This window comes from Thunnus thynnus, chromosome 2, assembly GCF_963924715.1.
Source record: "Thunnus thynnus chromosome 2, fThuThy2.1, whole genome shotgun sequence".
NCBI classification, from domain to species: domain Eukaryota; kingdom Metazoa; phylum Chordata; class Actinopteri; order Scombriformes; family Scombridae; genus Thunnus; species Thunnus thynnus.
In genome coordinates, this window is record NC_089518.1 from 6,291,107 (window position 1) to 6,363,195 (window position 72,089).

The window sequence follows — 72,089 nt, forward strand, 5'->3', positions numbered from 1 at the left end:
AATCAATTGATTAAAAAGTAAAACATAAAAGAGTGAACTCTCTATTTAGAATAGTTATCTATGTCTTGTGGGAGGGGTTGACAGCTCCTTAATTAAAGGAAACTGTTGCAACAAAAAAATCTGACATTGATGAATTTTTGCCCCCAAAAAGCAGAACACTGACCCCTGACACTGTGATTGCAAAACCAAAAAATGTTCAGTAATAAGAGTTAAAACAGTTCATGGTTTATGAAATGAAGTTAGGTGGCTATTTTATCATTACATTACCATTGCGTGCATTATCTACATATGCACTGAAATACAGATGGAGTAGCACAGTCAACCCCCCCCCCCCCAAAAAAAAAAAAAACAACAAAAAACCCCAAAACAACCATAACAAACAAAACAGACAAAACAGCATTTCTCCTATAGACCACATGATACAAACAGTTAATAAGATACACAACAGTAAAATCATCAACAAATGTGCACATAAAAACACAAGGATAAAAGAAAAAAGTGCATGACTAGAAGATGCACTTAGGCCCGACCCATAATGGAAGTCTAAATCTGGCCCCATTTATTCAAATTTATTTCTTTCATAATACAAGATGCTGAATCCAAGCATTACTGTGACTGAGTTGAATGACTCTGGATTAGAATGCATGTGTGTATTAAAAATATGTGAATGTAAAAAATGAGTAAATGTAGAAATTGAGAGATGTCCCATCAGTGAAGCGGTGGTTGTGTGAGTCCGCTCCAGAGCTCCATCCCGTGTTTTCCTCCCATCACTCTCTGCTGGAGTGATTACTCTGCTTTACTCCAGCCCAGCTTGGTCCCCAGACACCTCACACACACACACACACACACTCCAAAACATTCATACTCAAGAGTCCCAGTGGTCCGGCATGGAGGTGCTGGTGCTCACTCTCAGCTAACTTTGAGCAGCCTGGATTGAGTGCTGCAGCGTCCTGGATGGAGAGCCTTTGGAGTGACAGCATTGCGGTACACTGACTGGAAACCTCAGTAGCTTCACCATGGAGTTTGGAAGAGTTTGGTCCAGATATCAGAGGATGTTGCTGATCACCATGATGATGTTCAAACTGGGTAAGGCTGCTTCATCAGCTTCAGTGCAGTTTACACACCTTACCTTGGTTTACATCATAGTTATTATTTTTAAGCTGATTTAAGGTTTGTGAGTGATGTGTATGTGTGTATCCGGGCTTGTTTACTGTATGTGTGTATTGATGTATTGTGTGTTTACAGCCACTACATGACCATACTGCAGTAGTCAATAATAGTGTCCATATCTCATGTTTGTTCAAAGTTACCAAACAACATCAAAACTTTAGTATAGTTTCACTGTAAAACAAGAAATACACAAATGTTTTTCATACAGTATATTCTAATTCTTATAATGTCAATAACCTGGAACCAATTGATGTGATCAATGAGACATTTGTTTATTTAGTATCTGCTTAAGATTTATGACTTTTCTATGTGTAAGTGAATCAGTAACTTAGGCGTGTGAGTACATTTCTAAACTTGAATTAAAAGTGTTTACAACTCTTTAATTCATGCTATAATAGATAACGAACTAATTAAACAGGATCTAAGTAGCCTGTTTCCTTCCAACTCCCTCGTGTGTGATGAATCTGCAGCTGGTGCAGCACCAGTCCCGGGGTGTGTCTGAGGGTGGGGGGTTGCTGGTCGACCCCTGCACCTTATGAAAACCCAGTTGACCCATTTTTCCCGCGACCTTCATTTGTGTGAAGCATCTGAAGCTCGTTTAAACGGTGGTAGACCGACAGCAGGGATTGGCTGTTTGGCATTGTTAAAGATCACCATGGTAACGAGTTGAGCGTCCGGCTGCACTGCTGCACAGTTTTTTTTTTTTTGTCTCAGCTTTGAATGGAGGGAGTGATGGGTATTAAGGAGCATGGCAAGAGACCTGGCACTCTGAGCTCTCAAGGATTTAAAGCAGAATACACCCGAAAACACAAACAAGAAGCAGAGATTTTAAGATGCAGGGTAAGCTTATGTTCACCTTGTAAGAGTACTATAACCAAAACTTGGAACAACCAAAAATGTTAGGGACTCCAGAGGAAAAGGGTAAATGGATGCATGACTATTAGTTTTAAATCAAGACTGAGCAACACCACTTCCAGAAAAGAGGGTAAACTACGAGACCTCGGGAGGAACCATCCTCCTTCTCCTCTTTGGGCCTCTTATGGCTGCCATCTCCAGATGACACACAATGTAAAACTGTGAATAGATTAAGGAGGATGTGTTCTAAAAAGAGGTGGAAATTACCCAAGAATTATTAAATATGGGTCTACAGTGTTTACGGTAAATGCATGTAAAAGCTAAATTCTTCTGCAGTATTCTACTTTTAAAGGAAAATCAGTGGGAGGATTACTCTCCTCATGTTGTATGGACCAGCCAACTGATAACTGCTCAGTAATGACTCATTACTCTTACTGTTACTCTCAACTTGACTAGACCTACAAATGTCAAATAAAAGCCCTCACATGAAGGTGGATTTACAGTGCCAAACCTTTATTTTTTTACTAAACCAGACACGAACATTATTAGAAATGACGCAGCTTACCCAGGAGACAAAAGGATGTGCGTCTCAGACTCAGTGTGTAACTGTGACTGATTCAGAGAGGATTTGTGCATTTTTTTGTCTAAAGCACGGCAACCACCTGCTGTGGAGCCTTTTGGAGCACAAAGCTGAACTCAGGCATAACTGCCAGTCTCTTGTGGTGATTCAATAAAATTCCTCTGAGCTCAACTTGTGCGTTAGCCAGGGGCTTCCCTTTCTCTGTGATTCATAGCGTTGCTGCTTCCTTTGCCCTGCAGCGTGACTCTCTGTTGACTTTGTGTTGCTGTTACCGTGTCTTGGGGTAAACACACTTTCTCCCTGTGCCAGTTGCACCTGCAGAGAGTGAAAAAATCCAATTTAATTTAAGAGTGTCTTTATTTCACTATAAGGCATCAAGAGGTCCTTGAAAAGTCATGTAATACATATGTAATACATGTATGCTATCTGTTGTACTGTGTACTACAAGTACATTTTATGATACAGTATTTTTATGGTACAGTATTTTTGTGATTATTAATATATTTCTTACAAATACCAAACACACACATACAACCTAATCTGCATAGATTTTGAAATATTAAAATGATTAATCTGGCATTATAGTATATTTTTCATTAAAAACTAAAAAAACTTTAATTTCCTAAAACAGCTGGTCACTTTAGTTTTTAGCAAACGTCACTCAAACAGCAGGAAATGTTGCATTTCTTGGGGACTATTTTCAGCAGCAGACTAATACATATTAACACATCCAGTGCAGCGGTGTGGCTCTCTGATGTGTTTTTAGTTTTTGGACAACAAGGGACCTCTCTAATCAGTTCATCAGTTCATTGTTAAGGTCTGCACGTGGGATTTGGTGACAGTAAGAAAAAAATATCACCAGCTGTATCCTTTAAAAAAAATTTCTTACAACAAGTATCCTGTCTGAAAAACACAAATGTGTGTATTATGTCCTGTTTAAGTTTATTTTCATAAGGTTTTTCATTTTTAAGTGTTTCTGCTTCCTTTTCAAGTTATTATACTTTGTTTGTTTTTGAATAATGTAAAAAAAAATCACACTCACCTAAACAGCTGGTGTGAATACTCTTAAATCTTGGTAATTTCCTGGTCTGCTCATTCATAAACGAACAGTGTTCATCATCTATGTTTAATAGGAATAGGGCTGTTTTTTCTGCCTTACATCTTTCTTTATGGGTCTGAAGACCAATTTTAGCAATCAGTATTGAGAAACTTGTAAATACTCTCAGTACGAGAATCAGAGTTTATCAAAAAAGGATGAAGCAACAGAATTACATGAGAATCAACCCCCTGCTTCTTATCAGTTGAAGTATCGGCATGTCTTTGTTAAACTGAACCTCCCCTCAAGAGATATGGTGAGGTCTCTGGAGAGCGTCTGCGGTTTGATCCTGACATCCTTCTACCTGCTAACAGTCACCAGCTCTGCTCAACGTTATCACTGGGCTGAGGTACTGGTACCAGTCAGTGCCAGGAATCAACCCTGTCTGGTCATAACCATGATCTATGAAGTGATGCTGGGGGATGGGCTGTGTGTAGGAGGAGCTGTTATCAACTCCTAGGAATGTGTAAGGGGTTGATGGGGTTGGGATGGAGGGGTGAAGAGTGAGGAGACCCTCGCTGTCAGCCCTCTTCTAAAGGATTCATGAGATTACAGGCAGTGCAGGCTAAAGTGCAACGGTTCTGACTGATTTCAACTTTACAGGCCAGAGAAAGAGCTGGGCTCTCAAGGAGGTGAAAGAGAAACACGATAAAAACAAATTGTTGCTCACTGTTGTTCCTGATGAAAAAAGAAAAGAAAAAGAATCTCAGTGCAAGTGAGGGAGGGAGATGTAAAATAGATGATGCAAGACACAGGAAATGACACTTCTTGTGCTAAATGTTTAAAATTATTAATTGATTATAAGTAAACACTGACAGAGTCTATAGCTATTCTAAGAAGACACTAGAGAGCCTGAGTTTTAAACTCATTGGTCTAAAGTGCACAGTGCTTCTTAACAAAACACGTCCAACGAGAATTCACACATTTATCAAAGGGGAAGGAACCTAAAAAGAGACTAAGTGATGCAAAAATGTACATGAAGAAAGTGAATGAGCCCAAAGAGTGGGTTATAAACACTATGCTGGAGCTTGTTACCAGCATTCAGATTAAAACAGAGGAAACTACGATGTATCAGGTACGGGAAGCATGGAGGTGGTGGGAGGAGAGTTGACAGACTGATGTGAGGAGGAAGTCTTGGTGTTAGAGCAGAAAAAGGAAGTAATAGCGTGCATGTGAGAGGAACTGAGGGTGCTAACATGGATGCAGCGTGAAATTAGGAGTGTAGGTGTTGCAGGGAAGATAAATATATTGTTACTGGGATGTCGTTGATGATTTGCTTGCAGAGGATCACAACTTCTGCCATTTTATGGGGATGATTTTATCCAAAGCACCCCATAGTAGTCCCATGATTCCACACATTTCTGAACGTGGTTGCTATTGGTAGCACCTTGTTGGGATACACAAGAGAAAAAGGTGTCAGAATTCGTGTGGTTAAAAGAGAATTGACTGACTAATTTTAAAGAAACTATGTAACATTAGAAAGAAGAAATAACACAGTCTCCCTCTAACAAATGAAAAGCTGAATTTGTAAGCAATAAAATGCCCCCATGATCAACTCAATACACTCAGAAGTTTTGCTGACCAGTAGATTATGGCAGCTAATATTGAAAACAATAAAAAAAACAAGATGTAAACACATATGACACAGATATGCTCGACAAATTTTGTATTTTCACTTGAATAATGGTGATGATGGAAAGGTCGAAGGGCTCATCAAAAGGGGCAGTTTTATGGCAATAAGGCCAAAGTTGTTGAGACTTCTTGCACTGGACCAAAGTGTCAGATGGATGCATAGAGAGACTGGCCCACTGTAAGCCTGCTGAACAAAAAAGCAGCACCTGTGTGGTTAATGTTTTGTATTTATTATAATTTATAATTTATTTCAAGTGTTTAATGTCACCACTGCCCTTATACGTCACAGTCTGATGTCTCAAACGGTGTACAAACAGTAGTGTGTAAAACTTTCATTGACAACACTGACAGCTGCTAGCATGTAATAAGTTTACTTTTAACACCATCTGCTGTGACCTTAAGTCCAGAGGAGAGAGGGGCTTTTTACTCTTCATAACCAGATTGGTTTCTAAGCACCTCTAAAGGTCAGTTATAGGTAACTGTATAAGCTCAGGGTAATGCAGCTAAAGCTTATGAGGGAAGGATAGCGTACTTTGCTAACCGACTGGTTAACAGTTACGTCTTACACTATACAAACTGCTCATTCACAGTTGTGAAGTTGTGTACCTTTAAGTCAGCCTCAATTATCTTTATTCTTGGGGATATATTGGATTAAGAGAATGTAAAGGGGTATTCTATGAGTTTGTCCATATTTTTGGTGACACTCATACTACTTTGGTGTTTTAATAGCCCTTGCCGAAGTCCCTTGTCATTCAAACATTGCTGGTGGTACTGTGATGTATTTTTCCTTTGAATTTCTACTGATGATGTGTGATTTTTGTTGATGGCACTCTTGTCTTTGCCTGTTCAGCCATGTTTGCTCATGCTAACTTCACAGCTTTTCCTTATTTCAAACAAACTAGAAATGTAGCTAAATCCACATTATTCCCTAAGAAAAAAGGGAAGGTATCTAGCAGAGTTTCAGGAGCAGGACCACACCTCAACTGCGCCACATCCAGCATTCCTATAAATACCCACCTAACCCTCTCCTCCTCTTTCACTCTCCTATTCTGCACCAGAACCGAGATCATGCAACATCGCCTCGATCACTCTCAGAAAAGTGAGATACTCCTTCATTTTACGGGTATCATCCATCCATTTACATCACCTTAAGTATCGACTTTGTCCACACTGGAATTTCTGTACAACCATTCATCTCTCTTGAATGCAAAAATCTTCAGTCAGCCATAAATAAGCCAGAGTCTGTCGACCACCTGCTCACCAAGGAAGTCAAAGAAGGCTTCATGATTGGCCCATTTGCTCATCCTCCATTCCCTAACTTCTGTATCAGCCCCCTCGGTATCAAAACCAGGAAATACTCTGGAAAGAAACGCATTATCATCAATCTCTCAGCACTTCATGGCAGTCCCATCCCCAGCATTAACAGCTTGATTCCAAGCAAAGACTTCTCCCTTCACTGCACCACCATCAACCATGCCATTTCCCTCATCAAACTTGTCGGGAAAGGGATGTGGCTCTCAAAAGCAGACATCATCAGTGCGTTCTAAGATCCCCCAATGCACACTGACTTCTGGCGATTGTTCTTCTGCATATTACTTTGCTGTTAGGCTCACTTTTGGTTGCAAAAGCAGCCCTAAACTCTTCAACACCCTGTTGGAAACCCCCTTCTGGATCCTGTCAAACAACCATAAATTTCCATTCCCTGTCCATCTCTTGGATGATTTCCTTATCATTTCTCCTTCCTCATCGCCACCCACTTTTGTTAATTTTGCTTGAGTCCCAAAACACTTAATACAACTTGGTCCTCCCAGGCGTATCACTGCTACAACCATTCAGATCTCAAAGATCTCAAATCTGCTCAATCTTAAGTAACTGGAAGTTTTGGGGATCTGTGGTGCTTGGGTGCTATGGCGGATTCCTGACTGAAGCTTCCCCACAACGTAAACAGCAAGCGGAAGAACTACAAGCAAGTTTCATGCCTCGCACACCAATCATTTTCATTAATAAATCATTTAAACACCTCTTGTTGATGGTGTGTCCTTGCTAGTGAATGGCCACTTAGGGGCTGTGCAACAAGCTGTAAACACAACACTGACATATAATCAAGTTGATATGGCTAACATGTTAGCAAACAGTTGTGTTTTTAACACCTCCAGCAGACACAGAGCAACATTAGCATTTATTACCAGAGGAAAGAGAGGCATGATAGAATATTTATGAGACTATTTTGTATTTCCCTCTTCTCTTGGGTTTTGTTCAAACATGTGTATATGCATTTTACACAAACATTTGATATGGAAAAACAAGGTGAATATGCCATCTCAAAATTTTTGGCAATGTGGTACTACCTCTGTCCATCCCAGTTTGGAATTTAGGTTTGTAAAAAAGACAGTCTGATGTAGGAAAATACAGTATTGTCTATCGCATCTTTAATAGCAATTTGTTTCCTTCTTTTTCAGGCCTACTGTGCACAGTGGCAGGAGACAAGTGTCTCTCGTCTCCCTGCAACAACGGTGCCACCTGTATCGACCACCTGGGTGACTATGTGTGCGTGTGCCCTAAAGGACCAGTGCGGCACATGGGCAAAAACTGTGATGAGCTGTATGATGCCTGCATCATGGCTCCTTGCACAAACTGTACCAGCAAACTTGGGACTGATGAGTTCACTTGCCACTGCCCAGATGGCTTCACAGGCCTCAATTGCACCCAGGATGTAGATGAATGTCAGAGCAACCCCTGCATAGGTGTCCGGTCCTACTGTGTCAACGGAGTCAATGGCTATTCTTGCCACTGTCCCTTTGGATTAGGGGGGGAAGACTGCCAGGATAACATGACCACTTGCTCAGAGGAAACATGCCAGAATGGTGGCACCTGTATGGACATCCCTGACACTGGGCACTGGTGCCAGTGTGCTGCTGGGTACCAGGGGACAAACTGTGAGGAGAACATAGATGAATGCCAATCTGAGCCGTGTCAGAATGGAGCCATCTGTAAAGATGGGGTCGATGCCTACCAGTGCTTCTGTGTGCCCGGATTTCAAGGCTACCACTGTGACTTGGACATCAATGAGTGCGCCTCCCGACCCTGTCAAAACAATGGTACATGTCTGGATGAGGTGGATCACTACAGGTGTGACTGTGCGCCAGGTTTCAAAGGTAAGACACTGTCTACAGTAAGTCAGTCAAGACATGAAGAAGTAAAATTGTCCAATAATACACAAGAAGAGATTCCAAAATTAGAAACAATAAATAACATATTGGGGCCCATGACTCAGTTTTCCGTCATCGCCCTTAAGAGGGTAAATCTGGCCCTGCCTAAACCAAACTTGACCTACACTTGATGTTCTTTTTATTGGATTGCAGTAAGGTTTAATACGGTAATGCTGCTGATCATGCTGTTATCCAGTGTTCTGTGACAGTATTCAATGAACCCTAACCCTTTAAATGTGATCATTTTAGGAGTATCTTTGAATGCAAATCTACACCTTTGGGGGTATAGATTATTACTTCCAGTGCAGATAGCATAGTGCTTTATTTTTACCTTTGTACAGAGAGTAAGACAGGTTGAGCTTTTATACCTATTAAATTAAATTAATATTAAATTAAATATATGAAAAGAGGCTGCATGGCTGTGTTTAAGTGGCATTAGTCTGTGTTGCTCTTGTCCATCTGCAGCTGAGCTCTTGGCAGTACCAGTGTCATTGTGTTGTATCTGTATGTGTGCTGAGATAATTAGGTGTGTTGCCAATCTCATGCCTTGGCCCACTGCCATTCCTGCACTGTACCCTGCAGGGATTAACTGCGAGATAGAGATAGATGAGTGCGAGGTGCAGCCCTGCCAAAACGGCGCCACCTGCCGAGACCACATCGCCATGTACGCGTGTGAGTGCATGGCCGGTTTCCAGGGCCAGGACTGTGAGGTCAACATTGATGAATGTGCCAGCATGCCATGTCTGAACGAGGGCAAGTGTATAGACGGGGTCAACAGGTAGGACTACACACACACACACACACACACACAAATGCATGTTTATACTGTCTGCACATACCCACACTTGTGTAGTTTGAATGATTTGAGTTTTTAAAAACACCGATACATAAGGTGTGTCTACTGGAAGACATATGTTTGAACCAAATTAGCTGAATTTCTTTGATATATAAAAAAGATCCAGCAAACAGACCACTGATATGTGAGTTTTAAGAGAAGCATAAATATAAGTAACAGAGCTCCAAAGCAGCAAAATTGCCTGAATCCAAACTACAGTAGCAATTGGTTAAAAAAAAGTACGGGTTTATGTCAAAAGGAATGAAACATAGACGATAAAACAGTGGTCATAGGCTGAGACTAAACAACAATTGTTAGCTCAGATTCACATACAGTACTAGCTGTTTCAAGATCTTTTAACAACATCTCAGTTATGCAACTGAATTTATGATGGAGATAAATCAGTCGTCACTGTGTGATAACATACAACAATGACATGATGAACATATGTTTCACCCACCTCTCTCACAGTGTTGCAATGGAAAAAAATTTGCATATTGATAATTGTGTTGTGCACAAAACAAACTGAAGCAGAAACTGAAACTTAACTATTTGGTCTTAGTTTCATTGTAATTTCCTACTAAATACAGAAATATAGTCAGGCAGTCTATTCACACAGATCTCTTGTCCTGCTGAATGTTGAGAGGTAGTGATGGTTACCTTGTGTACAATTGACCCACTTTGACCCACAGTTATAATGCAGCACAGACTGTGCCAAGGTTAAGGTAATTACTGCAAAAATAGTTGCTAAAGTTACATAATTAATATTTAGAATATTTTGCCGAATCGTATGGTTTCCTTGTGGAAACTCTGCATTAAGGTGGGCAGAAAATATGTGTTTTTATTGATATTTATATGTTGTGTTAACACACACTACATGTTTTAATTGCCCTTTCTACACAGCCAGAACCTGTGACTTTTATGCTCGTACGTAATGCAACCAATTTTGTCCAGATAAAAATCCAATAAAGTTTATTCAAACAAGTTGACCACATCGTCAACAATGTTGACAAAAAGAGAGGAAGGCAGTATTACCTTATACATGTAAATGTAAAATATACTCCAAAAAATATTACAACAACCTCACTATAGTTTAAAACTGATCTTTTGACAGCAGTTGTGGGAAATCAGACCATGGAACTGCTGAAACTGCAGACAACAAAGCAAAATTTCTGACCTGCCAGAAATCCAACCGATAATCCTACAGCCAATTCTGCCCAATTTGGTGGCAACTAATTCATGATTAAAATCTAGCTTAATCTGTACAGTACACTCTGCCCTGTTTTAGGGAAACATTCTGTGAAAGTATCTTACAATTTGAGTAAATTTCTCTGACGTCATACTAGATTAATGTTATTGGTGAGATATAAATTATGTCAAATGCCCAATTATAATACAGGTTAGGCCCATAAACTGAGCTAGATTGGTGGTTGTAAGAGATTATCTCGATATTATATGTAACTAATATAATAGAATTAGTGCTAATTGCTAATAACTTCTATAACTCTGTGTTTACATCTCCCTCTCATGTTGAGCCAGTTGAGACGATGTGTCATCCAACAGTCTGTTGTGTCAGTCTGGTGCTGCATAGCAGACATTAAAGTTGACAAGGGATAAGAATTAATCCACTTACTGTTAATCATTGTGATGAGTCACTGGATGTCTGGAGGTGCTGTGAATACCTGGTAGTAGCACTAGTGGGAAGAGCAGGGAGTCAGGATGTTATATTATAAATATCCTTAGGGACGAGACAACTCATGTAAAATGGTCCAGAAAACAGTATAAATTCATCACATATGTTCTGACAGGAAGTGAAGTCGATAGACCATACCCATGATCAGCTGATCTCCCAGAGCAAAACGATACAGCTATTCGCATAGCCAAGTGATCTTTTTGAGTGCCTCTTTAAAAGACTAAGTCAATGACAAGTGCAGTATGTCTTAACTGTGTGAATCTACTGAAATAACTTTTAATCTTATTGATCACCAACTTTGCAAGGAGCAATGTATTTGTCTATTTGAAAGGCTCTTAAAACGTGTTTATACATGTTTAATAAATACAGTATATATTGATGTATTATATATAATCCTTAGAGATTTTAGTGAGACTATGCAGTGTTTTAAAGAAGAAATAACACATTTGTCCTTTCAGGAAAATTAAAAGTTAAATTCCTTATCAATAAAATGCACTGCTCCTCAGTTCAATACACCTAGAAGTTTTGCCACTGCAGCCTTAATTAGTCTGGTGTGACCAGTAGCTTATGGTGGCTAATGCTAGCTGATGTGCAAAATTTCTGCAAATGTATATTTCTGTATAACTGCATTACTGTGTCAGCTCGTTGACTCTTCTCTGCTTGTGCTACTGTTAGACTATGTTTTAACATGTCACAGAGAGACATGTTCACTGTTTCCTCCACTCGCTCTCAGCCTGGGTGCCTGATAATGATGTCTTTAAAGCAACTGGCTCAAGAGAATCTTGGGAAAATTGTCTCCACCTTCTGGCAGCGAGAGTAATTACACAAACACTATTGACGTCATTGCCGCAGACCCCTGACGCTTTACATGAGTTGGTCCCCGCCCTGGTGACGCGACACGGTTGGGTCGTACTGAAGACAGTTCTCCTCGGTTGACACTTGCAAACCAATCATTACTGGTTGATATAAAATGCATAACTACCAGCGCGCCAGCATGGGAAAGTCGCCACAGACACAAGCTTTAAAAACTCCGGCATACTGCGAAATACAGAGAGATTTACCTGGTGGTGATAGGCTAAATCAGCATTGTGTGAACCCCTTTTGCTGAAGGTTTGAATGTAACTGACATTCATTTATATATAAAAGTCCTGCACTCCAGCTTTAAACGTACCATCATCTGTAATTGCCACTTGTGGCCACAGTGGCCACTGTTCAGCAAAAGTTAGAGTCTCGCTTTAAATCTTTGTTGAATCATGATTTTTCTTTCTTTCCTTCCTCAACAAGAAAATTAAGCTGTTTAGAATCTCCTTTTATGCCATTCCAAACAGTGAATCTAGATATATTTATCATCTCTTAACTTGTTAACAATCATATAAAACAGGCTTATATGTGTCTCTGTTCTTTCTTAGCTATGAGTGTGACTGTGAGGGGACGGGCTTTGTAGGTGACCACTGTGAAGAGGATATTCTTGAATGTGCTTCTGATCCCTGCCAGCATGGAGCCACATGCTCGGAGGGGACCAACCAGTACAGGTGCCTCTGCTGGGCAGGTAATGTAAAATAACTCTCAAACATTGCAGCAGTAACACATACACCCACTGTTCAGTACAGGTTATCAGAATATATTATATACACATTACACTCTGCATCACATAGTCATCACGGTCTGAACAATTATTTGATTTTCCGTAAATTGTAACAGTCACCATGGATCAGGATCTCTGCTTGGTCACTAAACTGGAATCAGGAAATGAAATGTATATTCAGATATTTAAGGGAAAATGGTAGCAAGATCTCAACACATTAAGGTCTTCTTGATGCTGGGGGTTCCCCACACATACGTCAATCTGAACAAAAGAGTTAAATAATATGCCCCTTGAGTTTCGAGGGTAAGAAGGGGCTAAAGAGAAGGGCTGCAGTATTCACTATTTGTGCTACAGTTATAAAAACAGCATTGCAGCACAATTTTAATTCTTCAGGGCTGTGATGAATTATGCAAAGTAATGCACGAGCACATTGTGATGGAGAAAAATGCAGATGTGTGCAGTCTTGCTGTGATTTTTGCTGTGATGATTGTTTTTGTGAGTGTGTGTGTGTATATGTGTATGCTGTTGTGTACCTTATGCTACATTTCCCAGATGAGTTTACAGAGTTAAAGGTTCAGATTTAAATAGGACTGACTTTATACATACCTGCCATATGTACTATATCCTGAAACTATTAATTATTCTAAAACTACAAACTACTTAATATTCGCAATTCGGATTTTTTTTTTTTTTTTTTTTTTTTAGCTTATAGCCTTTAATTGTTTTTAGTTTTGCGTGTGTTTTTCTAGACTCTAATTATTCATCTCCAACTTTATGCTTGTCTTTATTCTACATTGACAGTTGGAGGAGGTATGTGGACATAGTACACATATAAGACAACAAAAGAAACAGAAAAAAAAGAAATTACTAAGCAACAGCGTCACTTCTGGCCCAGCAATTAAAATCAGACTCAATCGACAAATACATTACAATCAAGAAAAAGATGATAATTAACAATATTTCAAAAATAAACAAATATATAAAAGAACAAGCACGTTCAGATAAATTTTAATTAGCCACTTAAAAGTAATCATCATTATCTTAACAAACAGCCGTTGATATTTTTAGGATTTTTCAGATTCAACAATGCATGTATTAATCCTATAGTACTGTGTTACTTATCTGTTTCTTGGATCATCAGTTAACATATGATGATACTTGTCAAAAATAAAGTATACGGTCTTGGAACCTTGTCATGTAAATATTATATCTTTAAATATTATTATAACTGGTAGATTACAGCAGCTGCAGCTAACAGTTCAGCTCTCTCTAACTAACGATGGTAAAACAAACAGAATGATTAAAGCAACCAATAAATGATTACGCTAACTTCTAAATAACATGTGTTTTGTTTATTCATATCTAAACATCTGTGTGTGCGTATATGTGTGTGTGTGTGTGTTTGTGTAGGTTATGAGGGGGAAAACTGCCAGGTGGATATAGATGAGTGTGAGCAGCTTCCCTGTGAGAATGGTGGCGAGTGTTTCCAGCGCTCAGATATCCTGAACTACGGGGCGTTACCTGAACTCAGCACAGCTAATTTCAGCTATGAAGAGGCAGCTGGTTTCATCTGCCGCTGTCTGCCAGGGTTCACTGGTAAGCCAGTTCACAGCAAAAACCTTATACCTCATCAACAGTAAGTCAAGTGATGAAGTAATGATAACATACAGTAGATGAGAACATCATTAATATGTTGCTCTTGCAGGAGAGAACTGCTCAGTCAATGTGGATGAATGTGAGTCTGCTCCATGTCAGCATGGAGGAAGCTGCCAGGATCTGGTCAACTCTTATCAGTGTTTGTGTCCAGATGGCTTCACAGGTAGGAAAAACTACTTATCTCCTCCTTTTCTCTTATCTCCTAACAAAACGCTTTTGATGAGCTGCTCTTCCTCCAGGGTTGTGTCTTGTTCCTGTATTTTGGTGTTGGCACACGGCAAGGAGTGCAACTCTGAACTGGCAGTTTCCTGGAGTGCACTGAGATTATTTCATTGACTGCTCCAGTTTGATATGTAGGTGATATGTGCTCTAGTGGGAGGAGAAGCCCATTAGGGGGTGTGGCGATCCAAATCCAGCGCTGTAGGCTACTGCAATCTTGGTACCAAGAATGAGTGCGTCTCACGTGGTTCACCGCCCGCTGCTCAAAGCAGGTCGAAAGCTCAGTGCACTTGTGTTCTATAATATTTTGGTCACTTTATTTGGTGAGGGCAAACATCAAACAAATCCCCTTTCAGTCAGAGATATTTGTGTCAAGGAACTGACCATTTACGGTTAAACATTAAGATTTGGTAGAAAGGGAGCTCTCAAAAAATCAGAGCAGCCAGGATTCTGCTGAGAGAGCTCATTCCCCTTAATCATATGTGAACATGAATCTTAGTTGAATGAACCCTGAAATACCATGCATGGTACCGCTGTGGGGTGATGGAGGGAGTTTGGGCAACACATGGGATTGGAATGAGGATGATCAGAAGACTAAACAGTGATAGTGTGAGGTTATAATGTCCGCACTGTACAGCTGCATGAATATGATTTAATGTTACTGGACACACACAGCTTTGAATGAGCCCATGATTGTGAATAACTGATGTCAATCCACCAGCACAAGTAACCAACCTGCTGGGTTCACAAAAGTAGATCCCTAAATGTCAGTGGGCCTACAAGGCAGGCGCTTCCTTACATTTGCTGTCGCATGGGTTTGTGGTCAGTGAGCTTGTACAGGATGATGACGCTGACCTTCCTTGCTTTTCTACAACTAAAGACATGGTTGGTGATTTCAGAAAAACATCACCTGCACTTTTCTGGGTGGTAAAACACCTGAAGGTCAACCTCTGAGTATTGGCAAAAAACACATTTTCTGCAGAGGCTGAATGTTGTTAACGTTGGCAGAAGGTTGATGGTGTTACTTTACAGATTCTTCACAGAATCAGTCTTGACCTGTTCATCATTTCTGTACTCACCAAATTATTTACTGAGATTTGAGAACACAGTGACATCATTACAAGGAAGTTGAACAAGGCAAAAAAACAGGTTGTAAACACACCAACAGTTCAACCAGATGATCTAAAGCACTTATTTGGAGGTAAAGGACTGAAAAAGAGCACACCTGAAATGTCAGTAATATGAATACAAAATCACCTTTGTTGTGTCTTCAGCATATTTGGCTAATTAACTTGGTAAGTTTTCAAAAATGAGGTGCAACATGTTCAAAGGTTTATTATTCCATGTGCAGTAAACACACTTAATTCAAATACTGGAATAATAGAAACACAGACAAGCACTTTATTATATTCTCATTTTATTGTAGATTTTTTTAATCACATGCACAATTAAGTGCATGTTCTATTGTAGTATGTTTTCAGATGAGATGAAATGAGACTTCTCTAAAGTATGTCTTCCTACATACACAGAGAAAAAAATGTATAATTATTGTATTTGCCCGCCGCTATCGTTGTTAGTTTTTACTGGTTTTGTGTTTGCTTTGCTGCAGAAAGAACTTTAATTTGTGTAAAAATACAGATCTGAACCGAACTAAATGTCCCCAGAGCAGACAGATAGCCTTCACACCAGGTCTCAGAATCCTCTTGACCAAACAATAAAGAGTTAATCTTCCTCCAGTTGATCATACCTCATGGCCAGCCATGGTATTAATTCCTCATTAGAGGAGATTTGTCACCGCATTGTTCAAAACAGGAGGAACCGCACCAAAAGCTGACCTTGAAACACAAAATCTTGACTTAGAAGTAAGGAATCCAGCCAAAAGCTCTCATCAACAAAAGGAGAAGCTAATTTGCTAACAGTATTATGGCCATGCAATGTAGGGGCCACAACAGAGCAGAGGATAGGAGGGGATGAGGGGGCATATGGTATGGAGGAGCATAGCAGAAAACAACAAAGCCAATAAAAGGTGCCATATGTCAGCTGGCCATCTTGGGCATTAAACGGGGGTCTCCTAAGAAATTTTTCAGGGGGAGGGGAGATTACAGTAAAGCTGATTAGGAGCCCAATTAAAGCCTGATGAAAAAACAAGGATGACACAAGAAATTGTGAGCAAAACAGGGACCTTATTCCAAATTATGTGCATTTTATTCCTCTGGTATGCTACAGTGTAAACATACTGTTCTTGTGCAACAGCAAGCAAAGATAGAGGAAAACTTCATATGGAGCAAAAGTATAATCCTATTAAGTTTGTATGGCACGTGTGCAAGAGGTTGACTTCACACGTGCATGAGATGTTAAACCATAAAGATGAACCCCTCCTGTGCCCTCCGGCCATGCTTATATAAGTTAAGAAGCTAGAGTTTGATCGACCTGAGTTCTTGAAGGTTGATGAAGGACATTTTGGATTAAAAGACGTCCAGGGTTAGGGTTGGATTTAGGGTTAGGGTTATTCAGTCATACATCATTTACAAATCTATGAATGATGCATTTCACAACGTGTCTTCTACAGGTTCACTCATCACATTATGAGCAACAGGTGTATGCTTTAGAAGCTTACTGTAGCGTGCACTTTGGTTAATTACAGATCATGTGACAAAACATCAGTGTCACTGTATCATCTCCAATATTGCAGATGCATTCACTGTTTCTCTCAGAACTGTATCAGTGTTGGGTGAAAACCCCTCTGAAGCAACTTTTATACCACCGGATACTGTAAGAGAATACTGTCAGTATTGCTGTTATGAAAGAAGATGATGGAAAAAAGATGTCTGATGTGAATCTTAGAATTATGTGAATAAAGGCAGAATTAAAAGATACTGTAAGTGTCACAATTGCCGGCATTGGGAGATTAAAGCAAATTCTGAGAAGAACATACAGTATAATATATATAATCCAGTCACACTGTCAATGAACCATTATTCTAAACACCCACTTTCCCACCCACCCCTGAGGTCCAGTGATATCAGTTTTAACATTAGTAACTTAAACTAAAAACATATTTTTAGTCAGAAAAACAGTACTTTGATTAAACTTAGAAATCAAACAGCAAAGTCAAAATGATGAAGTCTGATAATTTAAGACTTAAATGTTATGTACATATCAAATTTCTGACAGTTTTCTCAAAAATCTGACTTTATTCCCAATCATAATACAGAAAATCTGTTACTTTAGCAATTCAGAATTCTGAGAAAAAAGTTGCAGATTGTTTGTCCTTATAATACATTTTAGAACTTAGAAATTTGAGAAAAACTGAATATCATAGATCATAATCCTACAATCAAACACAAGTAGTACAAGAAGATGAAACTGATAGCTGATATCTATATTAATAAAAGATCAATATGCACTCCATGTTTTGGTCCAGCTGTGCTCAGGCCTGGCCCACCTGAAGACCTGGTCCTGCAGCACCTCCTGCAGGTTGATTCCAGCAGCACCTGCCGCTAGTGGGCATCCACAGGCCAGCACATAGATCAGAGAGGAGACTGCAGCACTGCATTCCTCTTGTCAAACACTGACAGGAGCCAGCTGGAGGCTTACTGCTCTGCTAGGGCTGGGCTGCAGACAGGAGAGGAGCAGGGCATGTGAGGGAGGGAGGGACGGACGGAGGGATGAAGGAGGGAGGAAAAACAAAAGGTGGGCAGGGCTGTAATCAGTCCTGTCTGTCTGCCTAGTACAGAGTGGAGGAGTGGAGGCACTTCTGCTTTGTAAGCTAAAGGGAGAGAGAGACAGAGAGAGAGAGAGAGAGAGAGAAAGAGAAGGGACTTGGTTGTGTCACTTGTGTTGACTCAGTGGATCATGGGGGGAAGGAGGTTGATGCTGCTGCTGCTGTGCTGCTGTGGGCCCTGGAGGCTGACAGGTACAGTATGGTACAGCACTTTTTAATACTACATTAACAAAGAAGAAAGTTGTGTGCTTGTGCATGAGGTTGGAGTGTTGGCACAGAAAAGAAGAACAGCTTTAGGGTTCCTTGGGTGTAGAGTATTTTAAAGGACTATGCTAATGCAAGTTGACTGCTGCTGCCAGGGCTTAATGTTGAATGCGATTTGATGAGGCGGCTCCAACTACTGAAACCAGGCAGAAAGACTGTAACTCTGGCACAGGGTGTTGGTGTTCGGTACAAATTTATCTGACAAGCATATAGTGCAATATTTCGATTTCTTGCTAATACAATCAGTATGACAAACACTTCTTTAATTGTGTTAAGGAAGACTGCAAATCTAATTCACCTCTAATTTTGCTATTACTTGCTATTTCCTCCAGTCATTTCCTCATCTGCAAATGACAGTAATGGGAACATGCATGTATTGCCTCAACCAAACCTGCCTGTTCATCTTCATGTGTGCATGCTGAGCTCTGTATCAAATTAAGTCATTTAGTTTGACTTTCCAGGCACCAAGTACAGTCCCCTTGTTGCTTGTTGATGAACTATATTTATGTTATTAAATCAATAGATTATATTTTACTCCATGGTGATCCAATTGAAAGAGGCAAGGGGAAGTTGGATCAGTGTTGTCGAAATTAGTTGTATTAAACATCAGTGCCTCTCCATTGCAGGTGTGCACTGTGAGGTGGACATCAACGAGTGCGACAGCAATCCCTGCCGGAATGGTGCCACGTGCGAAGACGCTGCCAACTCCTATAGGTGTCAATGTCCCGAGCCAGAACCTGGCCAGGAGCCATGGGGTGGGCATGACTGTGACGTCAGCCTGGTCGGCTGCCAACAGCACCAATGTCAACATGAAGCAGGTTGTGTTCCCATGCTGACGGATAATGGTAAGCACAGCTACACCTGCCTGTGTCCGCCCGGCTGGACCGGAGAACGCTGCAACACCTCCACCACCTTTTCCTTCAACTCTGAGGGCTACATCCACATGCTGCTGCCTGTTTCCAAAAACAGGACAAGGCGAGAGACTGATGACCATGGTCTACACATGCAGCTCCGATTCAAGAGCACTCTGACCGACATGGTGCTGTACTACCGGGGCACCATGGTGCGCTATGTCTCCCTGGAGCTAGTTGGGGGTTCCCTCCAGGCCAGGGTGAAGTCAGAAAAGCTGCTGCAGGTCATTTACCCTGGCCCAGTCAATGATGGGGAATGGCACCAGGTCACTGTGACCATGGATGAGAGGCTGGTTCTGATTGTAAAGGGACCCGGCTGTGAGGAAGGGTGCCAGGTGAAGAATGAGGGCCAGAATCATCTGAACTTCCTCCACCCTAGCTCCTTTCAAGATCTGTATATAGGAGGGGCACCACAGGAATATTTGGCCCATGCGTCCAGTGGGAAGGGGTTCATCGGCTGTATGGAAGACCTTCAAGTTGACCATAAGCTGCTCCTGCCTCAGGACCTCATCAGAGAGGAGAACAAGGGCTTGGAACTGGGATGCACCAAAAAAGACTGGTGTCATGATGACCCATGCAAGCAACGTGGGCAGTGTGTTGACATGTGGGTTAAGGCCAGTTGTCAGTGTCACCGGCCCTACTATGGAGAAAGCTGTGAGAAAGGTGAGCATCATTACGGTATACCTTATAGATTTGCAGGAATACACTCTACTTTTACAGCAAAAATGCTACAGTTGGTAGCATTTGTTCCGTATGGCAAAATAAAATGTGTAATGAAAATCTAATGAAATTGAATGAAATCTAAACTCCCTCCTAGTGGGCAGTCATTGAACACTTTATCCAGACAAAGCTGGATGTATCAAAGTCTGAGCTTCTTTACCTCCTCCATTTTGAAACCAATTTACCTCTTACTGCTGTTTGGGGTTGCCATGCAAAATAACATAATTCCTTTTAAAAACACTTGGTGGAGAATGGTTCAGAAACAACAAAACATATAAATGCCAAATGTTAATATGAATTTGAGAATGCAAATATAATCACTTCACTTGTATGTATCAGTCTGACACATTTTTTTTTTAGAGTTTACACCTCTGTCTGGGAATGTTATCCCAGAGCCATATCAAGCTATTGTTATTGCTCAAAGAAATATTTTTGTCAGACCCTCTCTGTCTAGTCAATTTCCATTTCATGTCAAACTAAATTCCTACAGTTTGTAATGCCTGGTTTTTGTTAAGAACGTGTTGTGTTCAAGCCCAGACTGAGACACCCAAGTGACTTGAGTGATTTTCTCACACTTGACAAAGCTCTAAGAAATTATGCAACTGTTCAACTAGCTGAGAAGTATTCCTCTTGACTAGTACTGCGTACTGACTGAAAGCTAACTGTAAAACTATAGTCCCCCTTAAAGAAAAATTGAATAAAGCATTGCTGATACAGGTGTAGCATGTGTTGGTGTGTTGGGGTAAGTACACTGACAATGCTGTGTTTCTCACCTCCCTCTCAGAATTCCCGTCCTGGACCTTTGGTCATGAGAACACCACCAGCTACGCTGCCTTCAACATCTCAGAAACCCATGGAGAAAACTTCACAATCTCCTTTATAATGCGCTCCCTCAAACACAACGGTCTACTCCTGCAGCTCCATCAAGAGGAGAAGCCTTACCTGACAGTCTACCTCAAGGAAGGCACAGTTGCTATCTATAGCCCTCACACCACACTGCTGTCAGAGGCCAAGCTTGTCACAGATGGCAACAATAATTTGGTGACTGTAAAGGTGCACTATGGCCATGTGGTCTTCCCCAAAGCAGGGAATAGGCGTGCTTTAGGGAATGTGAGTGTAGAGGCAGGGGATGTAGCGTATGTCGGAGGACTCCCTGCAGGCAAGAACATGAACGCCTGGGGTGGAAACTTCAAGGGATGCCTGCAAGACATTCGACTGGACCACAAGCATCTGTTCACTGTGAATCATGCAGAGGGGGTGGAGGTGTACCAGACAAGTGCAGAGGAGAATGTGCTGCCAGGATGCCAAAGTGACAACACATGCAAGGTAAAACAGAAGTATGGTATACAGTCTACTGTATGCTCATCACTTTAACTTCAGAGTAGACAAAATTTGTGCCCCTTCAAAACCATGTAGAGAAAACATGAATATTTGTGGTGTGACTGATATTTTTTTTTAGTTCAGTACAATGTAGCACCTTTAAAAATGACTTTTTTCCTTCCACAACATAATTAGATTAATAAAAAATGTGTACAACTTTGGTATTCTTTTTCTCCTGTGGGGCAAACAACATAACGTTTGTCCTTGGATGTGTCACCAGAGGATGGACCACATTGTTACCTAAATCAAAAGGATTTGCTCAGATTTCATCAGTCAAAGCTGTATTTATCTGCATATGATACTAAGGTTTGCATTAATGCAAAGTACAGCTAAGGTTGATGAGTTTTTAGTTATTCTTGTCATGAACTGTGTTGGGCAAGTGGAAAGTCTAACCTGTTGGTGGCACTAGATGAAACATCAGTGTATCAACAACGTCAGTAGGATTCATCCTCTGGGAACCATGAATGTCTGAACTAAATTTCATGGAAATCCCTCCGTTTGTTGAGAAGTGTTGAGACATTTCGTTTGGATTAATATGAAAGTGGACACTCCAATCTCTAGAGCTACAGTGTATGTCATTATGACATTGCTAAAAGTCAATCAGGCTGCATTTTAAACAACATGTCAGAGATTGGCACCACTACCTCCCTGATATTAAGTTTGAATGAAAAGCCCTATGTTTTTCCTGTGTTTCGGTCTAACACTGATCTGAAGTTAATTGTGTTAGAATCTTGCAGGGCTGTCTGATAGCTGGGCTGCACTGTGTTGCCTCAACCCTATTAACATTGATCTGGTTGTGAATCCCTTTGATCTGTAAATTACCTCTCAATCCCCTCTGTGGCTTTTACCTCCACGGTTGCATCAGGTAAGAGATTTTACAAGTGATCATTTAATCCATCCATGTGTGTTTGTCTGTACACAGGATGAGCCCTGTTCCAACGGTGGACAATGTAGGGTCACCTGGAATGACTTCAAGTGTGACTGTTCCATTAACTACTCGGGCCGACTGTGTGAGACACGTTTGTGGTGTGTCGACAACCCTTGTCTTGACGGAGTCCAGTGTGTGGACCTACAGGACGGTTATGAGTGTGAGTAATCCTTTAGCAGTGATTATCAATCTCTTTATCAAGGCAGGGCAAGTCAAGTCAGGTCAGGTCAAGTTTATTTATTTAGCTCTTAATTTCTTAATTAGGCTTACAGTCTTGAAAAGTGTCAGAAGGACTATTTAACATTAAATGGTAAGGACAACCTGCCAACCTTAGACCCTCACTGACATCAAAGGGAAAATTCCTTAGTACAAAAGAGGAAAGGAACTTCATGGCCTCGGCAGTCCGGCTGTAAGACGAGCTGAGAAAGCAGAATATCCAACATAGTGACACACAGAAACAATAATTATACACTATATTTTATGGTGGATTATTTTTCTAGGTAGCAGAGATGAAATGGGAAGCAGAAGCAAAAGAGGCACATGGGAAATCTGATAATGACAATACAAGGCATGAGATAGTCTATCAATCACCCTACCATGTCTCTTTATTTTATTTTACTGAAATTGCATCAGGATCATGATGAGTTTACTCATCTTTTGATTATCACGTTTGACTTTATTGGGATTTGAACTCCTGACTGTGTTAGAGTTATCGAGCCACTGTACATGGGGCCACATGGCAAAAAGATTTTGGACTCCTTAATAGATTAAATAGGTGTGAATATTATTTAGAAACATTGTTTAAAAACACTGTTTTCACTGAGAAGTACTCCCCAGGAAGGTGGAGTACCCCTTTAATTGTGATACCTCAACATGATTACTGTAAACACATGAGGCCTGGTGATTGGTAGCGTCTATCTCATGCCTGTGTCATGGTTTCCATCAATGCTGTTTCTTCCTGCAACACCGCCAAGCTTACTGGCCCAGTATGTTCACACTTACACAAATTTGTTTCAGATTGCCAGTAGCTCCCTATCTACTTACAGTCAGTTCCAGAAAGATGGGAAAAAAACAGTAGTTACCATGAGTGTGTCAATCCTGATGTGGGTGTTATGAATATTCTGCTGACTTCTCTTCATTGGATGCTAGCTCGATGCGGAAAAATCAGCCCCAGACCAAAAGTACACAAAAGTGTGTTTTGCTTCCAGCAGCTCAGTGCCTGCTCTCAAAACAATGAATTAATTTTATAGCATCTAAAAGTGACAAAATGGTAAGCTTTGTTTTACCATGTAACTCATACACAGTTCTTGGTTTCAAATGATCTTCTCCTCCCACAGGTTTAACTGAAGCCACTTTTCAAGACAACGCTCTCCAGTATGTTGCCAATGGCTCTCTGCTGAGCCCTGTAACCGACATCACTATGGACATAAGAACGCGGGACGAGAATGGGGTCTTGTTGCGGGCCTCCAGCGGAGCTGAGGTATTCTGCTTTGGCTTGCTCAACTCCACCCTTCTGGTCAAACTGGACAGCGGGGCGAGTGCAGAGCTGCTGGCTTTTACAAGTGACAGGATTATTGCAGACGGGGTGTGGCACCGCATCCAGCTGACCATGGTTGACCCCTCACAGTCATTGTCCCGGTGGCGCCTTACAGTGGACGGGGGGAGAGCGGGTGGCAGCTATGGCGTTGGCGGAAACCTCAACTTCCTCAATGATACCAAAATCTGGCTTGCTGAGAAATTCGCTGGATGTTTAGGCGAGGTGAGAGTGGGTGGAGTCTATCTGCCACTTGTAAATGTACCAGACGCACCTCAGATGAGCCACTTCTCCAGACTGGATGGGCATGAACCAATAATAGGATGCCAGGGTGCCCCAATCTGTGATTCTCAGCCATGCCTCAATGAGGGTGTGTGTCAGGACCAGTTTAATGAGTTTAACTGCAGCTGCACCCCAGGATGGGAGGGGGAGCTGTGTGAGACAGAGATAAATGAGTGTTCTTCAGACCCCTGTGTCCATGGCACATGTAAAGACCTTCTGTCAGACTACCAGTGCGACTGCGAGCCTGGGTACATGGGGAAAGACTGTCAGGACGAGGTAGATGACTGTCTGGAGTTCGGCTGTGTGAATGGGGGAACCTGTGTGGAAACGATGGAAACTCACACGTGTTCATGTCCTCCTGGATACAACGGCAAGCGCTGCCAGTGAGTACAGACTTTGGTTTCTCTACAGCATATTTTGGGTCTTTTAGCTGTTGAGGCTCTCCAGTGTCCCACCAATCTGAGATTAGCTCCTACGCTTACAACTTTCCCATCTGCTTTTTGCCACACCATGCAAGAAAAGTTCACCTGGTGAAATCCAGTATGACCACACTGCAACAAAAGACATTATTGAGCTGCATTATGGGAAGTGTAGGAAATTGGAGCTTGACCCATAATAGGGACTAAAAGTCAGGATATATCTGCCTCTGCTGCAATTTTACTTTTTTATTTTTACGTGATTAAGAGATTATATCCCTGAGTTTTGTTGACATTACTTGTCTGCTAAGAGTATTGTAATTAAAGGGCCAGTCCACCTAAGTGTACAGTTGTACCACAGAATCATACAAATATAAGTATAATAGAAAGTATGTTTATTCCAATAGGTGGCGTTTCCCTCCAGTGGCGTGTGATGCCAACACAGAGTGTCTTAATGGAGGGGTTTGTATAGGAGGCGACTCTGGAGGCAACTGCACCTGCAAGCCAGGATACATAGGTGCCAGGTGAGAGCTGCACACTGCACATTCCTCACCACACACCTGCTGCTCAGAAGAAAGTGTGTCTGAATAACATCCAAGTGCAAAGGTCAGGAGAGTGTGTGTGTGTGAGAGAGCTGCTGCTCTGTCAGTCAGCGTTGTGTTAAAGCCCTGCTGATGTGTTTCAGGTGCGAGACAGAAATAGACGAATGTGAGTCCAGCCCTTGTCTCAACGGTGCCACCTGTCTGGACAGACTCAACCACTTCCAGTGTGTTTGTGTGCCGAGCTTCAGCGGCAGACTGTGTGAGAGCAACGTAAGTGACAGATCTTTATTTTCTTGAGTTCATTCATCTTCACAGCACGTGTTCCGAGTTATGGGCTAACTCAGCTAACTCATAACTTATTTGGTAGTAGTAATCAGTAAGCCCTTTTAGGATTTTTTTATGTTCACTGTGCATTCATTTTCAGTGTTCATTTGTTTGATTTGTGCCTGTGCAAATAAACAAATTCAAATTCAAACTGCTCCTGGATGAGGAGACTCTTTAGACAAGGACTGGAGAACATGTGGATGAAAATCCTTTTATTAACATCTCAACGTGTTCAGCTGCAGACTTAATTAATTATAGAGAGTCAAAGTGAAAACACTAAGACAGTTAGTAAAAAATTCTCCGTCAAGTCCTATTGACATAGTAGTAATCTAAATAACTTAGTATCCAACCTTCTTAACTGTGTTGTGTTGTTTACTCCATTTTTATTCTATTCTATCTATTCTGACAAGTACAGTCATTAAAAAAACAATCTAATATTGTTTCATTCAGTATTTCTGTTTTGTGGCCTTTAATGAACAGACATAAACCTTGACCATAGAGGGTTTAATGTCATGGCTCAACACATGCTGAAACCATGGGTGAGTTGAGGGGTTGTGGTTCGTTCAGACATGAACAGCAGGGCAGAGAGGACTGAACGATGTAGCCTAGTTGTTTTTAGACAGCAGAGACAGCAGATTTTATATATATGATGACATAAGAACCCACGAATAGGTCTAAAATTCAGCCAGCAAAAATGCCTTATAGTTACATTTACGCCATCTAGCGGCCATAATAATTATGACCCAGGGAAGTGACACAGTTCAGATGATGTCAATATAAGGTGACAATATTAGGAGGAGGCAGGTTGGGTGGATGGATAGATAGATAGATGGCAAAAAGTGGATTTAGCTACTGTTTGCTTCCTGTTTCCAACCTGTTTAATGTTGCCATGACGATGAAGGTTGTATAACTTTAAGGAAGTAAAAACCACATTTCAAGTGATCATTTTAACTCAAACCATGATCTTTCTTTGACCCTAACCAAGTGTTTTTGTGCCTAAACCTAACCAGACCTTAACCACAGTGTTGTCACACCATAAAAAATCATTTGTTTTAACAGTGATTTGTAACAGTTTTGGAAAGCAGCATATTTTGCTCCTATGGGTCATTCTGGAGTGCAAGTACAATCAATCTATGTGGTCGTTTAATTATGAGGATATGTTCTAAATAATACATCTTTGTTTAACTTTGTTCGCAAAGGGTTCAACTTCTATTAGCTACTGCTGTAGTGGAGCCAATTTGTTCTAGAATATGTAAAGTTAGAAAGAAAGCAAACCTCAATGATTTATTAACCATTAATAAATCCATTACTTACAACTTATAAAACCTTTATAAAGGTGGTCTTATTAAAAAGTGGAATGATGCAAACACAATATTTTCTGTCCTGTCCTCTTGCAGAAAGAACAGTATAAAGAGCGAGTCCCCTGGCTGGCAGTGACCATCCCGCTGACCACGCTGTGTATGTTACTTGGCATCCTAGTGGTGTTTTTCCTCATCATGACAGCCCGGAAGAAGCGTCAGTCAGAAGGCACGTACAGCCCTAGCTCGCAGGAAGTGGCTGGTGCCAGGCTGGAGATGGGCAGTGTCCTCAAAGTTCCCCCAGAGGAGAGGCTGATCTGAGGCCTGCAGCCCTGCCTCACAGCCTTACATCCAGAGGATGTGTCTAACTAAAGGGTGGAGAGAACAGATGCTCTGCACTGTCATGCTGCTGGGCCCTCTTGCCCTACAGGGAAGTGATGGAGGATAAATCAATGACTGATCCTCTGCCTGGGAAAACTACTGACATTGAAGCCTCAGACATGGACAGGTATAAGACCAGAGGAGGAGAGAGGAGAGTGTGTCCAAAGGATTCTCTGACTCTGGTCATCATCCTGAAAAGAGTCTTGAGGATAATATTAATATTTAATCACATGGGACTTAAAAGATGTGAGGATCTCATGTAATAAGGAGTGTATTCACATAGGCTGAAAATCTCTGAAACTAAAATTCTCTGATGTCCTGTATATGGTCATGTAAGGGCAAGTAATTCATCATTTATGGTTTGGCAAAGCAAAACCTTATTTGCATTCAAAACCTTCCTCTGTAGACCTTCCTTTTGCATTTGCATGCCAAGGGAAAGAGGAACTGAGAAAATACATTTGAAACAAATGGTGTCAATTTGCAGAATTTAATTTGCATGAGTAATGGCTTAATATTATCAGGGAGTCATTTCTTCACCAAAATACTTGTAATTTGAACTAGAATTTACATATCACTTACACTGGAGGAATTTCAGGTGGGTATCTGGTTAATTTTGGTACAGTTGGACAGTTAACTGTCCAACTGACAGTTAACTGTCAGTTGGACAGTTAACTGTCCAACTGACAGTTAACTGTCCAACTGTACCAAAATTAACCAGATACCCACCTGAAATTCCTCCAGTGTAAGTGATATGTAAATTCTAGTTCAAATTAGGGGCACTTCACTGATTTTCCACTTGAAGATATCTTCTGTGGCTTTGCAGTTGCTCAGGTCTAAATAACCCTGATGATGTCATCAGGATGTCAATAGGCTTGATGATGTCAATCTGGGCTGGGAGACTGATAATTTAAAACAGAAAGCATGCATTAAAACCAGGAGTGTGGAGTTTGAAAGAGATGGGCAACTGCATGAAGGGTCTAATAAAGGGATGATATCATGTTGCAATATGAGAAGTGTAGGATCCAATGTATTTGGAGATTAACCCATACATATAAAGGCTAAAAGTTGCCTTTGCTGCACTGATTTCTACCATTCATATTTGAACTTTTCTCTTGCAAGTCAACTTTATGGAAGTATAATATTAAATCACTGAATCTTGTCACAGGTCCCTCAATGACACTGAACCTGCATGACTTAATCTGCCATAATGTCTTTTTTCCTCACTTTTTACTCCTCTTCCACGGTTAATTTTGTCTCTTTTCCTTATATCTTAAAAAATGGAAGTTGCAAAAAAGTTAAGAAAGACTTTGAATGTATATACAGTATGTATATTCTTTGCTGAATCAGAAATTTTGAATTTATACATTTTGGTGTGGGGCACCAGTGATTTCACTTGTAATGCTTGTACCATGAGAGAAGAGCATTTGAAGTATCCCTCCATCATTTGTTTGTTGATTTTTATTCAGCCAGGCGCTACTGGCTTCTGTCACCGAGTAGCTCCTAATTAACTGAGCTGTTGCAGTGTTTGGTTTGAAGGAATTTGTGCAAAGAGTTCATGTGATGGTACATAACTCGGTGTGCTAATGGACATCATTTCAGCCACTGCAGGAGTCAAAAACTGCTGTTAATAATTGCTGTATTATTCTGTCAATGTGCACTGTCTGTCCCAGCAGGCAAACTACTCTGCTCACTGTTACTGTGTAAGTATGCTGTGAGTGTTTTATCCATGTCTTTGTGTTGTGTATAATGTGCTGCAAAAGTTAGTCACTGTATTTTTTTTTTCTTCTTCTTTTTTGTAACATATTCGAGCGGAACACTAATAATCATGGTCTGAGGTGGTCACATCAGTGTTTGTGGACATAAATAACTTTATTCCAGTGTCAGAAAACAAAGAAAGAATTTAATTTTGCAAAGAATGTCTACTTGAATTGTAGAACATTTAGAAGAACAGTTCAACATTTTTGGACATACACAAGAGTTGAGAACCATCAGTCGTTCTGTATGTTAATTACAGAGTAAAGACATAGTTATCCTAGCGTAGCATAGAGACTGGAAGCAGGGGAAACAGCTAGCCTGGCTCTGTCCAAAGTGAAAAAAATACACCTACCAACACCTCTAAAGCTCATTAATGAACACATTGTATCTTGTTGTATCTAAACAGACATCAGATTGATATAAATCCTCTCATCTCACACAAGGAAAGAATGAATAAATAAATTTATCTAATTATTTTAATTTATTTGACCAGAGCTGCTCCAGACATGTCTACTAGCAACTTGGACTCTTCTCTGATTTCTAGCTTTGGGATAAAGTTTTCACAAATACTGATCAGACTGCACTAGAATTTAAAAGTATTGTGAAGAATTCTTCATTTGTTTGAATTCTTAAACTGAGAATTTAAACTCTGATGCCACTGTACTCACATCTGTACTCCAGGAAGTCCCTCCGCTCACTTGCCTTTCACTCTGTACTCACCAGTGCTGCTAACTTTACTAAACCACTAAACCAGGATGCTTTTACAGTTAACTAAAGGTGCTGAATCTTTGCAGATTGCACTGTACCAGGGTCATATTCATGGAAAGTATCACAGGTGAATATGAATTAGAAATACACCAGTCAATACTATTGCATGTAGTATTAAATGTAATTTTAAAGGGGCAGGAAGTAGGATTTTGATGATGATCTGTGGAGTCACAGGTAGAGTTTGTACTGATGACTCAGCGATTATTTAGTCCACCTGACCCAGTATTGCTCCCACATGGCACAGATTAGATACACTTTGTGGTCAAGAGTATATGAATACCCCTGTCCACATACTTTTGTGTTCTTTTGGTCTGGGGTGGTTTTTCCTGCTTTGAGCTAAGCACCTTAGTTCCAGTGAAGAGAAATCTTAAAGGGGAACTCCACTGATTGTACTCATCAACGTTTGTTTACAGGTGTTGGGGAGTACTACTGCATTTGTGAGAGAAGTTGTGTAAGCCTTTTGTGGCTTCAGAGACTACAAGTTTGAAAAGTAAAAAAATCTGTGTGAGTGTGGAGTTAGAAAGAATTGAGGTTACAGACCTCTGTAGCCCGCTCCTCATCTCTGCTTGAGGCTAGCAGCTCCAGGCTACGTTAGCCGCTACTATCTTTACACACCTGAATCTCCAACCCAACTGTCGGCAGTTGAGGTGCATCATAGGTAATGTAGGCTGAAGCTTTTACAAGGAAGAAAAACGTTTGGAATAAAAAAGGAGATCTCTGTTGTTTTTGCTGCATCAATTTTTATTCTAAAAAAAAAAAACAACTGTCCATTGTAAGTCCAACAGTGTTACAGCAGTGGAGGGCTAAATCAGCGGAATACTCTTTTAATGTTACAGCACACAGTGATACCTAAGACAGTGGTGTTCTTCCAATGTTGTGGCAACAGTTTGTGTTTGTCCCTTTTCCTGTTTCAACATGACAAATGGTTTTCAGTCTGAGCAAGAACTTGACATCCAACAGCTTTGGGATGAACTGGAACGCTGACAGGGTGCCAGACCTCATCACCCAACATCAGAGTTGGACTTCTCTAATGTTCTTGTGGATGAATGGGAGCAAATCCCTGTAGCCAGGTTCCAACATCCCAAATGTGGTGGAAATTCTGAAACCAGGAGAGTGCAGGTTGTTATAGCAGCAGATTGATTATCATGGTTTTGGAATGAAATATTCAGTAGTTGGGTGTACTGTTGGGGTGTCCATATACTTCTGGCCATGAGGCGCATCTATGAGGGTATGAGGGTATTTCCTCATAAAGTGGCTTCTTTATTCATCATCTCAGTTTCAGGCCTCTATAGCTTAAGATGTTGGTTTGGGACTTCCAGAAACTAAATGCACTCACAGTTGGGTGTGTCTGGGGAAAGTGCATGTTTCTGGTTATAGTTAGTGAGGGTATTCTGTACTCTCCCAGCATGCAGCTGCTTCTTTATTGTTGCGCCTGCTGGCTGCCTGGAGTATTCCATAAAGGTCAGAAATCACTTAGTGTCCCTTTAAAACGATTGCAGGGAACATACAGGTAGTTAGTGCTAGTACAGTATGTGCCTTCATGTTCTCCTGCATCCCATCAAACACAAGCATCCTCTGATTGTTTTGATGTTACTTGTTCCTGTTCAGACAGATAACAGCCTTTGTGTTGACTGATTTTCAAAGGAGAGGTCACTGACAGAAACTCACCATTAGACGTGTACAGGGACGCAGCTCTGCTGGTATTGAAATGCTGTTAAATTACACAGGCAAAAAGTGTTATACAAAACTGTGACTTATACAACGAATCATGTATACAGGAAATATGAATATTCCAGCTATGTACAGAATGGTAGTGATTTCACTGGAGTTGTTTTTACTTAAGCTGTACCATGTACAGCATACTGTAGATCAGTGAATGAGGAGTTATATTCCAAAGTATTATATATTCACTTTAGAAATAATAATCATCCCCTGTTGAGTTTTTGAAAGACAGGATTCTGCCTGTGAGAGAGTTACTATTGGGTCAATCTGAGACTTGTAATGTATCAAACATGTTCTTTAATTTGAAGTGTTTCCAGGCTGCCAGTCATTTTTAAGCAGTCACCACTGCTTTCAAAAAGTGGATATCTCATTTTGGAATAAAATTCTTCATTGGTACTGTGAACACGTCTATATGGCGAGGATTTTTTTATGTGTCTGTAAAGTGAGATGTATACTTTCAATCAGAGTGGATAGTTAAACTGTAATTTTATGTATATAGAGGGAAATGGCACTTTTCTTTTTGGAGTGAAGGTCAGCGGGTATGAAATCTGTCTTATACAGTGTTCAAGGAATAATAAAACACGAAAGAGAGAAATAATCTGAATGGAAAGTGTTTTCATTTGTAAAATTACACAGTTTCTTTTTTTTCCAGGAAATTATTTGTAAGAAAATTGAATTACAAACTTTGGAATATGGAATGAAAGCCTGAAAATACTGAATGAAATATATTTGCTCAAACATGATGACACAGGCAGATTTTACTTTCTTATTTTGTACTGTATTAAATTGCATGTACATTTTATAATCCACCTCTGTTTTCAAAATTTTCCGTCATTCCTGATCTCATCTGGTACCTCAGCACTGAACTCAGAAGCATACACATTTCTAAGATAACAAATATTTACCGTAGACGTAAAGGCAGCAACGAGACAGGAAATGAAATGTCTAGGGCAAAGGGCTGAATGGAAAATATCATACACAACAATTTATTTTGCAAAACTTCATACTGAGAGGTGTTACATTGAAAATAATGTTTAATGTGATATAAATGAAAAAACTTTAAAAGATTATATCGGGTTTTAAGTTGGACAAAAGAAGCAAATTTATCATATATATGAAGATCATCTCTGCAACACAGTCCTGTCTCCCTGAGGACAAGACAACCTCCTTACATCAAGAATGGAGGAAATGAATGTACAGCTATGTTTTGAGTTTGTTCAAAAATGAAGTATATTGCTTTACCCATAGAGAGATGAGTGGATTCAACAGTAATAACTGCTCTCCAACAAAAACATTGATATCTGACTTTAGAAAAAGAAAAGAAAATCTGTTTAACTGTTAAATCTCCTCCGCATTCCCCCTCCTTTAAAAAAACACCTTCCTCTCCCACTTTGCACTTTTCACCCTCCACTCCCCCTCCCTCCCTCCCTCTCTTTGAAGCTGTAATGGTGCATTCCTTTGTGTCTCTGAGTGACTCCCACCCAGGGTGGCTGCTGGCTTGGTCAGCGCCTCTCCTCCTAATGATGGCAAGTGAAGCAGGACAAGCATCCTCCTCTTCCTCCACCTCCTTTTCCTCCTCCCTGATCCCACAGTGTGGGGGTGGAGGAGCCAGAAATGCTGGCATGAAACACTGAGATCATCCTGCTACTCCAAACCATGTTAGAAAAGGCAGATCACTGTTTGAGAGACAGAAAGATGCACACAGTCACCTTATTAGTCACTCTGGAAATATTCTGCTCTTACTAAATGAAATTGGAAGCAAGAATATGATGTAACAGCTTGACAACAAATGTCACCTTATTGACTCAGATAAAACACGTGATACATTAGAGTGCAATTTCTATCACCTCTACCTGATATTTTACACATTTACCACTTTTTAAGATACAACATTCACACCTAGTATTAACATGTGATCAGTATTGGTGTGGACACACTGATTCTCTGGAAATGGAGAGAAATTTACAGTTTGTGATAGCTCTGCTCAGTGTTTATTTACTACTCACATAGTAGTATTGTGACATCACTTCCTTTTCGCTGGTGAATGTGGGGTAATTTTCTAAAATAAGAGGCTAATGTGATGGCACCTTTCAGTATACTCCAAAGGGAATGCTATGACCTGTAAAGTGAGTGTCACATGCCAGATGGCTGCTACTTTTTGGTAGCTTTGTTAAGTAGGTTAACATTATTTATAGGCTTCTATAAGATGGTAATCTGAGCTAGTGGAGAAGCTTGCTAGCTAAAAGCTTACAAAATGACTCTTGCCCTGCAGGTCATAGCAGTCCTTTGAGGGGCTCATATGGCAATTCTAGTGCTCTACTTATTTTAAGCCATGCTAGCAACATGCCTCTAGGGATGGCAATGTCGGTCATGTTGTCTGTCTGTCGGCCCACCACTTTGGTCCAGACTGAAAGATTTCAACAACTATGGGATGGATTGACATTACATTTTATACAGAAATTCATGTTCCCAAGAGGATGAATCCTATTGACTTTTGTTATCCTCTGACATTTCTTCTATTGCCACCATGTGGATGACGTGTGGTTTAGAGTGTAATATATTCACAACTATTTGCTGGTTTATCATGAAATTTACAGCAGATATTATGGGTCCCCAGAGGAAACATTCTAATGACTTTCTTGATCCTCTGACTTTCACTTCTGTGCTGGAAGTCCATCATCCTCTGGAGGTTGGCGATCCCTGTGTCAAGCCCTAATAGGCTTATATCACGCAATATGCCATTTTGAAAATTTCCTGTGCTTTCCGGAAGTGCTGCAATGAGCGAGATGAACATGTCTTACTGTTGTGTATCATGCTGTACATCTTACTAAAGAAGAGATAATGATAAAGGCATCTTTCCATTGCTTTCCTAGTTAGCTATACACCTGCCGCGAATGGATTGCTAAAATAAAGAGGGATGTTGGACCATATTTTCAGGTAATGTTATCAAGCTAGCTAGCCAAGCTAGTGTACCAGTGTACCTGATAAGCTGGTCAAGACTAACCTCATACATCAGCTAACATATATCATCTCTCAATAGATCACAGATAATTATCAAAATGCTTTATTAATTTTCTGTCTTCAGCTATAGTAGTGTTGTATGGGCCATGGCCGATCCGATGGATATGGCTGTGCAAGAAAATGATTAGTGACTGTAGGCTTACTACATATTTTTATCAAGATGAGTATACATGGTTAACGGTTTATATTACGCTGCTGCAATAGGCTCCATCTGCAGCCCTTTTTTCATTGCACTTGTCCACACAGCTCTCTTCTGTCTCTGCATACTGACTGCCAAGCTGTTGAAGTCTGCGACCCTTGAGACTATTCTCTTAAAAACAGATGAAGTCAGATGTTGGGAGCGGACGTGGTGCCAGCTCTTGCTTATGCTCCCTTGTTTCTATCTCCAGTGCCTCAGCATCAGAGCAGATGACAGTTATGCCACTGTAGTAGTAGCTCTCATTAAGGGCTGTTGCATAATTAAATGGCTTAGGGTGGAAGAGGAAGTACTGGGTGGTGGTCGATGGTGGTGGTAGGCAGGGCAAGTACTTCGTGGGTCAACTATGACCCATGGGGCAAATTTCCAAAGTCTGTTGCCACTTTGTCCACTGGGTGTTTACTTAATGCCAGCAGCAGTTTGTACATTTGGCTGTTGCTACCAATATCAGCAACGTTTTTTTGAATGTCATGAGCAAATTGATCACTTGGTAGTTGAACTGGAGCAGGGCAATAGAGGTTGGGTATGACTCCATCACAAGACCTTTTATATATCTTTGGCGGTGGATTAGCTGTGGGTGGCTTTAATTTCAAGATTTCTACTGTATTAATAGGTTTTTGGGTAAGGCCTGACACGTGTGAAGGAATATGCCATGTCTGTGGTGGTGAGGTTTTACTAACTGCAGAAGGGACTGATTTGATGCCAAGTTTAAGAAAATGTGCAAGAGTACAGAGTGATCCAGTTTGATGATTGCAGTGACCTTGGCCAGCTGTGCAGTTGCACTTTGATTGCCCAATTAGAGCACCTTCAGATGTAAAGTCCACCTGATAACAGTGGGAAAAACAACAGTGAGAAAAGTCAGTATGTATTTCTTAATTAGTCAACATATAAAAGCTCCAGAATGTACTTTATGTAAATAAATACATTAAGCAAAAATAATGATGGGACTTTCTGATTATCAGTTCCTAACTATAGCCCACATACTGGGCCTTTCAAGTCATAAGTCTATCAATTAAAACAGACTGGTTTGAGCAGGCTTATATGTGTAATCTCCTTTTGTATTATGATTATATAACTAGAGTAATCACACCAATGTGGTGACTATACTCATGGATTTTCAGCAGTTAGACAGGCCGTAGTATATCCTCAGAGTTGTGCTTATACTTGAACTTATATTTCCACACGAAAATCGAGCTGAAGCAAAATTGAGCTGAAGCAATACCTGTCCTGTTGGGACTTAACAGAACCATTGCAGATACAATCTTGATCGACCAGTTACCTTGATTTAATTTAATTGTGCAGTTAATTATAATTAATATAATGCATGAGTAAATATACGCTTGATTCAGTGTATTCTAATGTTTACTGTGGTATGTTGTCGTCTGCAGGGAAAGGTCAATTTCATGAGCTTTGAAAAGTGTGTATCTGCTAATTTAGCACATTATTAAACAGAATAAAATTGAAAGTGAACACTTATTTGTCTTGGAGTTACCACCTACCTGGATCATGTAAGGGGGGTCATTTTTTCTTATTGAGCGAAATGCCTTCACAACGCAGCCTGTCTTGCTCTTCCTGACTCAACAATCATTGCATTAACAGACTCAGCATTAGCAGAATAGAACACATTGGTTAGTACAAAATGCAATTTGCACTTAAACTTATGTAACATACCATTTGTATTGTGGAATGCAAGAAAGGTTTATTATTATCTCAAAAATTAAGGAAGCTTATTTAAGAAAAACCTTATTTACAGTGCTAGCTAGTATTATCAGCCGAGCAGTTCAATATTAGTAAGGCCCTCTATCCAATTGCTGTTGCCTTTTAGTAAGATTGCTGTTAATTTTGGTAGCTCAAGGTTAGCAGACCAAGACATTGTTATTAAACTTGATTTCTGGGATATCCTCTTGAGAGCAGAGGTCCCAGCCCACCTCAGCCTCACATTCAATTCAAAATGGCAGCCGCATTAAAGTAGCGTATTGGATAACTGATGGGGACTCAGGAGAGTATATATAGACATATAAATGCATCAGTGAAATAAAGAAGATTCTTACAGTCAAGTCATACTTAGTGTTGCAGGGTTTTTTGTTTTCTTTTCACAAAGAGTTTTCTGACTGAAATAAATATATCACCATATACTTAATGGATTGTCACCAAATTTTGTGCGGATATTAATGGTTCCCATACAATGTTTTGAAATGATTTTGGTAATCATTTGAATTTTTCCCCACTAAGAGGTTGAGGATGAAATTTAAAACCTCACATACTGGAGCATAGGGCTGTGCGATAAAATGATCTCAATACAGGATTGCAATAAAAGTTATGTCGATTACGATGATAAACTTCAAACATTTTTTAACTCGATATGGATAGATCTAACAGCTTGTTGCACAGCAGAAATAAACGTGACAACAGCCAGTCAGTCTGCAGTTTTTGCCTTGCATGTCAAAGTCAGATTTCCTACTGCAAAGCATTGTTTGAGCTACCGCTAAAGCAAGTGGATGCCCTTTAGAAAGGAAAAAAATGAGTGGAACTGAGGGGCATGAAAGCGATATGATGATAATGCAGCACCCTCAGATTAGCCTCTGTCCCTGGGTAAACAGTGAACCCAGGTTGGTGAAGAGGAACAAACTCTGCTGCATCTGCTGACGAGGCTATGCTAGTGCTATCATTAGCAGGGCTAAAGTAACCCTAGCCGAAAAAAGCTGCTCTAACTCATGCGCACTTCTCTCTAGAGACATCCTGTCTGCAACTGCAGGACAGTCATCACACATCATCGTTTTAGTGAGGCAGCTTTAACTATGGATTCACAAAGCTAACTGCTAAGTTGGGCTAATCACAAAGCTAAGTAAACAGAGTAGCAACAAAAGGCTAGTTACCCACTAACACTAGTGTTGTTTCATAAAGAAAACTAGTGAATCTAGTGATATGTAAACTAAGCACAGAATATAATGTAGTCAGTAAGATAAATGAAGAGGTTTTTATATATATGGTAGTCCAAAAGTCTTTCCCATTCTGGAAAAGTGGTCTCTAGACTTTTGGACCCTACTGTATAGATATAAATAAAGATGGCTGGTTTACAATTTTTCACTTTTTACTCAGATTTCAACATCTAAAACTGAGAGATGGCCAAAGGAATTTGATGTGATAGTAGTTACAGCTTTTAGTTTTATTTACATTATTTTAATAAGTTGTAAGGCAAGTTAACTTGTATTGTTTTGTTAGGCAGATAAAGCATGTTTGCAAAGTTGAATGTTTCCATTATGTTATTCTATTTTCTATGTTAATAAAGTATTCTAAAGTTTTCATTAGAATCATGTTTTTGCTCACGCATATTGTTTCAAAAACGACCTGCCAGATACCTAACTCCACGAATTGTTTAATTGTGAGTGTATGGTGTAGCCCTGTTAAAATCATGATTAGAACAGCTTATAACTTGCTTTCACTGCACTAAAGTGTCAACCACGGACCACATGTCCTTCGGACATGATGACATATATACTGACATTGTGCTGTACAAATAAATTTTAATATAGTCTCTCCCTCCCTGGGTCTCAGACTAGGGTGCACAGTGCACCCTCCCACTCTGCCTCCCACCCACCCTTGTGCACCTCCTCCTCCACCCATCTGCCCCTCGCTCTCCCTGACTGGATGGCTGGCTGGCAAGTGACAGGACTGACAGATGAGGCCTGTTCCCGGGTTAGTATCATGTCGACGGGGAGCGAAGCCTCCCGGCGGTATCAGCCATCATGGTGCCAGCTCCAGGTCTAATGAGGGACACTGCCGCCTCGGCATTCCCTCCCCAGTGTCAGGAATCGGCCGACAAATCAGCAGTGCATCACGGGCCCACCACAAATGATATGTTGACAAATGCAGATATTTCACTTTTAATTGACACTAAGAGACGGAGATGATCCGGCTGCCAGAGATTCTGAGGAGACAAGAACAAGACAAGATGGGAGAGAGATATGGAGAGAGGGAATGGGGAAGGGGGAGGGGGGTAAAACAGTGTTAGAGAAAAGAAGATGTTGGAATAGGCCTTGGAAGATGTTTAATATTTGCGCAGGGTGTCATTTTTTCTGTGTGTTATGGTTGAGGGGGAGAAGAAAGGGGGGTTGAGATTAGAAGTGTGTGTTTCTGAGACTTGTCAGCGCTGACAGCCGCTGTATTATACGGCAGCCTCACAGCCGACTGACTCTTCTAAACCCTGACAACATTGCCTATTCATTTAGCCAGGTGGGCTTTCTCTGTAAAGTCCCCCTATCTCAACTGTGCCTGACAAAGGCTGGATTAGGGAACATTTGATATTCTACTATGTGTTTTGCTCTTATTGTTTGCCTTGCAAATTCATTTTGGTTTTTTTTTTTACTTAAAACAAAACAGTAAGTTCCAACACTATTCATAAAAATAATTTTACTGTTTGATATGTGCTGGTCAGTTATGATACAGTATTGTAGCATTAGAACCAAACTACAATATTTATACTTATTATAATGGATTTTTATTATTGTGTCATGCATACATACATAAACCAGATCCAGAAGGCAGCACATATATTTCAAACAATACTACAAAGAGTCCAGTTCACATAGCATACATAATGAGATTTTCAGATCATCATGTGCATGACTAAATTAACAGATTACTTATAAAGCACATGTAGCTATAACCTACTAGATCAAACAAATTAAACACCAGTCAGTCTTCACTGTTACCTAACTTTGAACATTAATTTAAATAATCATTCCAAATCATTACCATCTGTGCACCAGAATATTTAGTGTATATTGCTTTGTTGAGGCATTTCAATTATAAATAATCACTTCACTTTTATTCATGTTTTCATCTTCTCCAAAATTGATTATTGTAACTTTCTGTTTACCTGCCAGAGTGTCAAACTTATACAGAACACTGAAGCCAGTTGGTTCACTGGAACAAACAAGAGAGATCACATAATTCACATTTTAGCCTCTTTGCATCATCTTCCATTTGATTTCAGAATAGATTTTAAGGTTTTACTCATTACTTTTAAAGCACTCAATGGTCTGCCACATATACCCGCACTCAATCTCAGATGCAACAATCAGCAGTTCCACAATATAGATTTAAAACCACTCCCTTAAAATCTATACCAAAAACAATGTTTCCTATGTTTGCATTTCTGCATTAAGTGGTCTCTTTGCTCCAAGTTTGCTCCCACTTTGAACCTCTGCTTGGGTTTGCACCAATCACTTTTCCTATATCACTGTGTTGTTGTTTTTCAAATTTTTAGAAAGTGCTTTTATATATATATACATACATACATACATATACATATATATATATATGTGTGTGTGTATATATATTATTATTAAGTGATTAAATAATGTACAACAGATAATAAAAATTGACTCACTTTTCTCTTTAGCCAAATCGGTTTCCTCCTGGAATATCTTCTGAATCTGCCAAAGTTTGAGGAAAAATACAGGTTATTGAATGCGTGAGTAAGGATTTTTACTTCTAGATTACGCAGATGTAAAATATGTTTCATGGCCATAATTTTGTTTAACATGTGTTTAGCTTTGGACTTCATAATGGCGTTAACATTACAACATAGAGTCAGTTATTAAATATGCACAGCATATTAAGCACCACAAACTAAACTCCATTTGTGTGACAAAATAGTTTACACTAAAGGTCCACTCATGGTCCTCAACAGTGAGGAGAAATTATATGAATGCTAAATGCCTTTGACCTCCTTTATATTGATGTGGTGAGCAGATATCTATTTGTGTTATCACTGATAACCAAAAATATTACAGTTTTCCCCCATCTTCAAAAAACTTCTAAACTAAATATTACAGTTTATGTGTCCAAAAAGAGCCTGGGCTCAGTATTTTTTTTCCACAGGCTACTCTATTTCGGTTCTCCCTGCAAATGAAAGTGATTTTTATACTGTAGTCTGTAGTGCTGTGCTATTGTCTTAAAAATCAACATTAAACATCAATATGAGTGAATAACTTCCAAGCATTCATACAATTTCTTAAACATGACAGTGTTTGCTTGGTCCTGCATAGTGTAGCCAACATGTAGAATAACAGCACTGGGTTATTTTACCTCACATTATTAGTCATGATAACCAACTGCAATTGTACAAAACATGAAGCAAAACTAAATCTTTAATGTTATTTCACTGTTAAAGTTGAATCTGAAGACTTTCCATAGCAACCAGCATGCCAGAGTCCTCTGACTGAGCATCTGTGAATGCTACATGAATATTTTCCAAAGATCAGACTAAGTTTGTTTGTTGGATTCGTTAATTTTTGGAGACTGAACAAACAGACATGGATCACACTGCTTTTTTTTCCTGTTGTTTTACAGTCTTTTGAAGGCTTCCTGTAACGGATCCCTGCCTCTCAGTGTGATTTTAGTGTTTGCCTCAGTTGCTTGTTATACATCTAATCTGAAATCTTAAGCACTGCAGTGTTAACATCCTAAACTCTCTGGTTCTTAATATCATAATTTCAATATGTAAAATAATAAAGACTATAAAATTCAACTTTAAAGGACCGTGAAGACAAGGCATAATATGATCAAATAATACTGCTTCCCTGCCTATGGGTTATTGTTACTAATGTGAAATCACTATTGAAATAGGCTTTTTAACATGTTTAATATATGTTGAACTTAACACATTTATTACAATTTACTGTGATATATTTAGCATGTATTTGGCTTTATTAATAGCTTTTAAAGCAACTAAGGAAGAACAGAAAAAGACCTTCAGTGTAGCAGAGTGAGTTAGGACTGAGAGAAGGAAGAAGAGATTGAGATGACAGCGGATGATGTGAACAGAGAATCAGAAAGATTAAACATGCATTTAAGAACAGGTGGAAGAAGCTCCTCTGGATGCAAGAAAATGCAACAATTTCTGTTAATTTTTATGTTAACGTTTCGCCCTGGCTACAGCCCTGAGTGGTATACAAGACTGTACATATAACATTTTGTATCGAACCTTGCAAACACGCAAGGAGAGAGAGTGAAGGGAAATAACAGTTTTCTGTGAGTTCACAGACACAAACACACAGAAACACCCACACAGATATGGTCTGTTGCTAGCTAATGGCTAATGTACAGTTGATACATTGGGTGTTTGGGACAAATAAAAACAAAAGTCAAACTTGTGCAAATGACCTCTGTCGGAACAATAGACTTTATGGACGACATGACAGCTTAACAAAAGTGAAGCCAAACTATCTTGATCACCCCCTGGTGGTTGGTTGCAGTATAGGTCATAAATTCTGCCCCACATGTTAACGGATGGGACATGGACCAAAATAAAAAATCAAAGTGCATATCAAATACATTTTTCCTAAAGATGGTTTCTGTCATTTTAGGTAGTTCTTTTGGCAGTGATGTTTGTTCAGGGGTTCATTTTTCTGATAAGTTTGTTTTAAATTAGTTGTTTGATCATGTAAAAAGGGAGTGTGATGTCATGATTGACAGCTGTGATTGACAGATCCTAATTGAAGATGCTGTTTTCAATTGTGATTCACTACCAGCTGTAGCTGCTAGTTACTGGCTGGTTTTTGCCTCCATGATGGCTCCTGGGTTCATTCGGCTCTCAGTGGCAGGATGGCTGTCAGTCAAGTTGAGGGGGCGTGTCTCGCAGGCCATCATCCCGTCCCCCAACTCTACTGCACAGACTCTGGTTGCAATTGACGTCACACAAGCAAGCACAAACACAACCTTTACATACAGTCTATGGTCAGAACACATCATAGTAAGTATGCTGGTGGTTTGAAAAGTATTGCTCCGTCAATAAGATATGAAGACTTATAGTAGCTTTGATGTCTGCTGTGTGATTGACAGCTGTGATTGACAGTTGGCTCACCTGATGGTCTCCCTGCTCCGGGACTCGTGCTGTCTCTGACTTTCAAAGCCTCTGTTTAAAGAATAAATGGTGATTTTTCTCGCAGTTCTACTGTGTTTGTAGTCCTGAAGTTCAACCAACAAGACCCTCACATGATTCTGTCATGCAATATTTCATAAATTTAATGTTACCTGCCCTGTTAGCACAATTTAGCTAGTGGGCAGCACTCAGTGTTCACAGTAAGCTAGCATTAGCTTGGGTCTGAGATAGTGGGGCATGTTTCCAAAGCGTGAGGTTTTGTTTTTGTCAGTGTGCTGGCATGCTTTTTCCCATGATACATAGCTGCTCAGAATGAAATGTCTGAACATCTGTTGGATGGAATGCCATTGAGGATGAATCCTTATGAATATGATGATCTCTGAACTTTTCTTCTATAGCACCATCATCAGACCAATGTTTTGGTTTATGACTAAATAGGCTACCTGAATAGATAATGACATTCCCATCAGCCTCAGCTGTACTGTGTGTGTTTAGTGCTAATAAGTACCTGCTAAATATCAACATTTTAACATGGTCATAGTGAGTATGTTAGCATGCTGAGGTTAGCATTTAAATGAAAGCACCTCTGTGCCTGCAAATACAGCCTCACAGAGCCACTTTTTAAAAAATTATATCATATACGTTGCATTTTTTAAGATATTTTTGCATTTTAGCCTTTTTTTATTGTTAGCTGAGACAGACAGGAAGTATGGGGGAAAGAGAGATTGTAAACAGAAGGCTGGAATATGTGTTTAATAAAAGATTGCTGTTCATTGCCATCTGTGCACTCCTGTGACCTGTGTTATAAATAGTAATAAAGTAGTAGTTGTATTTCATATATGTAATATTTCAAATATTACAATATATAAAAGGTATATATGAGTCTCTACATGCCCCCCAAATATCATGTCTCAGACAATGCAACTGGAAAGAAGTTTTGTTTTGTTTTGTCTCCAATTTGTTAGGAAAATCTCCTCTTGGAGAGATGATATCAAGAAGACATCAATCTTTGAGAATTAGCTACCATTATGAAAAAGGTTGAAACTTTTAGCAAAAAAGAGAACAAAAAACAGGCTTTAATAGTCATTGAAGTTACACTGTTTGATGAATCTAAAGGTGTAGCATTGACAATGAAGGATTTTTTGTCATCCAGTGATTCAGTACTGCACGACTGTAAAGTTGGAGGACTCATCAGATGTCAGCAAACAGCAGAGGCACAAATATCCTGACAACTCTGACAACAATGGATCCTACACTCCCCATGATGCAACCAAAGGCATCTTATCATCATCCTCTGTCTTTTAAATGCCCATGTCTCTCAACCCCCAGTTTGAAACACACGCTCTCTGTTAAAAATTTGCAGTCTTCAAGCCCAATCCTGATGACATCATCAGTTATTTTCTCAGATTTTATAACAGCACATATTATACTGTCTTCACAAACTGATCCTTCTGACTACTAAACTGTCCTTTATGCATGAAATCAGTGGCGTTAGAAGCTGTAATTAAACTACCTATTTACTTAAGTCTCTAGAATTACATGGTCTGTACATTGTACAATGATCCTATGACCAAAACATTCACTTTCATGTCATATTGTTTCACATTTTGTAAGTGCAATAAATTAATAATTTCTTGCATCTGAAGAACTCCCTCTAGTTTTGTTTTTGTCAGTGTGCTGGCATGCTTTTTCCCATGATACCTAGCTGCAGTTTAGCAGTGACTGAATCCTTGAATTTGTAGATAATTTGTTAATGATTGATTATTGAAGTTTATGCCATTTGACAAATACATATATAAAATCACTCAGAGGTGACTTCAAAGATGACTTTCCGTCGTCTCTTACTGACCCACATGTTTTCTAGGGTCTTAGGGTCACAACTTCTGTCTCCACCTGTTCTCTCTGACTGTCCTCTGTTTTGCAGGTCCCAATTTTGACCACTAGATGGCAGACACGAGCTGCAGCTCTGACTGAGCACTGACGAGCAGAGGGAGAACGTCCAAGTTTCAACGTGTTTATTTCACATCCTTGGGCTTTACTCATCAGATCAGTTTAAATAACTAACCCTCCCATTTCCATTTTTCTTCCATTTCTCTCTCATGAATAAAGCTGTGGCCCTTAGTGGTGCCTGTACTGTCTCTTGGCAACGCTAGACTGCTCTCTGAAGCTTAATACACAGTCACTCAAACAGACACACGCTTGGAAACCCACAAACACACACACATGGCACGGGTAATAGTTGCGGGTCACAACAGAAACATCATTAGATATCCAGCTGTCAGCCACTTTCTTGGATTCTAAATTGGACGCATGGGTGAGAGTGATATAGCACAGCCGAATAATGACTCAATTGCATATTTTCTGATCTGTTAAAAAAAACTCTGGTGTCTTCTCACCTTTAAGTGTCTACTGGAAATGAAGGCAGACAGACTTAAAGTACCCCAGGAATCAAGTCGAGTCTGGGCTGAATCACTTGACTCAAGGGGGGGTGGCGGAGGAGATGGAGGAGGGCTTGCTTTCTCACGGAAGTAAGAGTTTAAAAGAAGAGTAAGTTTCACACGGAGGCAAGAGAGAGTATTTACTCTGCTGATGAATTTGTGGTTAATTGTGAGTGTTGCTGTGTATGACTATGTGGGGGGAATGTTAATGTGTACCCTTGGGTAGGGCTGATAGAGAGGGAGACATCCCTCATTAAAGTAATTAGACCTGCAGGAGAGGATCCCCCGGCCCAGGAATAGATATGCACACCACATCCACATGCACAATACACACACACACACACACACACACACACACACACACACACACTCACCCACTCACCCACCCACCCACACACACACACACACACACACACACACACACACACACAAATTGTGAGGACCTCTCACACATTACTGGTAACCACACAGACACTAACCTACACGCATGTTTCACACACAACCTAATCCAGCTCTAATTTCAAAAATTCAGCTTTGCCTCACACCCGTATGCATTCATCAATATACCTGAAAGCAGTATAGCTGTATTTTTTGGAAAAAAACAAAACAAAACATATTAGTATTTAAGGATCATTACAGTTTAATACAACTTGGCTCTTATTTGGGTCTGATCGTCTGAGTCCTGCCCCGTCTGATGTCATTGCAGTGATGTCACCATGTTCCCAAATCTCAGTAATTAGTTTAGTGAACACAATGTTATCACAACAGACAGAAATGATAACAAAAACTGTAAAAATAAGTAACCCAAATTGCAATAAACCAGAATTATGCTTTGATGAAACAGCCTGATCAAAGCTGACAAGCCAAACATCACACTTTGTGACAAAAATCTGTTAAAATATGTAAAATAAAAGTAATAATTCCCCCTTCTATTTTTATGTCTGTGATTATGATTTATTAATTTTTTCTCTTTTTGGTGGTGCAATTTTGCCTTTATTGGATAGCAAACAGTGTAGAGGCAGACATGAAATATGGAGAAACATCCCAAGCTGGAATCCAACTCATTGCTGTTATATGTGTCTTAACCACCAGGCTACCAGAATGTTTGGTAATTCTGTATAGTACTTTTAAAAATGAGAAAACAATTTATTTTATTTTCTCACATAATTTTCCAGCTGTCTAAGCAAAGGTGACATTTCTTGAGCGTCATTGTAGATGACATGTTTTGAAGTGTCATGGTGGCCTAAGGGTCCAAGATTTCCACTATCAGAAGTTTTTAGCCCCCCAAAATCCTAATAAAATACAGTATATTTTAAATTGATATGCAATCTTAAGTCTGTTTGAAATGTGTAGTCCAGTTTATAATGCAGTTTTTTGTAATGTATTTATTGGGACCATGTACAGTGTTAAACATAAATGTTAACATTTGATGTACTGCACCAGAGTTAGCTTAAACTAATTTTCATCTGCAGTCCCTTACAATTAAAACATATTATGGGACAATAACAAACCGTACAAAGCAGAAAACACACAGGACACATTATACAAAATACAAAGCTACACACAATAGCACATCACATACACCCACAATGTCAACTAGAAATTAATAATGTAAGCTTGTCAAATTAAAAGCAAGATTATTTACATTCATGAGAAGACTATGAGATGATATTAAGATTCAGTGGTTACAGAGCTGAGTAGTTTTTAGATTTTTTAATTTGGTTTTGAACGTATCACACATTTTAAATGCTCAATACACTTTACATTATGTTCCCCATAGTTAGCATTTATAAGCAGTATGAAAACATTTAATAAATGGTTTAACACACTATAATTTAGTTGTAAATGGAGTGGAGTGGAATGGAGTGTATATTAATGTTTTTGTCAACAGCTATGACTCATCCTGTGGACAGACTGAAGTGCCCACAAGAGGAGATATAATGTAAAATATTATTAGTTGCAGTTATGCAAAATATGTCTTCATGGTAGAAGTTGTAATTGTTGAGAAATACTGTACATTAATAAGCATTTACAATGTCCTTATATCTGCTTTCAACTACAATATAGTGTTATATATATATACACTATATATATATATATATATATATATATATATATATATATATATATACCAAAACACCTCTGACCCGTTGATGCGTGGACTCCAAAAGACCTCTGAGGGTGTCCTCTGGTATCTGGCACTAAGACATTAGCAGCAGATCCTTTAAGTCCTGTAAGTTGTGAGGTGGGGCCTCCATGGATCGGACTTGCTTTTCCAGCACATCCCACAGATGCTCAATTGGCTTGAGATCTGGGGAATTTGGAGGCCAAAGCAACACCTAGAACTCTTTGTGACGTTTCTCAAACCATTCCTGAAAAATGCAGTGGTGCATTATCCTGCTGAAAGAGCTCACTGCCATCAGGGAATACTGTTGCCATGAAGGGGTGTACCTGGTCTGCAACAATGTTTAGGTGGGTGGTACGTAAGTAACATCCACATGAATGCCAGGACCCAAGGTTTCCCAGCAGAACATTGCTCAGAGCATCACACTGCCTCTGCCAGCCTGCCTTCTTCCCATAGTGCATCCTGGTGCCATCTGTTCCCAAGGTAAACTACGCACACACACCCGGCCGTCCACATGATGTAAAAGAAAACTTGACTCATCAGAACAGGCCACCTTCTACCATTGCACCATGGTTCAGTTCTGATGCTCACGTGCCCATCGTAGGCGCTTTAAGCAGTGAACAGCAGCCCCATACGCAGCAATCTGCAATGCACTGTGTGTTCGGACACCTGTCTGTCATAGCCAGCATAATCTGTTTCAGCAATCAGTGCTACAGTAGCTTTCCTGTGGGATCAGACCAGACAGGCTACCCTTCGCTCCCTACATACATCCATGAGCCTCGGGCACCCATGACCCTGTTGCGGGTTCACTGGTTGTCCTTCTTTGGACCACTTTTACTAACCACTGACCAAAAGACCTGCCGTTTGGAGATGCTCTGACCCAGTCGTCTAGCCATCACAATTTGGCCCTTGTCAAAGTCACTCACATCCTTACACTTGCCTTATTTTCCTGTTTCCAACACATCAACTTCAACAACTGAATGTTCACCTACTGCCTGAGTTGACTGGGTGGAGAGTTGAGGCAGGGGAGATGGTGAGTCCCTCACAGAGGATGAAGAGCTGCCAGATGTCCTGATGATGGTCCTGAAAGTGATGGAGAGAGTGTGCTGATGAAGACATTGGATCATCCAGGGTGCAGAACTTCAGTGGCATCACTTGAGAGTGTCCCGTCATCCTTTGATAAAGAAAACTGTAATTATAATGAGGCTGCCCCATAACACCATATGATAAGGCAAACAAAGCACGCTGCCAGCTACTCTTGTATGTAACAAATTAAACTCTGTAGAACAAAGATAAACTCAAAAATCGGTGCTGCTAATAAAAACTAAATAGGGGGGATTTAAAGTAGTGTTATCCACAGGAGTAACTAATCAAATTAGTATATACATTGACACTGAGATTTTGCTTTGTTGATCTATTTGAAGCACATAAAAGCTTATTTCTATATCTTTTTCTGCAGAAATGTGATGCAAATGTCTATGAAGCCCTGCATTCCTCCACAAATGCCATTTCAATACTATGTTGCAGTCGTGTAGACTGTTTATAACCTCAGACTTCTTTGCATGCATCAAACTTGCAAATTGCATACACTTGCATTAGCATAGAATATATAAGGGCTCCAAATGATATTGGCTTATTTATTATTATTTTTCTATTTAAACCAATCATCAACAATCCAGTTGGAAGCACTATATGTATTGCTTTGTAGTAACTTTTTTAAGATTGAGTATCAAAGTGACCAATTAGTTTTAAAAGTAGCTTCCATCAGAACTGCCTTAAGGCAACATAATCTCCCTCAACTGTATTAAAAGCTGTACAGTACTGAGATGTTAATGACAAAACACAGTTGAAGCTTGCCTCGAGTTCCACTCAAGTCTGCTCCACTGGACAGTGCACCCTCAGCGGAGGGGTCAACAGTTTTGGGTAGGGTGTAGGGGGCTGGCTTCGGTCAGGCTTTATTCACAGTTGTATTGTGGAGGAGATGGGGAGGTGAACATGAAAGCCTTGCGCTGTTTGTCTGTAGTTGAAATAGTGGGAATCTGGGGAGGAGGAGAACAACAGAGCTAATTAGTCAAGAGAAGCTGACAGAGCCCAGCCAAGTGGCTCAGCGCCAGTCAGGGAGGGGGAGGCAGTGGTGAGGACATGGACATCAAGGTTACACTCATATATTGGTTTGCAGATGTTGGATTTTTATTATTTGTATCCTGCAGTTTTACATGCTGATTACATGTATGAATGTGTTTTATTTTCTTCACTGTCCTCCATATCCAGTGGTTTTAATACTATCAAAGGAGATCACTGGTTAAATACTTGGCATAGATAATGGCCATAAACTAAATATTAGCAAACTCAGATTTTGCTAATATTTGAATGAAAAGACAGTTAGAGGAATAGGAGTTGACACCAGACAGAGAGGACAACAGAAGAAGGAGTTTCAGATTCCCTCAGACAAACAAAACAAAGTTTGTGTGATGTGGTCAAACCACATTAAACACCAGTTCATGTCGTTTCTCAACTTCAAAAGCCCAAAGGTGGATAGAGGAAATGGGTCATCATATAGATCCATCATATAGACCCATAAATCATATAGAAGAAACAGGTTATAACCAGGATTTAGTCCCAAAAAAGGACTAAAAAAAAGAACTAAATGAACTGTCAGCAGTAAAGAACATGTGATGATTATCATGTCAGGAAGATAAGGATGACTCACTATTGATTACTACAGACAATATATAATAAAACCAACTGTATCTGGTTAACAAGTCCAACCTAACAGGTGTAAAATAATAATAATAATAATAAAGACCTTTTCTTTTTGGTTGTACTCTTTTCTTTGTTTTGTGAATATCTGGACAAGTGTGTTATGTGTAGGCTGTGTGTAGGACAGAATAAAACTTAAAACGACATAACAGGCCATTTGGCATTTCATCATGATGTCATCATATGGGCTTCTCTGATCTGTCACCTCTGTGGTTAAGGTTTAGTTTCGTTTTTTTTTTTTTTTTTTTTTTTTTTAAACAATGCAAAACAATTAGTTTAAGTGGAACCAATTCCCAAAAGAAGTCAAGTCAAACTGCTTTTTAAAGGTGTAAACTTTAAAAAGCCTTTATTATAGTGTCTACATTATAAAAACAAGACCACACAGCCTTCCTCAGGGTCAATCAATCATACACTCAGATAAGTGAATGCAGTGCAAGCTTCAGTCACACGCTCAGACAGTCTTGTGGAAATTGATTGCCTGAGCATCAGGAGCACCTGTTTTGTGTCATTTTGTTGTCTCAAATCCAGTAAGAGCTTCCTCATTAGCTTTTCATCATAAAACAGTTACTATTGTTTCATTTAAGTGCAGGAATGCTCACTCAGTTGGGGTATGTGTGAACTGAGAGACAGACATGAGATGTATGTATGTTGTGTGTAGATGTATGTGTATGTATCTGCTAGCCTGTGGGTAAGTGTGTGAGGATGAATAGAGAAAAAAGAAAAGTGAGACTAAAGAAAGCTTGAAGAGAACAAATAAATTATTAAAATCCAGTAAAAGTGAGAGGGGTAATAGGAGGAAGGGAGAATAAAGAATAGAAAAAGGAAGGGGATGGGAGGAGAGGGTGTAGCAAGAAAAATGGCTAGGCAGGGAGATTTTTGCAGCCATGGATGTTTCAAACGTGTTCCAAACAAGCAGCAACTACCATGGCTTGAGGCTGAAGCCGATGTGGAAGTACCTTACAGTGCAATACCACCGACGGCCGCTAGATGCTGGCTACAAAAAATCTCCCATTGACTCATGTTCAGTGCCTCTATAAAAATACTATTTTTCAACAAGGCATTATGGTCTCAATCGCTAAATTCAGGCCCTCTAATAAGTGTGCTGGTGGTGATTTTAAGCTAGCGTTAGGTCAGACGGGTAGTGGGGTGTGTTTCCAAAGCGTGAAAGGCAACACACTGCACTCCTTATTTGGAAGGCTCCAATGCAAACCAGCGGGTGACAGCACACCTCGCTCAATCCATCCTTATATACAGTGTGTGGTTCCAAAGTGGCCCCCCATTCATTGGAAAAGCTTCCTCACGCTTATGATTTTGGGCCCATAAAGCATTCAAGACCTCCCAATTTTATTTGACCTAACAGATCAAATTCTGATCATTCAAAGAGTCATTTCAGAAAAAAATGTAATCACCATTTTACAGCTGCTTTTTTTCTAATGATCATATATGATGATCATGTGACACCGCACTACCGAGTGTGGCCACTACACCGCAATAACCTTGCTTGCTTGTGGGCGTGTCTGGCCTGGACCCCAACTGACAAAGCTTCCTCATAGGTCATGACACCGTCAGGAAGCTCCTCAGCAGCTGGGTTAAGTTTAGGTAACTAAAGATTGTGGTCATGGTTAAAAGAAACCAACATTGACTCTGGTAGGATACAAAAGGTGAATCATGGTTTCTGGAGTCAAAGTCAGACACAACAGTAAAGAGCATCGTCACATCTGGCAGAACACTTGGTGAGATTATAAAGTAGGTACTGTAGAGACTTCACAGTGTACAAAAGTGCAAAATCTTAACTGCTCCAGACTTATCAGAAAGTATCTGCCTTTCAGCACAGCCCAGCTATTCATGCATGACATGATATTCTCACACCCATCATACTGCATCACTACCTGGTCACAAGCCTCACAGTCAACTATACAACCATATCACCATATCATATCACTATATAATAAGACAATTAAAATCATGGATAAAAAACCAATGAGGTGGCACCATTGTCACATCTTGGAGAAGCACAATATGCTCAGTTTTGTAAGCTTCATAAGCTATTCCAACCTAAAGCTTATTTTTAAATGCCCACATGGTCATGCTCTTTCTTTGCTTAATGAAGGAACAAGACAGCAGCACTCCAGTAGAGTCAGCACACAGGCCTCAACAAACAGTAACTGTTGCATTGCAATGTGCAAAACCTCATTTGGACAATCAGTCTTCTCCGTTCAAGGAGCAAAACTATGGAACTGTCTACTCACTGAGCTGAAAATGCAACACAATTTCAATGTTTTAATCAGAGGTTTTAAATCATGACTAAAAGAGAAACAACATTGTTCTCACACATAATATCCCTTTATAGATACACCTGTATTTTTTTAATCTTCTTTACATTTTAACTTCATTTTAACATGTCCATGTCAAATAAATAATAATAAAAAAAAATGTTCTGACGCAAACTCAAATGTTCCAAAACATTAATTTGAGGCATTCAGCAGCTTTTAAAAAGACAGAAGAGCGAGAGATGGACAGACAGGCTGGCAGGGAGGAAGAGAGTCAGCATACAAAGAGAGAGAGGTGAGAAATGAAAGGTTGTTTAATTAAGCTGAAGTTAGAGGGCCACTGTGGACCAGCCTGTCAAATCAGCCTGGTCTTCTATTACTTGTAGCTGTTATTCACTCTGGGAAAATTTGCTTAGGCTATGTACTGTTCTTCAGCCTCATACTGTCTCACAGTCTTTCAGTTACAATACATGGCAGCAGCACAGCCTACTGATGGACACTTACAGTAGCATCTTGAGACATGTGATGTGTTAAAGGAGCACTTAAAGCTGCACTAACCAATATTTTTATGTTAACAATGGATCAAATGACAGCGTGCAATGTGAGAGGTGTTGTTCATAGTGACAAGTCCTCAGAGATTTATCACCTGACTCTGCAGTTGTCCTCAGCTTTACATAACTTTTTAGCATCTTTCAGCTCATTGATTTAGTTTTATGCCTCACAACTTTACTGTTTTGAGACAAAAAAAAGAAAGTCAAAAAGTTCTGATAAACGCACAGTACACTGCCTGTCCAGCACCAAACAGCAGACAAAAGTAGCAACTAGCTGATAGAGAAAGTGCAATATAGAGTTTTTTTTGTGATTACTGTGGCCAATAATGCTTGATTTTGCAGCGGCTTTTTTTCAAAAATTGTGACACAATTTGTAATGTTTTATGTGCTCTTTTTGTGGTAAAATTGTGGGAATTGGGAAATTTGCAAGCAAAGGAAAAATAATGCAATTTTTAAAAAAAACTACTACAAAAGAAGAATTATATGTAAGCACTTCCTTCAATAAAAAGCATACTACATATCACAGAGACAACTATATTTCAATGTAATTTTTTAAATTTATTTTCTGAACATGAGAACCATGGCCTCAAAGTTATATGCATCAGTAGTGGCTGGTGACTCAAAAAACCAACCAACGGTGACATGTTATTTTACACTAGTTGGCTACTTATCTCGACTTTCTTATGTTTAACGAAAACTTAGTAAAACAATGGCTTACAAGATTTCTTAAAAAACAATACCTTTATTCAATCCTGTTGTTTCCAGATTAACCATATAGGTCTAATGCAGAAGAGTGTGAAATGAAACAAGAGGCAGGTCAGTGTTTAACACCTGTGAAGACATCCAGTACATTACAGTGGGAATTTTACACAACATCCTCTGATTTACAATGGAAAAACAAAAAACCATGAAATTCTGGAATAATTAGAAAAAAAAGCAAAAATGAAGTGTGTTATGAGTTCTTCTGGCTGTGGGAGGATTCCACTCACTTTACATGTTGGGAGATTATCTTCATAGCTGCTATGAGGCCTGTTGTTGCATCTGATCTTACAAGAGCAAGAGAGGAGTAAGGGCTGGCTGTCTTCTTTGAATCAGAGGAAGAACAAATATCAAGCGTTGGCAGTTTAATAGTGATTGAAAAAGCACTGGGGAAAAAAACGAAATTTTAGCTATGAATACTCACCTTTTCTTTGGATCTTATAAGGTTACAAGGCAGAGTAGCTGTTGTCACCTGGACATCAGGTCCCTGCTTGCCAACCTCTCCGTGTGTGTGACACAGCCACAGTTAGTCCAGTAGCTATTGTAATTGATTGTCTGGGCTTGCTCAGTGCTGCAGGTGTTAAGGCAGCAAGACAAGTTATCAAGTTACCAATAAAATGTACTTTACACCACTGCATTACAGCTACAGTTTTCAGGACCGAACCAAAGTTTAATGGTAGTAAAACATTCTCAGTAGCTGCACACTCTCGGATATCAAATTTAATGCTCAACAGAGAGCAATACTGTTGACAATATTAATAAGAATATTTTAATAGGGATATTTTTCTGGATATTTTTGTATCTCCATATAGACCTTAAATTCTGAACTCTAATTTAAGACTTTTTAAGTATCCTGGGAGTTTTAAATTTTAAGAATCCGCAGGAAACCTGACAGAAACAAAACGTCATAATAAAAAAGACTGTACAGCCCATCTTGTGCTACCCGTATTTTCCTCCAATGCTCTAAAGATTTGGCCATGCATTTCTTTTCATTCTAGAGATGTTGCCTTAAATTTGGCTATAAAAAGTATAGTATTTAATGTTATAATTATATAATTTAAAGATCTAATGGCCTACTCTAATGACACAAGAAACATGCTGAGATAATGAAGAGGACTGTCACATTTCATTCAGGATTTATTTCAGTCTGGTTTATTTGCAGCATTTTCTAACTGCCCTTTAAACTAAGAGGAAGTTGCCAATGAGTTGTTATATTTTCATCATATATCATACCTGGATTAAATGTTTGTTTTGGTTGATTGTAAAATCATCTTTGTTGCAAATACAAAGAGTTTAATTCATGATTACAATTCCATAACTTCCCAACACTCCAAATTTTCATGGGCGTCTCCCTATTTTGAACCTTTCTCCCACTACACTCCCAATTGGTAATTACTCCCGTTAATGTCCCAGTTAATGTCCTAGTTTTTCCTTGTCATTATCACAACCTGTTTCTTGTTGATGCTACTCTGTCAATTTATCTATATCTTACAGCTCTTCTTTTCTTACCAGTTTGTCACACTCACGTACTACAGTGGTGGAGAATTGAAGATGAAATCTGGAAACTATCATTGGACCAATGCGATGTCAATATTGCATTCTGGTTGTTGATTGGTTAGGGAGGACGTCCTCCCTTGGAGCGTCATTTCACATATCTTGGCCAATTTTTCCCAGTGGCCACTCGCGGTATTGCAGCGAAAAATCCCCCTGTGGCCCAAAAAGGATTTTCCCCGTACACCACCATTGTAAAAGAGACACCTGTAAAACTGTTGACAGGACACCTCGAACTGCAAACAATGTCAGTTATGACTCTTTCTATTATGAACTTTTGATCCATGGAGGTTTTAAAACTTTCCTCGAGCCAAGAAAAGCGATTTAAAAATCTGTGATGTCATCACAATGTTAAGTCTATGGGCCAAGTGGGAGCTCGCGAGCAGGGTCAGCGGGGGAAACTCTAGTGCACATATTCAGTGGGCCACACAACGCGGAAGCTAGAAACTTTTTTTGGTGTATGCGCCAGGTGAGCAATTCCTATAGGACTGAATGGGTGCCATTTTTAGTCCAGTATCCAGCTCTTATAATACATCCATGCTCCCACTGCCCCCCACCACCGCTTCACACAGACTGCCCTTTCTCCTCCTGCCCTGCAGGTGTCGCCGTTGAAGCATTTTAATCAGAATTTCAATAATGGATTTTTTTCCAAAGAAGAGAGAAAAAATATTTTATACCAAATATTATTTTTTTATATTTTGATCTCCCTCTTGCCTCTCAATAAAGGAGGAACAACCTAATCTGCTTCTATGGATGAGCCTCCTCTGATATGTATATATATATCTATAGGTTGCAATGGCAAGGACATGATAGCAAGATAGTTGTTAGGCGCCTAGCAATCACCAACTTTGGCGATATAGTAAAAAATGAATTTAATGATTAATTAACTAGTGCTCAATGAGTAATAGCATTATTTTCTAGCCCAGCACAGGGCTTAAAAATCCTAACCCATGGGGCTGCTCTTCACCAATGTCAGAAGTGCTGCCTCTCTCCTCACCTGCTGTGGCAGATAAAGGAGTCGGCTTGGTGCATATGAAAAGATTCATACATATTGAAACCACAGCAGGTCTGATCCCGCCCTCATTCATAATCCATATTCCTTAAGAGCTCGAAGAACAAAATACCTCTTAGTGCTCAGCTTTGGCATTCATTACAATACATTCTCCCTCTGTTGCTTAGTTTGGACCTCATTGAATGCAGAATAGGGTCTGAGGAATAAAGCTGTGTGGCCCAGATATAATGTGATTAAACATGCAAGACATAATGCATTTGGTACCGGGAGGCTTTTTCCAGTGGGTAGAGAGATAAGGTCATATGACAAAGGGGAAGGATTGGCGGATTGTGAATAGAGGCACCATGGTTAGGCTCTGCTGCAGCATGTAAAACATGGTAATGTTGATGAAGGGGAGAGTTGCTCTCCCACTTGGCTGTAGCAAGATTGAATTTTATAAAGAGTGCTTAAAATGTCCATAATTTATCTTTCATCTCCCAGAAAACAAGACAGAGAGACCAAGGAAAAGCAAGAATGTGAGAGCAAGTGAGAAACACCTTTAATGGGAACAAACCTTGAGCAGAACTCTAGGTGGGCGGCCATCTGCCTTGACTGGTTGGGTTGAACAACAACAATAATAATAGGTCATAAGTCCCGCCCCCTCCATGTATACTTATACTGCAGCCGGCCACCAGGGGGTGATCGAGATGATTGACTTAACTTTTGGGGAGCTGTCATGACATCCATATTTATATACAGTCAATGCACCCACTCCCAGTCCCCATTGATTAAGACAATTAGGCCACCGGATGTTGATGGAATGAAAAAGGTGTAACTCAACTGTGCGGGCAGTGCAGCACCCGGATAGTCTACAGCACACACACGCTAGACTTATCTTGTAGTTCATCCTCAAAAAAGGCAGCGATAGCAAGCATTTTTTGATTTAATGACTAAATAATTACCTTTGCAAGAAGATTGTTAATTATACTGTGAATACTTTCTACGCTGTCACTCAGTTTAGACAGCGTTAAGGCTTTTGATATGATGTCTAACACTTGTTCATAAGTATAAGTGGTAAAAAAATGGAGAATCAGCTGCTAAATATCATTATTTATGTTTCCCTTTGTTCTATCAGTTAACTGCCTGTCCCCCCTGAAAAATATACTGGGGGAAAAGTTGTCAATCATCATGTTTAAATGTCAGAAGGATGATCAATGATTAACCTTTTGTGCTCATATTGAAACAGACTTTACAAAGTACTTCACAATTTGAAAAGATCATTAACAGGGAAGTAATGAATAAAAGTCAGAAATTGAATCATTTATGTGTTGACACTGTTTGGATGCTTTCAACTGTTCGTCTTTCGGCATTCTGCAATCGCAAACAAAATACAAACAGTAAATTATTGTCATTTTTACCCGGACAAGTGACTTTTGTGTCTTGACAAGTGAAAGGTAAATTTACTTGTCCGAAAGACAAGTGCTTAAAAACGTTAATGTTGAGCCCTGCTTATTTTGTCCAAAATGACAGGTCTTACACCTGCAATATCCTTCAGTAGTTGACTTATCTAAAGATATGACCACATACTTGGTTGTGAGAAGTCCTATCCATACCATACTTAATCACATCAAGAAAACTGCAATGGCTTCACCTATTTACCAGACCAAACCTGGCTCAACAACGAGTAGTCACGTCAGCAAATAATAAGCAGATGAAATGACAGCAATAAAACGTGTCCCAGCCATGCAGATAGATTTTGGCGTAAATGTGCACACTCAGCTGGACCGCGCTGGTCTTGAAATGCCCATGTAGCTGTGAGGCTTACAGCCCTGCATGTCAAACAATTAACAATTATTTTTAGATACTCAACACAACATGCGCAATTGCCCACATATTAAAATGTGGGACTCATAGGTCTGCACTCCGAATAATTTCTGTTTGCAGTCTATGCAAATATTTATTCAGATCTTCTTGTCCAAGCAGAGAAAAGCAATAGTATTACATAATATGCTGACACATTTACAAACAAAACTCATGCTTACCTTGTCCATGTCCTCCATGTCCTTTACTCTGTTTGTCTATGGCGGTTCTGTGACCTTTGGCACTCCAGTGATTAGCCTGGAACTGGTTACTCTTCACTTGAAGCCACCCTAACGTTAGCTCATTTAATTTTCTGGAGGTTTAGATTTGAAGTTTACCATAACAATCAACTTTGCAGAGCAGTTCACTGGGTGTCCATACCTGGGATGCCATATTGGTTTGACACAGATGGCACAGATTGGCTGAGTGTCGTAGTAATGCTGTCTCTCATGACCAATGAGAAGCACATTCTTTGGGTAGTGGAACATAACATGACAGACAGGCTGAAGGATAACGGAGTAGGAGGGTTTCCTTCTATCTCATAAAAATTGCCTTGTCTTAAGTCTGAGTCTAACCTGTAATATTTCTCTCCCATAGACTTGCACTAAACTGATTCTCAAAAATTTTTCCTAGTTTCCCGTAGTTTCCTATTACGGGATGATTCTGTATTTTATGTGACATTTTCGTATATTACAGGACAGGTGGCGACCCTGTGACTGTGGCATGGAACTTGTGAGTGAACGAGTCATTCGTGCAGCCCAAGTTAGACTTCAGCTCAGGGCAGGGAGAGTGAGCACTGAGTTAGAACAAGCACAAAAGTGGTTGCTCTTCTCACAGGGCAAGGTCAATACAGTAACTTGATACATTTCCACAAGTACAATTAATATAAGAATTGCACAGTAGTGACATGTTGTCTTGCTTTTGCAGTTCGCGCTAACTTGCTAGCAGGTAGGACTGCCAACACAGACCGGATGTAATTACATTTTCCTGTAGCTATGTGTCATTATTGAATTTACTTGAGATGGATATTTGATTGAAACATGGAGGTGTTGCTACAGAAAAGGGAAGCATCTGACACAGATTTGGACCTTCAGGATGCTACAGATGCTAAACCAGCAGCTGAGTCTGAATTTTAGCCACGCTACCGACCTTTAGGGATGGCAATATGGGTTGGTCAAAACTCTTCAACAACTATTGTAAGGACTGCCTTATAATTTGTGTCAGACATTTATGTTCCCCATGGGATGAATTGTAATCATTTTGATTATCCCTTAATTTTCCATTTAGGAAATTTCACTTTGTCCAATACTTACCATCAGACTCAGCTGTAATTTGTGTTTAGTGCTAATTAGCGAATGTTAACATGCTAAACTAAGATAGTGAATATGGTAAACACCTGCTAAACATCAGCATGTTAGTGTTGTCATTGTGAGCATGGTAGCATGTGGGTGTTAGCATTAAAAGCTCATAGCACCGCTGTGCCTACAGCCTCACAGAGTAGCTAGCATGGCTGAACTGTAGATTCTGGATAATATCAGTTAGCTAAATGTTTAAGTCTGCATCTTTTCATTCAACTCTCTCTTTTCTCCTTCTCATTAGTGTCCGAATGGGGAGTAACAAGCATTTCCAACAGCTCCTTATACAGTTGTGTATACAGTATGAGTGTGCATACTGTATACATGAGACTGTATGTGTGTGTGTGTATGTATGTACACTTTTCTTCATGTGAGTGATGGAAAGCTTATTAACAGAGTGGTGAGCAACTGGAAAAAAAAGCACATCCTGAAAAACACACTGCATGCAAATGTGTTTGTCACTCTGACAGAATGTCTCAATTAAGGCCTGAAAAGCCGAGCGGAGCCGGTCTTAGCTGCCAGTTTCACTGACCCCCCACCCCCCAACAAACACTCACTCACTCACACACACACATTATGTTCACACACTTCCTTAAAGCGTGGCGAAGAGCTGGAAAGAACAAAGGAGAAAGAGGAAAAACTGAAGGGAAGGGGAAAGAGGAAGCCTTCAGCGGCGTGACAGCAGGGGAATCTGTACGGTGAATTGACAATTGGAGAACCACGGCGAGGCGGGATGGTAATGATAAGACTGGCTGGAGCACACACACCACTGATGCCAGCGCTAGCCGTAATGACAACAATAATGGCAAACAATAAACACTCAGATCCGACATCCCACTGCAACCCCCCCCCCACACCTGCCATGTAACCGCCCCACAGTCATCCGCGCTGCTGCGAGATTTGACGGCTACTGCGGCATAACTCTCTACTGAAGCATGGCTCATCCAGCAGAAGCCACACACACGTAGAAAACACACAAGAGAAACACACATACATATACAGTATATAGGCGAACTGTACATACACATTCACACAAAACACAGGCGCATAAGCACAAATATAATTGGACTTCTGTAGAGTCGCTAGCAACTAAACACATATCCACACATACTGGACAACTCTGCAAGCACACACACACACACACACACACACACACATAGGCACCACAAAATTAATTTCCTGTGCAACTCACACATACGTACACACAATTACACACCGGAACATGTGAACACACTGAACTGTCACACAGTGAAATACCGTACACACCGAGTAGAACTCACACACACAAAACAAAGATGAACTGATCATTTTAATAGTGTGTGTAGCTGTGCACGCACGGAAGGACACGCTCTCTCTCCGGTGCCACTGTAGCAGGGAGCTGATGGCGAAGAGAGGCTGATGATGGCTGATGATGGCTGATGTGGCGGTGGCTGGCTGGGTAGCCATTTAATTAATCTCCAGACAGACAGTGGCATCAGAGAGCGAGAGAGAGAGAGAGAGAGAGAGGTAGTAGAGGAGAGAGAGAGTGCTTAAGGAAAATAAAGATAGAGACAGAAGCAACGACAGCCACACAGGCTGTGTCTGTCTTTCTGTCAGCCCTCAGGACACATCAGAAGACACACTGCAGGAGTCTCCGAAAATCTGCGACACGCTGAATCTCAGAGGCCTGTCTCTGGCTCAGCGGAACAGTTCCAAGTCTCAGTTTATAGAATATGAAGGCACGGAGGGATGGGTTGAAGTTTGAAGGGTGGCTGGATGACTGTACAGTGAGTTGGGGGAGGACAGGGGACACTATCAACTTAGTTTTTTTTTTGTTTGATGTGTTGCAGTCTGTCGTGGAATTGAGACATCTTTTGTTCGGCCATCATTTCTGCCAAACTAAATCATCAGCACTCTTAGTTTTCTGCAGACAAGCCCTCAAAAATAAAACAATAATCCCGCTGCTGAAATGATGTGAAGGTATGCAAAATCAATCCTGAGATAAAGATTTGTCAAAATGACTTTGTCACCCTGACTTATTTTATACTAATTTTGATCTGGCTGCTGGAAAATTGCATAGAAGAGATTTATTTTACATGTTGTGGTTTACTAGTGGTGAGCATACTGTCCTGTCTTTCCATCTGCGGCTCCATATTTTTCTTTTTTTTCTTCTTGGATTCCATTCAAAGTAGAATTGTGCAGAATAATTGTTGTTTTTGTCAACAATTTTTAGGGCTGAGTAAATGAATAACGTTCAATATTCAGTGTATAATGTACAAGGTTATTATAACTGTGAATGAATGAATGAACTACATTTTTATCAGTGTTATGCATATAACTATGTCCAGCCTGCACTGGCCTACAAGATACCACAAACTCATACAAGCCAGGCTCAGACTGCTGCATATACAGAAAGAAGAGAAAAAACTTTCACAATCAAATCTTCAGACCATCATTATGTACAACAAAATTCATAAATCACTGACAGAAACATTTATAACACTGGAGAGTAAATATTAATGAAATAATCCGTCTTTTACAGGCTTTTGAAACAAAGTTAGCAAACTTCAACACATCAAAGTTAATCAGACATTACATTTTTGATCATCTGTACACCAGAATATATTTGTTTCATATATGCTATATGCTTATATGCCAGGTACGTCAACTCATTTTATCAATAATAAACTCTGTATATTCAATAATAGTGACATTCCTTTGGTTAGTACATACCTTAAATTTCAGACAGCATCAGTCATTTGTTCAAACATCTAAAAGTGACGTGTTTTTGTTTAATTGACCTGTAATGGTTGTGTGAATTATGACTTTATGTCTGTCAGGAGCAAAGACGAGACTAATGTGATGTCATACAGCCACAAATCTTCCACTTGAAGGTGTAATGACGGGTCAACAGAAGACCACTGGTCATTTCCCTTTTCTTTTAAACATGATCCACAATTTATTCCTGACTTTAACCAAGTAGCTCTTCTTTCAACCACCGTTAACAAACCTTCCCCAAACAAATAAAGTTTTTTTTTTATAAATACAAATATCGATCTTTCCCTCAATCAACTCAACAGTCAAGTTAGATCAGTAAACACTTAGCAAGTCTGAAGTGACAATTATTGAGATAATGGTAAATTCTGAAATATAGTGTAACAGTAGCACAAGTAGGAGGAGAGTCACTGAACAGATTCAGTAATTGACATCATACAACAATATGTAAAGTTTACGACCTTGAACTGCTGGTCAGATCAGACCAAATATGAACTGAGGCAACGCAGTGTTCAGCCTTTTAACAAAGATCAGTAAAATATCACCTCAGTTATAATATTTCTCAGTTTGTCTGTTTCTCTGAAATTTGAGAAGATTTTTTTTAAAAGTCCAGAGATGAAAGCTTTTATTACGAGGTAATTTAACATAAAACAGCTGTCGAAATGTTTTGAATAGAGGCCACAGCTCTCAGTCTCATCATCATGTGTAGTTTTAAGTGCTTTTCTTTTGCTTGACTTTGTGTACACTTTTACAAAGTATTCCATACATATACTGCAATTTTGCCGTAAAGAAGCATAGATATTGGACCATAATGCCCTCACATACCAGCGATAGTGTTGGACTGAGTCTCCCACAGGCCAAATTCTTCTATGTTTTGTCAACATAGTATGTTGTTAGGATAGAAAAACCTCAGAAACAGCATTGGGGTGATAAAACTCAAGTGAAACAATGATAATGATCTTTGGTCCATGTAGGTCTGTTTCCTGTTTTTATCTTCAAATCAGCAGAAATTAAACCAAAACCAGAAAACCACTTGTTTTTCATTTTTACTGTCATATCTATATTATCTGCCCTATCTAGATAGATAGATAGTACATCAAATGGTAACATTTATTACACATAAAATAAAAAATAAAAAAAGATATAACAATAAAAGCAAAAAACAAGTTGTTTCCAGTTCAGGTTATCAGGCTCATATTGATCAGTTCTAATGAATCAATAAAACTGCATCAGATCCATCATATCAGTGTTTGGCCACACTGATTGTATGAGATCTGTTTTGTTTTTTTTTTATATAAAAATGACTGGTCTAGTTTAAATTTCATGTGACCTGTTTGTGATTGCACTGTGCAGTGTGTGTGTGTGTGTGTGTGTGTGTGTGTGGATTATGCTACCTGCATGGGCCTGCACATGCGTGGAGTTGTGCTTACCTGTATATGGTGGGTGTGTCTATGGTCCCCTGGTGTGGAGGGCCTGGTAACGGGGCTAATTGGGTGTAAAGGGAGGGGTGTGTGTGTGTGTGTGTGTGTGTGTGTGTTGAGATTTTACACTCTTTACATCAGCTGCACCTGATCCGGCTGCCTGATTAAGCTGTGTAATCTCCTGCATGAAACAACAGCTGACCAGCTCTCTGGGGGTGGTGGCCACACACACACTCACACACACACACTTGCACATACACTGGCACACACCTGTGCTGGTGGCCATGACAGCAGGCACCTTGCGCTCCCTGAGGAAGATATTCTCTATCACACACCTGGTATCTACAGCTCCCATGTCTCAAAGGTGAAACCTCACAACAGAAAAACAGTTGAACAAACCGAGTGTTTGTGTGTGTGTGCGCATATGTGCGTGATTGTGTGTGTGTTTTTCTGTACAGGTTTTGGAATAACAGCTGTGATTGTGGGAAAATGAAAATTGATATTTATTTTTCTGGAGATTTTGATCGTTCATTCACCATCATCTACTCTGTGCTGAATCTTCAGAAATGAGTAAATAATGTTAATAAGTAGTAAACAGCCTGTAACCACCTATCAACACATTATACATATGTTCACAGCATCATTAAATAAAAGCACTTGTGTTAAATTATTGTTGGCATACAGTTCATGAATGACAAAACACGAAATGTGTCATGTGACACACACAAAACCAAAAGAATTACATGAACCATGACGTTACACATACATCTACACAATTTCAGTTAACTTATCTAAATAACTGAGCACCAATAAGAACTAACTAATACTAACTAACAGGCTAACATTAATGTTTCATTTGTGTACAGTCTTCGTGCATCATCCACCCAAAAATCTAAACTATCTATTATGGTTCCCAGTAAAATTACAGTGTAAAATAAAAGGAAATTCATTATATTATGAGATGGCACTTTTCTTCTTTGACACTGACCCCGCTGTCCAGTTTACAGACTTCTTAGATAAACCGTTGAGTAGAGTAAAAATACCTCAAATTCAGTTGAGTAGTTGGAACGTAAATTCTGGAAGCCATTTATGATCAATATGTTGTGAGTTATTTTGCTGTATGTCTAGATTTAGTGACTTTTCACATCCCCCCAGTGACTTCATTCAACTGAGGGTTTTTCTAGTGACTAAAGATATACTGGACTATGAGGTACAAATGTAACTTAATTGACTCCCTAAACCTCTGAGACACCTCATACATGCAGCTGGTGAATGTGATGTAAATCACATCACTTGCTCACAGTAATTTGCACTGTAGCGCCAAATAAACTCAAACACATTAAATTTGTGTTGGTTTTCATAGATAAACCTGTTAGAGAAGGCATATTTCAAATAATGTAAAATTATAATGTAATTGGAGTGAATCTCAATCCCTGTGATGGAAAAAGCTCCAGAAACAGTGTGAGAAAGTTTCAAAAGCACATTGTTTTATTTATTAATATAATTCCATTTATCTTGTCTTGAGTTTTTCAGAGAGCTTCCTACTTCTCCTGCACAAGTGTTTGTTTAGTTTAAATTCATTTATGTTGGAGTATATGTAGGTAAAAGTATGTTTTATATATGTGAATGTATCTGTGTGAATATTAAAAATTAGCTTTTATAAAAAAATGTCTATAATGTGCAAAGAAAAAAAAAGAACTACAAAGACAGACTTGGCCTGCATATACTGTATAATATGAGAACGTGTTGTTTCCATTTTTCAGAGTAAAGGTAAATAAAATCTTTAGGAATACATTTTTAAACACAGAATCACATCATCAACATTGCAAACTTCCACTGAAATCTAGTGTGGAGACTTTATCTGGTGTTTTCCTGTTTGAAGATTAAGATTTAGATTATTATGTTATTTGCAGATTATTCAAATACTACTGCTCGTACAACCCCACTGGAGGTATCTTATGTGCACACACACAGCAACACACTCAACTCACACACGACTCCAATAACTTCCCTCCCCCAGCAGCGTGCTGTGGGAGCTGGTCAGCGGCGGCAGTCAATTGATTGAGCGCAGAGGAGGAGAAGGAGGAAGGAGCCGCAGGCCATGAGCAGCAGAGGAGGTGAAGACCTATCGGAAATCAGTGCACCATGAGCATTTCTGCCCCGTATGGGCAAAACACGCGCTCAGACAGCTGCCACAGCCCTCTGCAGCCGGCCCCGTTGCACACTGAGAGGGAGAATTTTTCAGCGTGCAGGATCCACACTGTCAGGAGTCTGACTCCACATTATTCTGTTCACTTCTTGCTGATTTAATCAATTAGTATCCTTGAGTTCGAGGTCACCTCTTCAGGAAAAATGGAGAAGAAATATTCATAAAGATGACACAAAAAACACACCATGATTCAATTCAGGATGACAGATGTTTTTGTATGTGATAGCACATTTACAACAAATGATACTTTAGTGTAAATCACTGCAGACCGTTTTCCAACTCATATCATAGCACACTGCATTATTGAATTATTGAAAGACATTCATTGGATGACTTTTTATTTCATTCTGCTTTAAAAATCAACTTTAAAACTTGCTTGAGTTCAGTCTCATCATGTCTGTTTCTACCGCAGTCCTGACTTTTCAAATCAAGCTGCACTTTCAGCTGCGTTTTCACACTATGATAACGCTACGTTGACAGTAATAGAAACAGGCCTGACCTGATTACTTGAATTACAAGTTTCACTATTCAAAAATAAAGAATATTTTGGAATTTGAAACACTCAAGTCAGTTGTATTAATATAAACCCCAGATCATAAATATGTCTCAGGGGGCTTTAAAACCTCAACAACATACACAGAAGTAGCAGTAATTATAATATGGAGGAAAATTATTTCAATAATAAGTAAATAAAGCTCATAATATTAAGTACATATCCAGTATAATAAGTTGAGGTATCTTCTCCCAACCTTGAGATCCACCTGATATGATAATGTGGTTGCAAACAAATTCCTAAAAATAGAAATATATTTTACTAATCAAGTATAAAGTTCATTTAAATTGAGTTCATTTAGTACAACTCTTCAGTGAAATCCATATCTGTCATAAAAAAAGGATAAAAGACATGAAATGCATTGATTTTAAAACCTGCAGGAGTTTCAGCAGTCATGTGAATATGAATGTATGTGATTTGTTATAAATGGAATAAAACATGCAAAAACAGTGTCATGGCCCTTTAAGAGGAATCAGCTGCCATAATCAATGGGTTGACGAGTAGAAGTGTAGAAATACTGCACACATACTGAAACATAAAGGGTTATTACTGTTATTGAAACTGATATTTTGAGGTGGTGGCCATATTTTTTAAATTCTAATGTAATGTTGTCTTAATTCCCCCTTAAACATTTTCCTCTCAGGGTAGAAAAGCATCTGAACATCACGGGACACTAAAACTCTCCACCAAAATCCCCACTGATGAAATTGTTTTACTGGTGTTAGCAGCTCTTTAACGCAGCATCAAAGCAGCTTCCTCTGCAGGGTTTACAGACACTGACTGGGATGGATTATTTGGTCACTCTACTCCGCTTTACATCTGTGTTATGATCAAAATGCAAAGAGACCTTCAGCCCTCTTCCAGTCCCTGAGAGGAGCAACTTCTATAGATACAAGACAACAAACACACTCTCCCACTCCAAACAACATCTCCAAAGGTACAGTGCTGTGGTTAATTAGAGCCTATTTATAGACTTGGTGGTGGTGGTGGTGGTGGTGGTGGTTGGAGGAGGGGGGAAGGGGCTGACACTGTGGCGAAGAGGCTGCAGTACCCAGTGGGTCCTCTGGATGCCAGTGTGGTGTCAGTAACAATGTGCCGGGAGAGGCGAGGGGAGACAGAGGGAATGGGTGATGAAAGCGATGGACGAGCCGGTTGAAGGCGAGGAGGAGCTGATGTTCAGAGGTGAAAAAGCGACTGCAATCTCTTCTTTTCTTCATGTCTCTGTTGTCGGGTCCAGCTGCACCTCCCAGTTCCTCAGAATTCTGCCGTGTGTGTGTGTGTGTGTGTGTGTGTGTGTGTGTGTGTGTGTTGAATTGTGCTTTTCACCCTCTCTGCCTGTTTTCCAGCATGTGATGGAGGTAGACCATGGTGTGGCAGACTTGTAGACTGCCTAATTAATGCTCCAGAGCCTAGGAGGTGTGTGTGTGTGTGTGTGTGAGAGAGAGAGAGAGAGAGAGAGAGAGAGAGAGAGAGAGAGAGAGAGAGAGAGAGGGAGTATGTGTGTATTTGCACTTCCAGTCTGTGCTCAGTGTGACTGTGTGTGTGTGTGTGTGTTGGCCCCCCACCCCTTCTACCTCACCCCCCCCCCAACCCCCCGGGGCGTGAAGCAGACTGCAGGGGCTGGTGCAGGAACAGAGCTGGGATCATGGAGGCAGCACTGCAGGCATCTGCCCCCAGGAAGCAGCACCAGCCCCGTGCAGCTGGCACCAAGGCCTTCATGAGCCAGGAAATGGCACACCTCCCCGACAACCAACCCCCCCCCACCCCCCCACCCCCCTACACCCACACACACATCTCACACACGCCTCTTCACACTGTTCATCAAACAAGCAAACATCATCGATTCCCTCTGAAAATGATTATAAAATAACAGGGGGAGGAACCAAATGCTGGATTAGGAGGGGTTTCATTTGCTGTTTGTATGTCGCAAATGTTGGATCTTTTTATTTTTTAATATTCAGTGAGACAGCTTACATGACGAGAGTGTGTATCAAGTGAGGAATGGGTGTATTTTGAGTCTTGTGACATTAATTCTTGCCCATTTATCATGTATCCTAGCTGGAGAAAAAAAACAAAACAGGAATGGCTTTAGAATTGTGTTCAACATATTTACATACAAAGTTCTTTGGGGAATTCAAAGATGGACAATTTGACAATTATAACCACCCCCCCTCCCTCTCACCGCCCCCCTCACTGAAAGCCTTGGATTCCCTTAAGAATACAGCGTGCATGACATAAATGCATGTGTATCTATCTGCCTCTCCCTGGATTTCATGTAAATGGAGTTTGATTTATTGTTTGCATGTGTTGTGAGTGGCTGTTTGTGTATGTGTTTGCACGTGCATGCTTGCCGTGCACGCCAGCATGTGCAGACGGCAGGCTCAGAATACATATCTGGCATGTTCTGCAGGGCGGCGTGTCCATCATCCTCTGCAGCCGGTAGACAACCAGCTGACAGAGCGACAGGCCCTCACCTTGGATTACTCCCATGCTGAGGAGGCTGCTCTGGGCCTACCCGCCAGGGCAAGCGGGGCACTAACAGGCCCAGGCCTCAGCCATCCTCTCTACACCCACACACAGGCAGGACTGCGGGGTACAATTAGGCGGACAGGACGCCATACCACCGCTCACCTGTCAGTTAGACTGGCGACGTGCGTGGGGTGCAAATTGACACAAGTGCCACAACCGGGCCGACAGGAGATCCACGGCAGGGACAAATCTCCCTAACAAACCCCAGTGTCCTGTCAGTCAGCGCAGGGGCCACCTCACATTGACCCCCCGGACCAGGCGTCGGGCTCTGCCTGTTCCTCACTGCTCCCCTGGCAGACACCGACCACCACAGGCCCTGTCACTGAGCTGAGATGACATGGTCACATGCAGGCACAGCCAGCACCACCATCAGCCTCTCAGTCATTACCTTCCATCAGCCGACCAGAAAATAGACTGATAGAATCTGTAGGGGAAAATGACCTAAAGGCCTGACCTGGAAATGGCACAAAAAGCTGAGAGATGGTGCTACTCGCTCCCAAAATAATAGTCTGTGTCAGCGCACCTGGCCACTAGCCACTGGCCATATCAGTGCCTCCCAAACGAGACAGAGGAGCACAAACTAGACAGAGATCCTGTTGAAAATTGCCTCTACCCTCAGTACTGTGGCTTAAAAGAACACAGAAGACCCACAGTAGTTTTGCTCGGCTTTACAAACAAAGTTGATCATTAGAGACGGAAATAAAAGAAAACTTCTTTGCGTGGTCGACGGAAGAACAGAGAAGGAAAAAAAAACATGATTCCTGACAAAAGATTACGGCAGGCAGGGACTGGGAGCAGGAACTCAGCTAATCCAGTTGTCTGACTGCGATCTGCCATTTGGAATGTTGAAAGGGTAATGCACCGCTAAATTTACTGACGTTTGCGCTAATCCATTTAATTCTCTTTTAAGGGGGAAAGTGTTCACATGAGTGAGCGGCGTGTTTTAATGTTGATGATTTAAAGATGGACGGAGTTATGGAAGCAGACAGATCTATGCACGCAGTCGGCCGGCCGGCTGGCCAGCCTGGGATGGAGGATGCTGTGGGTTGGACGATAGCGGCGGGCTTGGGGTGGGGTGGGAGGGGGGGGGGTTGGGGCGTTCTTTAGGTTGGCAGGATTGGCCATTTTTCCTCTCTCTCTCCCACTCTTTCTGTTTCTGTCTCAAAATAGAGTTCGGAGCAGAGGAGAAAGGTAGCACTCAATTAGGCTTTCCATATCCTTTAACACAAGTAATGGTTCTCCATACTGGGGCCTATATGGGAGCCAAATGCTGGGTCTGTATGCAGGGCCGGTCCCCCTGGCGAGGCGGGCTCATCCCAGCCCATTGTTCTCTATCAGTGGACAAGGCTGATTCCTGTAATTAGCTGTCAGCGCAGAGCCCTCAGCAGCTTAGTGCTGTCCGCTCAAATCAAACTAATGAAATGCAATCCGCTCAAATGTCCTGGATGCATATCTGTAACAGGCCTGCGCACACGAGAGGGGAGGCAGGGGGAGCCTGCGCCACGGCAGGGAAACATCCCCCCTTTGCCAAACTTAGGATTCAAATCCACGCTCATTAATCCGTTAATTCAGCACATTTTTGACAGCCAATTAATGTGGATGAGGAGTGGGTGATCTGGGCAGGACAGGAGGTGCCTGAGCTCGGTAAGAGGACCAGGCGTGAGGGGGTGAAGGGCTAGTGGACCCCAGCATCACTCAACCATTTCTTTCTCCATAGTGATCCTGGCAACCAACAAGCCTCAGTGTAGTAATAATTCCCTGCACAACGGTAGCGCACATATTTATTCTCTTAATCCATGTATGAGCCGAAGATGTTTTGGATTTTTCCTCAACAGAGAGCGCTCAGACGAAGCAGAATGCAGCACTGCCAAGAACTTTCATGCTAAATTTGACAATTTAACGTTAGACTTGTCTTATGGTAAAAACTTCCAGAAAACAGGGAGGTGATATCTATCTATTGTGTGTACACACACACACACACACCAGATGAACATGTTTTCCACCTCTCTGGCTGGATTTACATGCACACACCGATGCAAAACACTGGCAAGAGTCTATATAAGATATTGCTATGGTACGCTAGTATAGTAAAAAGAAACAGCATAAGCACTTCTGTAAAGGGTTAAACTCAGCTGATATATGTCAATACTGTAAATACAAAGAGACAAACCTTCAAACAGAACTTACAGTATGTTGCCAAGCCAATACATATGTATTGATCCCATAGATATTGTCTATTTTCACTAAATCATTGGAAATCAGAAAGTCATAAAATCCCCTGCCAATGAGAAAAGAGTAACATAAAAACATTTCTCATAACATAGTATGTATACACTGTTTCTTAAATATGAATAATAAGTATATTTGTCTCAGCTGATTATAAATTAAACATTTTAAATCTATTAATAGCATCAGTAAACATTAACGAGCTCAGTTTAATTATCTAATGTACTTTTCTGCTGTATGGTTTTAAAAACTGGTACATTTCAAATATTTCAGTAACTGATGATTGTAAGAAATAACTTAGTTATGTTTGTCAGTGATTTTAATTATGTGCAGACTGAATTTCTGTATATTAGGTTATATAGAATATTGTTTGAACATAATGTTTTATTTTATCACTTTAAGTACAATATATGTATATTTTTTTGTGAGGGAAATATTCTCTCTGTTGATATGCTGCTTGCACGTCTCCCTCTGCTTTTACAGTTTTACAGTTTGAGAGCCTCAGTCTCTCTGAAAAGTGGCCTCTTACCGTCCAACTGTTGTAATCCAGATAAAAGAAGTTGATAAAAGACATGATAAAAGTGGAAGCCGCCCTCAACTGTTATCATTATACTACTTCTCACTCACAGCAGTATCAGTCTGTTAAACTCTGATAGGTGGAGTTTGTTGGGTTCAGACTAAAAGCACTATTTTAACCTCTTCCTCACATTTTTTGGAGGAAAAAAAAAATCATTGATTTTACATTTCATTTTGCAGGTGACAATGTGGAAATGTGTTATTCAAATAAGCACATTTTATTAATAAAATAAATGTTACAGTTAAATATAAATCAGAGCAAAGACAACAGAGGACAGTTCTCATGTTTGTTGTATTTATTCAGTGTATTTTGGTGTTATGTACACACAATCAGAAAAGGTAGGAAAACCAGTTTTATTATAATACATATTTGTTGGATTAATATGAATATATGTAAATAAATAGAATTCACATTTTTGCCTCCATTTCTGAACACAAACCTACATTCTTGTTTTTTTGTGTTGTTACACTGTAAGTCAATAAACAATGTAAATTGTATATATAAAATGCAGACGTCATGCTTCCATGTGCTGACTCATGTTTATGAATGCCAGTGAAGTAAATGTACTAACACTGC

At 40.1% G+C, this 72,089-nt stretch overlaps 1 protein-coding gene across 1 annotated transcript; it reads left to right on the forward strand.

The window, feature by feature from the left end:
* Positions 1-881: 881 nt before the first annotated feature.
* Positions 882-27,861, forward strand: LOC137191154 (protein crumbs homolog 1-like). The gene is made up of 13 exons (XM_067601021.1): positions 882-1,086; positions 7,793-8,488; positions 9,125-9,320; positions 12,480-12,619; positions 14,066-14,251; positions 14,361-14,474; positions 19,145-20,092; positions 20,934-21,475; positions 22,452-22,617; positions 23,795-24,656; positions 25,097-25,213; positions 25,375-25,501; positions 26,953-27,861. The coding sequence occupies exons 1-13, from the start codon at positions 1,017-1,019 to the stop codon at positions 27,172-27,174; spliced, it is 4,386 nt and encodes a 1,461-aa protein (XP_067457122.1). The 5' UTR covers positions 882-1,016; the 3' UTR covers positions 27,175-27,861.
* Positions 27,862-72,089: the final 44,228 nt, after the last annotated feature.

Bases quoted from the DNA above. Each gene is read 5' to 3' on its own strand.
- LOC137191154 (XM_067601021.1), top strand. From the start codon at position 1,017: ATGGAGTTTGGAAGAGTTTGGTCCAGATATCAGAGGATGTTGCTGATC. The intron at 24,657-25,096 runs GTGAGTACAGAC...TTATTCCAATAG, and splicing joins TACAACGGCAAGCGCTGCCA to GTGGCGTTTCCCTCCAGTGG. The intron at 25,502-26,952 runs GTAAGTGACAGA...GTCCTCTTGCAG, and splicing joins GCAGACTGTGTGAGAGCAAC to AAAGAACAGTATAAAGAGCG.